Source organism: Pituophis catenifer, unplaced genomic scaffold, assembly GCF_029215685.1.
Source record: "Pituophis catenifer annectens isolate HBS135680 unplaced genomic scaffold, rPitCat1.0.hap2 SCAF_1, whole genome shotgun sequence".
NCBI classification, from domain to species: Eukaryota; Metazoa; Chordata; class Lepidosauria; order Squamata; family Colubridae; genus Pituophis; species Pituophis catenifer.
Genome location: NW_027256881.1, coordinates 78,240,122 through 78,298,959, shown reverse-complemented (window position 1 = coordinate 78,298,959; position 58,838 = coordinate 78,240,122). Strand labels below are relative to the sequence as shown.

Sequence of the window (58,838 nt, the reverse complement as noted above, 5' to 3'; positions counted from 1 at the left end):
TTATTCTGAATCGGCCATTTTGCCTTTCTTTCTTTCTTTCTTTTTTTTCAACACACTTGTTCAGTAAATAAAATACTCAACCTGCTTTTAATTCTGATTCATCTTTTAGCATTGAGGATACAGACTTTCCAGCAAAAGGGGAAAGTCAACAGCCCGCTGTTTTAGAGAAGGCTTCATAAGTCACCCAGGCAAATGTTCTTGCTTTAAAACCTTTAGAAAGGTTTTAAAAAGTTTTAAAAGAAAACCACCTGCTAAATGAAAAGACACTTTTGCTTTTACGCCTGTGCGCGGCAACAATTTGTGGGGAAGCAGGCAAGGCAGCGTAATAAATTGGGTCATCTGTGGAATCGGCAAGAATGCCACCGGCTGCCGAAGAAATGGGACTTCCTTCGGATTGCAAATGGTCTGGGTGGAACAGTGAGCAGCTGAGTTTAGAAAGGGCTTTTTTTCCATCTGGCCTGGCACGTTGCTAACTGCACCGAATTCTGGCTTGTGGTCTTGCACAGTCTGTGTGCCTTTTTTCTCCCCTTTATGCAATCGTTCTCAGCTTTAGCAGCAGATATTTTGGTCTGATGGGAATAACATGCCAGAGGGTGGATTTGGGGAAAGATAAATGAATACGCTCCGGGTTTACAAGTCCGACTGGAGGAAATCTTTTTAAAGCCTTAAGTTACTTGAAAACCTTCACTTCTGCAAACTTTTGTCTCTGGAATTGCATAATGCTATACTGGAAATCTCAGGCCGCATGGTGGTTCTATCCAATTGAGCAAAAAGACGGCTCACCATTTCCCGGAGCGCCTCTTCTGCAGTAGCTGTTTCTCCAAAGGACAAGTGTACCCCTCACTCCACTGACTCCAAATCAACATGAATCTGACTGATTTTCATTTTTTTAAGTGTTACATTTTCTTAGCCAACCGTCATCATCTTTTATAAGGAAATTTTTCACTATGCATTTGGTGGATATTTATAAAAACTGATCTTCTCTTCTGCTTCAGCCCCCCTCGATTCTGATCTGTCTTAAAACTTTTGGTCCTATCGATAGAAACTACAACCGCAAAGAGATTTATTTATATTTGCTGCACTAGACATAGTACTTTTCTTATGTCAAAAGGGAAAAATACAACGAAGCATGTACGCAGCAGTGGAACATGGACCTGTTCTCTTCAGCGATTCTAACATCCTCTGCCTCTCATGGAAAGGCAGGGTTCCAAAAAGTGAAAAGGAGAAACCTGTATGCCGGAGGCGATATTACGAGGAAGGCTGGTTGGCCACCGGAAATGGCAGGGGAGTAGTGGGCGTTACCTTCACTTCCAGCCACTGTAGAAAGGACAGAAACACACCCCAGCGAATCAACTTCAATTTAAGAGGCCACAACAGTGAGGTGAGTAAACTCTCAATTGCTAATGTTCAATATAGGAAATAGAACAGTATCATCAAAGCATACAGACAAAATAAGTGGATAAAAGACACTACTTGGAAGTCTGTTAAGATAGTTACATGGGTTGAAGATTTTCTTTGGCTGTGTTCATCCGTTAAGATTTATCAAGTACGATTAAATGGGTTGGGTGTGGCTGTGCTATTTCTACTCCTATATTTTTAGGCATTATAACTTTTGATTTTTTTTTTCTTTGAAGACTGCTGGCTGAAAAGTTAAACTATGATTAACATTAGAGTAATTGTTATTATTTCAAAACCTATTTTCTGGAGTTGGCTTCTTTAAAATAACAATCATGAATGTTTGCAACACGTTGAACTACAGTTAAGTAAAAGTGCAGAGGAAATGTCCACTGTAAATGTGATAAGAAGCTGTTGCTTGAACTACTAAAAGGTACGTTAAAAGTAGAGGCAACAATGAATGAAACCTGGTTGGTTTTCAAGGTATTTTGTACCTCTGAACTAGAAGTATGGTTGAAGGCAGTGCATTGAAGGCAGTAAACCTTACAACAGCAAGAAAGTTTTTTGAAGGAAGGGTACTTACCAGGAGATACAGCAGGCAAACCTAAGAACTATGCTAAAAGGTTCAGTTGCCTGTACACCAGTGGTTAGAGGATGGAGAACAAGCAGAGAGATTTTAAAGCCCTAGTACAAAAGCAACAAGCAAATATGATACGGTTAGTATTATTGAAACTTGATACGATAGAACTCAAGATTGTAAAAGGCGAAAGATTTATACGATCTGAAGAGAAACCAGAGCCCATCTCACAAGGTTGTTGCTGTGGGAATAATAGGAAGAGGAAGGTATGTTGGATATGTTTGCTTTTTGCATTAAATCAACCATTCCAGATATGTTCAACATTCAGATGTGTTCAGAGTGGAATTCCTAAGAATTCTGTGAGTTGATATCATAGCAAATCTCAAGGATAGCTAGATGGAAAACTGGTATTAATAAGAATTATTACTATATAAGTAGATGTGGTTTATACATATGGTTGACTTAGAGCAGTGATGGCTAATCTTTTTGCCGTTGTGTGCCAAAAGCGGGGAGAATGTGAGGGGATCGCGCGCGCACGTGCCCACACCCATAATTCAATGCCCCCTGCGCCCCACCCCCCACGCATGCGCTGGTGACCCCCTCATTCCCTACGCTTTTGGCACGCAATGGCAAAAAGGTTACCGGTGGGCCCAGTAGTCCTGTTTTTCGCCCTCCCTAGGCTCCAGAAGCTTTAAGCCCTCTGGAGGCTGGAAACGGCCCATTTCCCGACTTCCAGTGGAACCGGAAGGCCTGTTTTTCACTCTCCCCAGGCTCCAAAGGCTTTCTTGGAGCCTGGGGAGGGTAAAAATGGCCTTCCTGCCCCCGGAGACCCTCCGGAGGCCAGAAACAGCCCATTTCTTGACTTCTGGCGGGCCTGGAAGGACCAAAAGTCAGCTGGCCAGCGCGTGCATGTGTGCTGGAGCTGAGCTAGGGCAATGCTCATGTGCCCACAGATATGGCTCCAAGTGCCACCTGTGGCACGCGTGCCATAGGTTCGCCATCACGGACTTAGAGCTTTTAGTTTATATAGGGCTATAGACCTTGCCCAGACATAATGGGAAACATTGCTTTTCATTGTATAAAAAAACCCAGGTATATGCTTACCTTCTCCTTTCCTCTCAGTCACACCAGACATTTTTGCCTGAGCAGAATTCTAGTTTGTTTAAAACTTGAGATGCAGAAGAGGGGAAGAAAATGTGAAGCTCATTGTTGTTTATTGACAAAACCGGCATGTAAAAAGTGATCACCTTTATATATATATATATATAAGATGATGGTTGCTTCTGATGAAAGACTGTCCGTGACACAAACACATTTTATTAATACGAATGAATTGTAACTGTACAATATGACATTTGAGTATGTAGATTGCAGAAATGGCCAAAGGACAGCACGCCACCAGCAGGCAATTTTCAGATAATTTTGAGAAGCTTCCTTTTATATTTGTCAGATTTTAACTTGCTTCCTTCCATCTGGACCTTTGGGCTTACACCCCTGCTGCTGCTTCTGTTAAAAATTGCAGCTTGCTTCTGCTTCCCCCTTTTTCAGGCAAAAAAAAAAAAAAAAAAACCATGGCTGCTTGGAATCCTTAAAAAATTCTTGGGAAGAACCACATTTATTTATTATTTATTTATTATTTATTTTATTTTTCATATTTGTATACCACCCTACTCCCGAAGGACTCAGGGCGGTGAACAGCCATAATAAATACAAATACATATAGAAGTTAAAAACTATTAAGAAACAGATTAAGTAATTTAGGCTCAAAGATTAAAAACATCCAAATTTATCTAAAGAGGTTTAAAACCCAATTTAAAAGCCAGTTTAAAAGCCAATTAAAAAGGGAGAGTTAGGCCAGACCAGCTTGTTGAAATTTAGAAAGGAAGAGTGTCAAATGTAGATGAAGAAGGTTGAGTCATATAAACAGAAGGCAATCAAAATAAGTATGTCAAATTGTAGTTCAGACACTTAATCCAGAACCATAAATAACACTGGTGAAGAGGTCTGTAAGGGGCATGCATAAGCGCACCAATGTGCCTACCGTCCCTGTCCTACTGTCCCCATTTATTCATTTTCTTATCCTGTATTCATAATCATGTTTATACTTATATCTGTTATCTTATACGTGTTTGGCAAATAAATAAAATTTTAAAAATAGAATAATGCATAGTGTTTTCTTAGTAGGAAACAAAAGCCATATAGGCAGTTATACATAATTGATAATAACATCTACCCATTTCTTGTGGAGAAGCTGAGTGATCTGTTAAAGCACCTTTGAATTTTTAGACTTCTAGGAAAATGGCAAACTCTGATCTCTAGCTAGGATATTCTCCCATTATTATTAAAGAGCCTGATCTATGTCTATTGTTGTGAGAATCATGTCCTGCACTTGGAAAGATATGAGATGCATAACAGGTTATAATAGTTGAGAACCTCAGTCTGAAATTTGACTAAATGGTAAGGGATATGAATTTAATTTATAGGGAGAATGTTATGACAAATTTGGTAAGGAAGGCTGAGAATGAGGGTAAGTTAAAATGGTGGCTTGTTAGGGCAGGAGTGAAATCCAGCAGGTTCTAACAGGTTCTAGAGAACCGGTAGCGTAAATTTTGAGTAGTTCAGAGAACCGGAAAATACCACCTCTGACTGGCCCCAGAGTGGAGTAGGAATGGAGATTTTGCAATATCCTTCCCTCGGGAGTGGGGAGGGAATGGGGATTTTTTTTTTTTAAATTTGATTTATATGCCGCCCTTCTCCGGAGACTCAGGGCGGCTTACAATGCGCTAAGCAATAGCCTTCATTCTTTTGTATATTTATACAAAGTCAGCTTATTGCCCCCACAACTGGGTCCTCAATTTACCTACCTTAGAAAGGATGGAAGGCTGAGTCAACCTTGAGCCTTGGCGAGATTGGAACCTGTAGTAATTGCAGGCAGCTGTTCTTAATAACAGGGTGCTTTAGACCACTGTACTACCAAGGCTCTTATTTTGCAGTATCCTTCCCTTGGGAATAGAGATTTTGCAGTATCCTTCCCCTGGCACCCCCACCAAGCAACGCCCACAGAATCCGTAGTAAAACAATTTGGATTTCACCACTGCATTAGGGGTACTTGCATGATAAATAAATAGATATTGTTTACATCTAGGGTTAGAAAGAAGTGCTGGGGACTAGGTCAAGAAGCAACATACTAAGGATTGCCTTGGGATGTCGAATTGCATTGAATATAGAGCCTGAACTGTTTGGGTTCCAATGTAATATTGATTTCATATTAATCATGGCCTGTAAGAAATATAATAAGCAAGTTTTATAGTTGCTAATCATAGCAAGACTGTGGCAATCTTTTTACATGGGGGGGGGGGGGGCAGGAATATGCATTTGTTTTTTAATATGCCAACTTAACCACAGTTTTTGTTGAGTTCTGTGTGCCTAGAAAATCAATCTGTCAGAGTAAAATGTAGTGTGAGGTTAGGCATATGTCTTCCCAGTGACTCCTGTCTAGATGCAGCATATTTTCTATTTTCAGGAATTAAACCAAAATTGTCAGTGTGCTGAGTAAAACAGAAGAACTAATTTGCTTTTAACTTCTGTTCATTTGCTGAAATTGATTTCTGCAGCCATGACTTGGCATTCATTTCTGCAGGAGACAATGAGATCCTGGAGAGAGCTAGTGAGGTCTAATTGGTTGGAAATCTGCGGTCTCTGTTATGTGTAACCTGTTTAGAAATACGTCCCTCGGTAAGTGACTAGGCTGAACTATATCTTGCCATTTAATGGAAGAATAAAGTTGACTAGAATGTCCCATAGGTGAAAGTTTAGTATGAAAGCTGAATCTCTCATCTATGTTAAATGGAATAGATAATGCCTTAATTAAATTGACTTACATTATAATACATCACTTGAATAGTTAAGAGCCCAATGTTCACCTACCTTACTGTGGCAAGTGAGGACAATTAACTAATGAACAACTTGCCTTCAGAAATTGTGGGGGCTCCATCACTGGAGGTTTTTAAGAAGAGACCAGACAGTCACTTATCTGAAATGGTATAGGTTCTCCTGCTTGAGCACGGAGCTGGACCAGAAGACCTCCAAGGTCCCTTCCAGCTCTATTCTATTCTAAAAGTTATATAATTTTCACATTTAAATATTTCTGCATTGTAGAAGCACAATTCTATCACTACTAGGTATTCTATATTTGGAACTGAACTTAATTCTAACTGCTTTGGATATAATAGAGCAGAGCTATTATGTCCTAACATTTCTATGTATTCAACCTTGGATTGCCAGGTTCACATTTAACACTAAATCGGGATTCTTAAACAATACATTATTCAATTATAATGTCCTTTTGGCTGAATTAACACGTAACAGTAAATCAGTGCATCCATTCTTCTAAATCTATGTATTTTCTTTAATATTAAAGTAGCAAGCTGACTCATGTTTATGTGTCTCTATGCGTTTGTGTGCGGGTATTTCTTCCATTTTAAAACATGAAATAGAATAAAAACTGCACTTTACAGATTTAAAATCTAGATTCACCCTTAGAAAGCAAATGGAATAAGGAATATGGACAATAGATTTGGCTTTGTTTATTAATGTTATTTTTAACTGATTTTTAATTGATTTTAACTGATACGCATTTTAGTGTTTTTTGGACAAACACATTCCTAGTACATTCAGATGTTTCTTTTTAATTTTAATCTTTGATTGTTCGGGCCTGAGATTTATAGAGTATAAATCAAAAACTCATGGGATAGAGGCTAGAGTAGAATAGTGGAAAAGTAAATTTAAATCTATGCAGTATCTATATGATGCTACTTTGAAAACCTTTATTTAATACGAAATCCCTATTTACATATAGGCCTACTAGATCTTCTTCCATATAGGCCTACTAAATCTCCATAGTGAATGCTCCTCATATATAGTACTGTAAGTTTTTTCAAGTTATTTAATTTTTCAATCATAAAACTCAAACAGAATAATCAAACCTATACTTCATTCTCCATAAATCATAGTTATACTTCATCACAGGGGAAATGCATTAAAACAATGTATTACAAATCCTATTAAGATTTAATATATGAAAACTGTGTGGCATATTCAAAAACTTCCAAATTTAACAATCACTTTAAATAAAACAATGCCCCAATTTCAGATGTAGAAGGGCATTCTTTGATTTATTGCATACAATCTAGAGGGGCAATTTTCTTATTTTGTTAAACTGCTTCAAGAAGATGTTTAAAAATAGGATGTTAATGTTAATGTTAATAATGCCACATACTTTCAAATTATATTGGTTATTATTTTGTTTAACAGAGACAAAAACCAACATTAATTATTCACCTCCAAATGTTATCACCATAGAGAAACATGGAAGGATTCAGATAAGTTTATTCAGGAGAGAGATCATGAAAAGAGATGCAAAACCTGAAAAGCAGACTTGGCAGGAAGGCTTCAGGATAAATTACTCTCAGTAATCCATCCAACACAATCTGGTTGTATAAAAGAATATTAAGCATTGCATATTACTAATGAGATATTTTGCAGCTGCCCCACCTCAAAAGACTCTGGGTGCCTTGCAAACATCCAAAATATGATTAAAAACAGAACAACAGAATGTAAGAAAAAATAATAGCACTGGAGGAAAAAACAAACAAATCTGAGCAATCAAAATCTGTAAAGGTTCTTAAGTGCTTTCCAGGACCCTAAGAGAGTGGCCTTAATATTACTGCCTGCCCTTTCTTCTCCTGCCCCTAGTCTTCTTCTAAGCCAGTGGTTCTCAACCTTCCTAATGCTGCGACCCTTTAATATAGTTCCTCATGTTGTGGTGACCCCCAACAATAAAATTATTCCTAACACCATTGAAAATATGTGTTTTCCAATGGTCTTAGGCGACCCCTGTGAAAGGGTCATTCGACCCCCAAAGGGGTCCCGACCCACAGGTTGAGAACCACTGTTCTAAGCCAAAACCCCCATGCATTCACACTCATCTCCTAGTCTACCACCAACCCCTGAAAGGCCACTCCATTAACGACACTTACTCTTCAGAGTGAGCCTCAGCACTGTCCTCAACTGTTCCTTCCCCAAGTATTCAGGAGCCAGAAGAATGGTTCACCATATGCTACCCACGTCCCGTTGCCCACTTTCCTTCCCAGATCCCAACAATTACAGCCCAAGTTCAAAGTAGTCCAAATTCCTTAGTCCTTCACCTCCTACTACATTCATATTTACATAGCTCCATGTTTAATTAAACATCTTTAAAATACAAATATTACAATGCATGTTGTGTTTGGGGGGGTGGAGAGAGGGAGGGAGGGAGGGAGAGAGAGAGAGAGATTTATTTACATTCTGGACCAAGAGACACTCAGCAAACAGTGCCAGCAGGAAATGGAATTCAGAAGAAAGGGAATCTCTTATCTACTGTCAAGCTGAAGATTGCCTACACACCCAGCAACCTACACCCAGATAAGCAGGGATTAACACCAGACAAACAATCAAGCAGAAAACAATACCTAAGAAACTACCAAGAAGAAAATCACATCCCCACCAACACTGGCAGGGCAAGCTACTATATATAAACAGGGAATAAACTCCATATTCTTTAGCACTGGTGATGATACAATGAAGTATATGCAAGCAAACAACCAGGCTTGGAGAGAATCAAGGCCTCTAGAGATTCCAGTTTTCTTGGCATGTACAGCATTATCATCCCCAAGCATGGCTTGAAATTGCTGCTGGCTTTTTTGGCAGGTGTGTACACATGGCACACTTGGTTTCATGGGCATTTTTTTGTAATAAATTTAACTGCTCACTTTGTTTTTTGTTTTTTTATTAATCCTAGTTGAAGGAATATTGATGGATAGCTTTTGATTTACCTCCTGGATACCTCTTTAACTTGTTTCGCTGTCAGTTTTTCTTCCCTGGAGATTGAAGAGCTGGAATTATTGATTGATTCTCATTCTTTTTTTCTTTAATTAAATGACAAAAATCTGCTCTGAAAACATGATTCCATTTTAAAAGGTTTTTTAAAAATGAGAGGAAAGGTGTAACTTAGAGATCCTTCTTTGTTTCCTCAGATATTAAACAATTTATAAAGAGAGGGCATTCAACACTGAATCCACAGTTGGGGTCAATAGGAAGCAAGATTCAATCATCATAAAAAGAGACCTGGCCCTTATACAAGTGGAGCTTAGTAAAAGGATGGGAGTGAGAGTGAAAAAGTTGCTGGTTCTGTATCTTTATATTATCTTATTGCCTCCTACCATGCATACAGTGGAATCATGGGCTCCACAGTTGGAGGCTAGTTGTATTTATAGGGATTTCTACACAATTCAGAATTATCTTTGTGCAGAGTTCTCAATTTAGGGGATCCTGCAACAACGCATTTTCTGCCAAAGTTCTGCAGTCAGGTTGGGTTGGGATAGACAAGACAAAGCCAAATAGCATATTCCCCGTTTCTCCTCATCCATTAATGTTTGTTTTACTGTTATTTGCTCTGGTTCAAATTTTGAGCAGTTTATAATTCAGATTTCTTAAAAATGGTAAACTTATGAAATTGACATTTAATATTCTGTCAGGTTTGAAGCTTTAAGAGGGGCAAGGGTGAGGTTGGGTCATATTGGTTTATTTATCTTAAAACTGTATGTGCTGTCCTTCAAACTATATAATAATTTTATTATATACCAAAGTCATTTTCTATTTTCAAAATGTAACATGTATATAAAATTGTGCCAATATAATATATATTAAAAAGCAATTAAAATCCTAGGATTATAGGAACCTTTTGTCTGGTTTAAAGTATTATTTCTTTTTATGAAGTCTGGATGTGTAATATTTTCTGATGAAGGCTAGAAAACTATTGTCAGTTAAAATAAAAATTATGGGGTAAAACAGCCATCTATTAGAGATGTTTATTCATAATTAAATTGTTTCTGCCTCAGTGCTAGAGGTTGAAATAATAAACCAGTTAATCTTAAAAGATTATTTTTAAAAAGAGTCATTCTCTAACAGCATATTTGTATATATCTAGCACTGGCCGGTTTTATGATATGTGACATAAAACTATATCTACATATTTGCAAATGTTTTGACAGCGTACTGAATGTACACTGACTAAATATACACATACGATTAATGTGGTTTTTGTTCTTAAAGTTTCATAGGCAGAGTTTTAACAGAATTTCTGTCTCTCAATGGTATGCTGACATCTGGGAGTCCTTAAGTTTTTAAGTCCTCTTCAAATCCAACTTGAATCTCCTGATCAAGGGATATGGTACTGATCAATTAAATCATAAGTTCTTATAAAACATCTTACATTTATTTTTTTCATTATTTTTTTAATTTGGGCAAGGCAGCTAACCTGAGTACTGAATACAACATTTATGAAGGTTATGGAGTGTCTTATTTTTGATGGTGGAATGGTCTTATATAAACTTAGTTGCTTGAGTGGGGCTGTGCTGATGTAATGGCATAGCAACTTGTTTTTTTTTTTTTCAAAAATAAATTTGAAATAACGATTTTGCTGCAAAAATGGAAAACAATATGCATTGCAAAAACAGTTTTAAAATGCTAGCAGATTTTCTGCAATTCTACCGTCTGTTTTACAAAATAGCTTGTTGTAACAGAAACCAATAACATCTGTTGTGTATGGTAACCAAGAGGAGTAGGGGTTGAATGCTAACAGGCAGTCAAAAAGAAAATGAGATCAGTATAGGTGCATACAAGGTAAATGAAATATTAGGTTTGCTTTGGTTAAATAGATGGATTGTTGCTCCAGGCCAATCAGGATCAGCTCCGCAATTCAACAAATGGTAGCATTTAATTATCCATCCATGAGCCAAAGTTGCTCAGTCATGAGCCAATTTCTTTCCTGGTTAAAGATGTATTTGAGCTCTTTGAAGGAAAAAAAAAAGATAAGGAAGATCTATCCTTTATGAAAAGCCAAAAACCTGGTCCAGATGATGCAGGTGAAAAGATCATCTTCTTGACATCACCATCAATGAATAAAGAAAAGAAATGTATAGAAAAGAATGAATGCTGCAAAACACGATGAGAGATTCATTGTACAAAAAAAGATGATTGCAAAGGACTTAATCAAAGCAATCAAGGAATGGTTAAGCTTAAAAGAGGCAGAGAAAATGCAGAGCTGTGGCAGGGGGAACAGCAAATTGTTGGGGAAGAGTGCGAAGAGCAAGTAATGGAAGTAATAATAAAAGTGATGAAATGATTTGAAATGATTTGGAATAAAACCGAAGCGAGATAATGTAAAAAGAACTATTTTAGACATTTATATGGGAATAAGTAGTGATATGTTGAAAAGTGAAGATGGAACAAACTCAGTAATTTGTAGTATCCAATAAAAATGATGAAAAGGAAGTCATAAATGCTGTGAGAATGTTAAAAATAGCGAGGGTGCAAGAATAGCTGGTGACAGAAATGTTAAAATATGGGTATGATTTCTTATGGAGCGATATGTGATTTCTTAACAAGCAGTTCCTGTTTCCTTTTACAAAGAGGAGGATAGCAATGAGGAATGCAAAAACGAAGGGGATAAGTGCGTAAAGTTTTCTAGAGAAATTGTTTGATATTGTGGACGTTCATCCCTTACTCACCGAATCATCATTCCATCTCCTATTAAAAATATCCTTTTACAGCTGTGTAGCACTTCAAACATACAGGTGATCCTTGGCTTATGTCCATTTGCTCAGCAACCATTCAAAGGTATGGTGGTGCTGAAAAAAATGGACATTCGACCGATTTCTGAAGTTCCAGCCATCCTTGCGGTCATGTGATCCAGTGGTGGGTTTCAAAATTTTTTACTACGGTTCTGTGAGTGTGGCTTGGTGGATGTGGCATGGCTTGGTGGGCGTGGAGGGGAAGGATACTGTAAAATCTCCATTCCCACCCCACTCCAGGGGAAGGTTGTTGCAAAATCCCCATTTCTTCCCAATCAGCTGGGACTTGGGAGGCAGAGAATAGATGGTGGTAGGGCTAGTCAGAATTTTTACTACCGGTTCTCCGAACTACTCAAAATTTCTGCTACCGGTCTCCAGAACTGGTCAGAACCTGCTGAAACCCACCTCTGATGTGATCACAATCTGGGTACTCAGGTGCCTCGCAGTTATATCACAGGGAGCTAAGATCACATGATCCACCATTTGTTACCTTCCCTGCTGGTTTCCTGCAAGTAAAATCAGTGGAAAATGCATTACAGGCTGGGAGGTTTACAAGTCACTCCAGTAAGTTGCTCCCAGCTGCAGCACACCTCCTGCCCACATGCAGCCTTCTCTAGCTCTCCAAAGCTCTCCTTCAGCCTCTCTTGACTCACACACACCTCACTACGTCTCCAAAGTCCTCTCCAACCTCCCTTGACTCACGTGCTGCAGGGCCTCTCAAGCCCTTCACTACCTGCCTGCAGCACCTCTTCCCTTTGACTCTCGCCACTTCTTGCTTAATGACCCGCATATCTCTGGGTTATGGCAGCAATCGGGACTGTCAGAATTGCCATTGCGATGCAGGCATGTGATATCACGTTTCATAACCACGTCACTTAGCAACCACAATTCTGGTTGCCATTGCTGCCATAATCTGAGGATTACCCGTTATTCAAAATAATTTGCCTTGCCACATTTGAGAGCACAAACATAGCACCTGTATGTCTGCAAATCTTTAAAGCAGCTGCGTGGTTACTTTTTAGTGCCGCCGCATATTCTTTGGAAAAGGTGTGAATTGGTGTTAAGAGTTGCGGAGAGGTATACTATGTTTATAGTCCCACATAGTCCAACCCTTTTTGGAATTGAATCCAATTTTGATGAAGCTGTCTAGGTAAAAATTATCTCCATTTTATTTCTTTGTTCAATTTATAGAGCCTCTGGGCTGCTTACAACTATTTAAAAAGACAATTAAACCATATTAAGAATATATAAAAATACAATTAAGTTAACAATATCCACAACTGAAGTCTAAAAGAAAAACTACACTCAGAAAAACCCCTTTACGGTTTTCATTACACTTCCATGGTGGCACAACCATGTTTTTTAAGACCTTGCAAAAGGCCAGTAGGATTGTGTCTAATTTGACATCCTGTGGAGGGGAAATGATTTGGGTTTGGCTAGTCTAGAGAAAAGAAAGACTAGAGGTGACATGATAGCAGTATTCCAGTATTTGAGAGGTAGCTACAAAGAGGAGGGGGTCAACTTATTTTCCAAAGCACCAGAGGGCAGGACAAGAAAAAATGCATGGAAACTAATCAAGGAGAGAAGCAACTTAAGTAGAAATTTCCTGACAGTGAGAACAATGGACCAGTGGAATGACTTGCCTTCAGAAGCTGTGGGTGCTTCATCGCTGGAGGTTTTTAAGAAGAGACTGGACAGTCACTTGTCTGAAATGGTATAGGGTCTCCTGCTTGAGCAAGGGGTTGGACTAAAAGACCTCCAAGGTCTCTTCCAGCTCTATTCTGATTGATATTCCACAGGGTGGGTGTCATGACAGGAATTCTACAGATGACATTCTGTAGTGGGTGAAGCATGCCTCTCCTCCTAGACAAGGGGTGTCAAACTCAAGGCCCGGGGGCTGAATCCAGTCTGCGGGGTGCTTAGATCTGGCCCGCAAGGCTGCCTTGGAAACAGTGAAGGACCAGCCTGCGGTGCTTCTGCCCGCAAAAACGGAACTCAGGAAGGCCGTGGGCAGCCCTCACAAGCTCCATTTTCACTGGCAGAGGGTTGCAGGAGGCCATCTCAGCCAAAAACAGAGCTCGGGAGCCCGTTTTCGCTGGCAGAGCACTCAGGTCACCACAGGCACCCCCAACACGAGTGACATCGAGCTGGCCACACCCACTCTGGCTACACCCACCCCGGCCCCCTGAGGTCAAACACAACCCTGATGCGGCCCTCAATGAAATCGAGTTTGGCACCCCTGTCCTAGGCTAAATGCAGATTCTAATCCATCGCAAAGACAAGCATTAATTTTCTTCATTGGTTTTCTTATTTTCTGCATTTGCTCACAAGGTTAGAAAGCTAAGTGGTGTGATGAATAATTATACATTTCACATATAATTTTCAATATGAGAAATTGACAAATTACATCCATTCATGTCATCAAAAACTACAAATGAGATACGGTAGAGTGTGCAGTAAAAGAAAAATGTGTTGGCGGAAACAAAACTATTGCAGAAGTTATTATGTTTTTTTTTTTTTAATTTTTCTTTTCTCGTCAATTTAATGGTAACTCCAGAGGGTAAGTTGGCCTACCTTTGTTTCTCCTTTGATTTGCAAAAGAAACATTAAGGTTTTCATACTACGATGTGGCATCTAACTCACAGTGGGAAACTGTTATTTTCTTTTGCTTGCTAAATTAGTTATTGGACAATGGATTTCAGTTTGTGACTATTTAGGGGCCTAATCACAGAAGGAAATGTGGGAAATTGATTAAAGTGGACAGAAAGCGTTATCCAAGAATCAAGTGGCTGGAAATTGTATTGTTTCCTCATGATATTTGTTGCTGTACAGTTGCTAAGTTAAGTCTGACTCTTCGTGACCTTGTGGACCATAGCACGCCAGGCCCTCCCGTCCTCCACTGTCTCTCGGAGTTTACCCAAATTCATCAGTGACACTGTCTAATCATCTCATCCTCTGCCATTCCCTTTTCGTTTTACCGTCATTCTTTCCCAACATCAGGGACTTTTCCAATGACTTCTTTCCATTTCCATTTGGTGGCCAAAATATTTGAGCTTCAGCTTCGAAAGGACAGTCAGAGTTGATTTCATTTAGGATCCCCATGATATAGCTTTCACCAATTAATCAAGGGTTGAATTCCACAGAACATTATATGGAAACTCTATGGTTAGATTTTTTTTTTCTTTCTTAAAATAAACAAGGTCTCCCTGACTGAGGTTCCTACTAGCTGGGGATACAGGGAGATATTAAACAGGCATTTTACTCAGGAGTGGGTTCTACTTACCTTTACTACCAGTTCGCAGTGGGGCCACGCGCACGCACTCGCTTCACTCACGCTCGCGCACGTTCTTCTGCGCATGCGCAGAAGCGTTTTGATGATGTCGGGGTCGGTGGGCAGAGCTTTCCGCCGGTTTTACTACCAGTGCGAACTGGGGGCAACCCACCACTGATTTTACTCCTCACAGCTAATAACAGATAGATTGGAAAAACAGCACAGATATAGGAGTAGCTCCATTCCTATTTGGGTTCCCCTTCATATCTCTTTTTTAGATGTACAAAAACATCTAATCACATCTATTCTACCTGACCGCTGGTGTTATACTTTAAAAATTGATTACATATTGTTATTCCTACAGCAGTTGGCAGCACTTAGCCAATAGTGGCTGATTTTGAAAAACTAAATCAGGTCAGACTTGATTAGTATTTGGGTAAGAGACCAGTAGAAAAAGTTCAGGACTGGGAAATTATTATTTAAAAAATTATAGAAGAAGGAAATGGTAAATAATTTCTTCATTGTTGTCAACCATATGGATCTGTCCATTTAATCATTAGGAGGCAAACTCAATTCAAGGGAAATTTGCCTTCATGATTACCTATGTACCATGTTTTCCCAAAAATAAGATCTTGTCTTGTATTTTTTTTTTTTTGAATCTTGAAATAAGTGCTTGGCCTTATTGCCATGCACTCAAAAGCCCATTTGGGCTTATTATCAGGGGATGTCTTATTTTGGGAGAAACAGGGTACTTGCCTGGATTCCAAGGATTTAATTAACTCATCTGGTTACTTGATAATGACATCAGATTCTGGTAGAGGTTCTGATAATATAGCCTTGCCTTGTTTTTATTTTTTTCTGAAATTTTCAGGATGCTAAGAGTGATGGCAAGATGGCCATCTCTGATATGTCTGCTTCTGTGCTGGCCCAGATCCAGAGATGCTGTCAGATGTCACCTCGAACTACTTTAGGTCAATAATATTCCCTATTCTTCAAATGGATTATCAGATGTGCTGTAATCCTCTTGCTTCACACTTACTCTACGTGGCTATGGAGGATTTGGTTTAGAAAACACACATGTTTTTTTAAAAGTCCAGATGGATGATTACTGGAGTTGTTTGTTTATATTTTAGATCAAACGGTTAAAGAGCTGCCAGAATCTCAGTCAACATTTAAGGGGGGGAAATTATAGCTTAGCAAGCAGCCATATGGTAGTTACCTCATTTTAGAGATGAAGAATATGACTCTTGCGTCTAATACTAGATTTACAAAAACAGAAAGCAAAAAGAAAATCACCCAGAAGAGAGCCAGATCTTTTCAGCTGAAAAATTACATATTTGGAAGTTCATTTAGAATCAATTTAACTGCTTTGCCTATTTGTGGGGAGATGTCAAGAGAATACATGTTCTATAACAATGGTTCTCAACCTTTAGACCCCCTTTAAATACCGTATTTTTCAGAGTATAAGACGCACCTTTTTCCACCCTAAAAGGGGGTGAAAATTTAGCTGCATCTTATACACCGAATGTAGCCCTGCCCACCCACTGGCCCCCACCCTTTGGCCTCTGCCTCTCAGCAGTTTACCTCCTTGCAAGCAAACAGCAAGAAAAAATAGCTCCTTTCAGCTTCAGCACAGCCTAATTGTACAAGTTGATTGGATTGGCCTCCCGACTCTCAACTGTTTTGCGCAGGCTCTGCTGCTTGCTGCAAAGAGGTAAATTGCTGGAGCAGATTTTTTTTCCTCTTGGGCTAATTAAGCTATGCTGAAAATGAAAATGAAAGTAAAGCAGGCTGTTTGCTGTTTGCTGCATCGAGGCAAAATTGCTCAGAGGCAGAAGGAGATTTCTTTTTCTTCTTTTCCTCACCAAAAAAGGTAGGTGCGTCTTATACTCCAAAAAATACAGTACCTTTGTGGGCATGGACCATAGCCACGGACCACCAAGACCTAATTCAAGATTTAAATCATAACATTTCTTCAAGCCTTTCTGGGACACCTATGATGACATTACAGCCTCCCAGGAGTTCATGGACCACAGGTTGAGAACCACTGTTCTATAGTGTTTGGGAAGCAACATGACAGTAATAAAAATTCATCTCCTATTCATTTACATCAGGTGGTTAGTTGGATTTTCCATCATTTAAAGTAGGGGTCTCCAGCCCATGGCCCTCTACAGAGCCTTGAGCCTTTCGGAACAAGGCTGTGCAAGTGGCAGCCGAGCACATGTGCGCTCATCTCCACTTGCATGAGCAGTAGGCAGACATGTGTGCACACACTCCATTTGTTTGAGTGGTGGCCATATATGACGGCTGCTCGCGCAAAAGGAGCTGCGTGCATCCTCTCTCTACCCCCACCCCACCCCGGGCAGTCCGCAAAGCTGGAAAGGTTGGGGCATTCTGATTTAAAAGAATCTTGATTAATTGAATTGGTTAGTTTTAGCATACTAATCAATTGATTGAATGTGCATGCATAAGAATTAATTTATTTATTTAGAAAGCAAAAGCATTATACTCGACTTTAAGATGGAACTTCAGTGTTTCTTGCAGATCCTTTCTCCAAGAGTCATTCTTAGGGACATGTAAGAGAGAAGGGGAAATCTCTCTTTTAAAATGGTGTTTATCATGATTTGAATTTTAAATTTCCACATCTAATATTTCAGACAATTATTACTTTTCTTTTTGAAAAATGCTCCTGTGTTCATTGTAAATCACAAATTTGAACTATTTTGATCATTCAGACTTCAGTTTTTCATGATTAGACTTTAGGGCAAAGTTAGTTTAGGCCAGTGTTTTTCAGTTGTAAGTCCTCAATGTTAGGCTACCAGCTCCTGTCATCTCCAATCACTAGCCTTGCTGGTGTGTGTGTGTGTGTGTGTGTGTGTGTGTGTGTGTGTGTGTGTGTGAGAGAGAGAGAGAGAGAGAGAGAGAGAGAGAGAGAGAGAGACCTGGGGGGGGGAGAGAGAGTGTTAGAGTTTTAATCCCACCACATCTGTAGGGCAGTGGTGGGTTTCAAAAATTTTTACTACCAGTTCTGTGGGTGTGGCTTGGTGGGCGTGGCAGGGGAAGGATACTGTAAAATCTCCATTCCCTCCCTAATCCAAGGGAATGTTATTGCAAAATCCCCATTTCCTCCCAATCAGCTAGGATTTGGGAGGCAGAGAATAGATGGGGGTGAGGCCAGTCAGATTTTTTTACTACCGGTTCTCCGAACTACTCAAAATTTCCAGAATTTTAGTTTTCCAGAACTGGTCAGAACCTGCTGAAACCCACCTTTGCTGCAGGCTCTAGGAAAATCAAAATAGATTGTTCTATTTTTAAGGGTTGGTGCCGGAACAAAGAAGGGTTATAGTGAGGAATTGATATACAGAGTGGAACTAAAAGCTATGAGTCAAGTAATTTTATCTGAGAAATACACTGTCATTCTTTCTCTTTTATTCTTCTAAGATCAACATGTCTCAGATAACACCACTTTGCAAAGCACTTCCGTATTACGCCAAGATACTTATTTGGATATGTCTGTATATGTCATCAAGAGCTGAGCTTGACTTGAAGTTGATTTTATTTATCCATTAATGTGATTCTACTCCTTCAAAACAATAGGGTCTCCCAATTACTCTACTGGGGGACCATGCAGAAATCTTTCGTATGATTTCTGCCTCTAGCCTTAAGAGAACAGCCTGTTTTTAATTTTTCAGCAGATATGAGAGCTTTGTTACAGCCATGTGAAGCATTATCTTCCATTTTTGGGAGGTGGAGAAGCTAGTGATATCTTTTGCAGACATTGCAGTGCACCATTGTTATTACTTCATTATGCTGTTGCTTGTAGTCAGTCTGTGCAATCTCCTTGCAGCAGCTAACTAGGTGGTCCACAGTTTTTTCAGCTTCTTTGTAGAGGCAGCATTTTCTGTCTTTTGCTGCTTTCTCCGTTCTGGCTTAGTATGCATTTGTTCTTAAGACACAATCTTGTGTATCCAGAGTTAGCCCTCTCTGTGTCTCTTCCTCTTAGCCATTGCCAGATGTTGTTATTTGCTTTGCCTCCTAGTGTATTTATTTTTTAACGTACTGGCCATGTAAATGCTTTGCCTTGTCATGTCTCTTTTCCATTCTTCATTTGGTTTTTCTTGTAGACCAGTTTTGTTTCTTCGAGATTCAGTAAGCCATCGTGGTGTACTAGTGTCAGTAGATATTCTTCACTGTATCTTCATATATTCTTCCAATTAGTAGAAATGCTTCTGATTCGAATGAAATTCTGCCTATAATGTGGAATTCGAGCTTCGCATCTGCTGATTTTCTTGCCTATAGCTGTTATTAGCTGTTTTATTATTTCCATCACATACACACACACTCAAAGCACAAAGGGAATATTTATTGTTATGTAAACAGTGTTTCTCTCCCCCCTCTTGTGGAAGTGGTTGACTTTTATAAAATAGCCTCATAATCTGAGTTTTTGCAGAGACTGTCTTCAAAGCTACTACAAGGCATCAACACAACAAAAAGAAAGACAGATAAAGGCTTGGTAGGAAGCAGATGATCAGTTCACTGATCTGTATGCTAACACAAAAAGGTCTAAAAGGCTGTCTCCTTTTTCTGAAACAAGTCAGGCATATGTGGGAAAATCATTGTGATGTAACCCTGCATGCCTATCCTGAAGATTTATCTCTAGGATCAGCTTTGTAAAGAATTTAGCAGCCACTTACAAATATTAAAAGTATCCTTTCTCCTTTTCTTATGATGGAAAGTTGAGTATATTTTTACACTGGTCAGTAACAGTGTTGAAGAGAAAAACGGTTTGCCTTACGCAGAAATGCAGTTAAGGTATTGCTTTGATAATGATGACATGCATTTTGTATAATCAAAACTGTATTTGACTGTGCTGACATTTGAAAGAACAAATAAATTCATTAGGTTTTCTTCTCTCTGGAAGAACATTATTGTAGTAAAAAAAAAAATCTACTTAGCCTGGTTTGATCCCCCCCCCCTTTCAAACATCAATAATAAAGCTGTGACTTCCTGCAGATCATTTTATCTTAAGTATTTTCTACAGGTTAATGATTGGTGCTCTAGTAACAGCTTCTACTTCTGAGGACAATTATCTACTGCACTCCCTAGCTGATGGGTAACATATAAACTGACCATACTAATGATTCCAGGTTTCAATTCTGCCATCTCCAGTTAAGGCTGGGAAACACTGTTTTCTGTGATTCTTTTATATATAAAAAGAGGCATTCCTATTGGTGAAACAGACAGGATGGGGATGGATAGCTGTAGCAGGGATTAGATTGGCCTCATTGTTTAAAGATATATCATGCAATAAAACTGTTCTGAGAATTTATTTTTTTTAAGAAAGGAACAAGACATAATTTTGTCACGATTTATCTGTTGCTTTTTAAAAGTCTTTATGAAATACTTACTTACAGACAATGAAAGGCTTAACAGAATGAAAGAATTTTGGTATAGGAAAGAGATTCGAGTTTTTGATGTAGCTTGAAATAGTATTCCAGACAGTGTCATAAATGAACCCGGGACATACTATATAAAATTATTATAGCTTGATTATTATTTTATTTAATATTTTATGCTTTTAGCCTTTCCTAGAAGAGGCTTGGGGTTACCTGCTTGGGATTCTCCCACATTGCCTTAATAACAATCACAGATGGTAATTGCTGTTTCATTGATGACCTTTATAACTAAGGAGCAGTTTAAATGTTGGTTAACCTTTATTCATCTTTCTATCCATAATGCCACATTGGCAGCAAAACTGAACAGCTCCTGATTTATATTTAATAGATATAGAAATCTTTAGAGAGGGTTTTCATTGTTGTGATTCAATGATCGTTTTTATAGTTTTCACCTGCTCCTTCCACATCCTAGCAATCAAACGGAGAAAATCTTAAAACACATTTTAAAGCCCATGCAACTTTTATAAGGACAAAAAGAATATTTCTCAACAAATAATTAATTTAGCATTTGACTGTAAAAACAAAATGTGCAAGAAGGATCGCATGCAATATTTCCATTATGGTCAACCATGCGTTATGATGTGCCATGAGTTATTTGTTAAGGAATATTTGACGGGTTAAGGTACAATTGCGTAAGAGTGAGAATAATACATGTTCTTTTTCCCACTATAATGACTAGAAGCAGTGAACTCTTTTGTTTTTGAACTCCTGTAATACTGTATTATCTTTTATTTCTTAAGCTGAACTTGCTACTCTGTGTTAGAACACAATAGAATAACCTATTCCACTGTTGGGGTTTCTAGCTATATTTGGTTCTGTTTTAGCATTGATTTTTTTTTTCTCAGTCAAGGTAACCTTGAAACATTCCCGGGAGCTCACAAAAAGAGAATTAAAAACATGTGAACAGGTGAAGATGTACATGTGCTTCCCAAGATATTGCTAAGTAATAGCAATTCAATTACTGACAAAAAGCAAGTGAGAAATAGAAATGCCAAGTCTCTACTCAAATCTTTATGTCACAAGTGGGTTACAAGCCATGTGTAAAATTACAAGCCCTTTGTGGCCAATGTAATGTGTCTGTACTTAATATTTTGACTAGACCAGTCTTAGCCTTTCTTCCAAGTAGTAGACTTCTTTTTCTTTCATAACTACAATTGCCATCCCTTTGAATGATTAAGCCTGGAAATACAAATTCTTCTTTATCATTGTTTTAGATTTAATCTGTAAAACATGTGAGTCAACACTCGAGGCAGGTAACTGCACCTTGCCTTGCCTTGAAAAAAACAAATAGGTTCATATATGATCTGCCTTTAGATTGGAGACTATCAAGAAATCCCAGGGATCTAGACTAACTAGAAACTGAGAATCATCCTGGGAAAAAGCAGCAGCACTTCTGTATTGTTGAAAGAGGTACATATATGTCCAAAAATTCAAGATGGATGTCTACATTCAGCTACCAAGTATTAAGCTCAACTCCAGGGAATTGTTTCCTTTAGAAACTGGGAATCTTTAGCAAGTTGCACTGGTTGAAACTGATCCGAAAGGCAACAGAAATTCTTGAAGAAAAGCAAAGTATTACTCAGCAGCATTGTTTAAAGTGACTTGGCCTGTGTTACTAAACACTGAGCAGGGCAATTGTCTGCTGGACCATAATGATGAATTTACCAAACCCTCTGCTGGGTAAAATGGTATACATTTGCTTGGGATTGAATGCCAGCTGGGCAAATCAAGTTGAGATGAAAGAACCTTCATCTTGAGGAATTATCTGAGATTGGTTTGAGGGTATTGAGGAAGTCAATAGGGACCTCAGTGCTGTTAGCTCTGCTACCTATAGATTATAATGCCCTACTGATTTGTGGCCAGAAAGCTGTCAGGAGTCTGGATGCAGGCAGAGATAAATGCATTTGTGAATGAGAGTGATGCTGTCAAACCCAAGGATGGCAAACTCAAGGAACAACAATCACTTGGATTTCTGGAAAGAACTTTAATGCTAGTAGGGTCATGTAACAGAATTTTGAAAGCCTGTCAAAGCAGTTGTCCAGCTCCAATTATATCTAGGGTAACTAAGGCAGGATTGTTCTCTTTATCTGATTCCCCCCCCCCCCGAACTAGAATCTACTCTGTAAAGGATCAAAATCCCTCCAGTATGGTAATATTTTGCCCTGCCCTGCATGTTTTTATTTATTTAAAATATTTATGTAGCCACCCATCTTTCAGACAACTCTGGGCAGCTCTCAATAAAATCAAATTATTCCCAAGGTATAAACATTATATCACACTATCTTTCCTCCAGCCTTGCTCCCCCACACACACCATTAAAAGCACAAAGTGTGATGTCCCCTACTCCCCTAGCAAAGATGGGTCAGGTATCTCCACAAAAACAAGTTTGAAATGAAAGACACCATCAAAGTTGAAACGTGGCCAACACTTCCCAAGCTTATTTAAGTTTAAAGCAGCAAGTTCTGAGGCAGGGGGGCGAAGGACCTTCTTCCTGTTGCTGAAAGTCTGGCGTGGCAGGTGGCAGTTCAGGGGCACAAAGCTTCCACACAAATTTCAAATGCAACTGACAAACACTTTGGGTAGGTGTACATCCGCCACTGCTTCCCACAATCTCTGTCTAACCTCCTGCATCTAAAACCTAGGATATACTCCACTTTATATTGCTCTTCCCAATCCACCAGAACTGGGGGTAAGGTGGGAGTTGAGCAATGCAAGGGGCCCCCACCCATACATGGATAGAGTGGTGTAACACCAGTTGTATTTTCATAGAAGCAAGCAATTGTGCATCAAAGGCCATCTGGATGGATGAAGGGAGAGTGAACGCTTCATGGAAAGGCATACCAAATTCCCCACAGGAATTCTGGTACCTTCTTGAGCATCAATTACCCATTTATATACAGCCTCGGCCAAACCCAGCAGCTCCCAGGGCCGGATTTAGATGAAAAGAGGCCCTAGGCTATTCCACTTATGAGGCCCTTTCACCTATAGTGAAAGTTTAATTTTAATTTTGCTAACAATTTGAATGTAGGCCCCTCTTGATCTTGAGGCCCTAGGCTGAAGCCTAGTTAGCCTATAGGAAAATCCGGCCCTGGCAGCTCCCTTAACTGGAACTATGCTTCCTGTCTCTTTTGGAGAACATTGAGGCTTGAAACGAAATATACATTCATTTCATTCATTCTTAGATCATAAACTCTTCTTTCAAGATCCTTGTCAGTGATGAAATGGCAGCTCTTGGTTTTCAATCAGAAACGTATTTTGGAACTGGCCCAGCACAAAAGCAAATCCCAATTTATGTACTGGGTTCTCCTCTTCCTACACAAGGTTTCTCATGATACTTTTGTAGATATCCTGGATATATGCTGTCAGATTTGATTAAGCGTTTGATCCAATGGACAGAGTAACGGAAAAATTATATAAAATAAAGCAATTCAGCACTTATTACATACAACTAGAATGGTTTTGTTCAGTCTGCATTTGCAACCCACTTGCAGACCATTTCATAGCTATAAGGCGTTGCCATTGTTGGCTGGTTTCTCTTGAAAACAAGGACAGATATAAGTCTGCATAATTTTCAGTTCCTGACAAAATTGTGAAACCCAGCTAATGATGTAGCAGGAATGCCTTTAGGAGCTTCCAGATACAATAAAATGGGGGGTGAGGTGGGGGGTGCTGAATATGTTGCTACGTTGAAGCATGCTGTCTAATGTTCTTCAGGTGAAGACTGTGAGACAAGAAAGTAGGTGAGGTGCTTGCCAGGTGACTTCTATTTAAATTAGTAACATTTCCAAAAACTGAAAGGAAACTTTCTTAGTAAGATGTTAGTACTTTGTTGTGAGGAACGCATGATTGTCAAAGGATGTACATTCTGCATTTCTGCGCACACTTTCCCATCCACATACTCCAGATACCTGTTCATGGTTTTTCCCAGTTCTCTCATCTGGCCCAGTGATGTGTAATTGAATATCATCTGCATATTGAAGATAGCACTCCGTGAACCAGTGGATGACCAGGAAAGGACTGGTCATCTGTAATGAAGTGCCTGTGGGTATCATAACCACCATCTAGCAATAGCAATAGCACTTAGACTTACCATATATATCACTTCACAGGGTTTCACAGCCCTCTCTAAGCAATTTACAGATTCAGCATATTATCCCCAACAATCTGGGTTCTCATTTTACCGACCTCGGAAGGATGGAAGGCTGAGTCAACCTTGAGCTGGTGAGTATCAAACTGCTGACAGCCTGCAGGTCAACAGAATTAACCTGCAATACTGCATTCTAACCACTGTGCCACCATGGCTCTTAAATTAAGCTGTTACTCTAGACACACCTGTTCAAGTAGGAGCAATACCACTATTACACAGTTATCTCAGTCAGACTTGCAAGATTTGATTATTAAACCTAATCTCAATATAATAGTTTCAGCCCTCCTGTGGAGATGTTTTCTTGTTCTGGTTTATCCAGAGTACAGTGGATTCCTAAATGACTGCAACCAGAAGTGCTGGGATTGCTGTTATTGAGCAAAGAAGCTTAACTGACATTCCAGTTCCAATTATGGTAGTTAAGTGAGAAATATCTGTAAACAAATAAAAGGATCAGACAAACTTGGAGTAATTGTTAGCTGTCCCAGTTAGGCCAGATAGGAAACACAACTAGATGAACTAATTAGATGAACTAATTCTAATTATGGTAATGCTACATTAACAGAACCTTAAAAGTTGGAAAGTGCAAACTTTCTATTACCACTTCTTAAAGTTTTTGATCCATTAGGGCAGATTCTTTCTAAGTTTCCTTTTCTACCATTAAGCTGCTAGGGGATCTTGACTCTCTAGTCTGATTGTTTCATAGGCAATATCTCTTCCCTGCTTTTCCTAAAGTTGTCCACTCATTCCATTAAAAAGGTAAAGGTAAAGGTTCCCCTCACACATATGTGCTAGTCGTTCCCGACTCTAGGGGCGGTGCTCATCTCGGTTTCAAAGCCAAAGAGCCAGCGCTGTCTGAAGACGTCTCCATGGTCATGTGGCTGGCATGACTAAATGCCAAAGGCGCACAGAATGCTGTTACCTTCCCACCAAAGGTGGTCCCTATTTTTCTACTTGCATTTTTTACGTGCTTTCAAACTGCTAGGTTGGCAGAAGCTGGGACAAGTAATGGGAGCTCACCCCGTTACGCGGCACTAGGGATTCAAACTGCTGAACTGCCAACCTTTTGATCGACAAGCTCAGTGTCTTAGCCGCTGAGCCACTGCATCCTGGTAACTCATTCCATTACAAATAGACTATTTGGATTTTTGACATAAGATATTAGAAATAATTATATAAATAACATTTTCATGGGAACTCATTTGTGTAGTCTATCCTAAATCCAAACAGAAATTTGAGACTTTATGATTTAAGAAATAGAACACTAGAGGGGACTAATGATTACAGGATGAAAGGGAAAGGAGAAAAAAGTGAAAAAAAAGCCTGACTCTTGCCTTTGGTCAGCCTTGGAACTTGAAAAATGTCAGAAAACACTTTGACATTTAAAATACTTCAGGAGATATTTGAAAAATGGGGACAAAAAATAGTCGCTTTAATCTTAGCAATAATGCATGCTTCTATGAATAGATTATGTCCCAAAGACGTTAAAGCAGAAATTAGTGATGTGAAAGAGAACATCATGAAGATTTACACAGTAAAGAGATAAAACAAATTTTGCCTGAATCAGAAATACCAGAACATAAAGAATTTGCAGAAGTACTGAAAAATGGACTCTGAAACAGAAAACAACTAAACTGGAAATATGAATGACAAGCCAAGAAATTGACTTGGATAAGGAGTTTTTATTGGACTTACAAAAGAAGTTGATTAAAGCTCTGAAGAAATAATTGAGATGAAAAAAAAGATACATATTTTAAAAAGTTATTTAGTTTCCATTTTAAAGTGTTGGAGAGAGTTGAACTATATTACACTTGTGTTAATGAATATTCTTAGTTGCGTTTTCAGAATATTCTTAGTTGTGTTTTCAGAATGTTTATGGTGAACATTTATAATTTTTGAAATCCTAATTTAAAACCTATTATTTATTTATTTATTTATTTATTTATTTATTTATTTATTTATTTATTTATTTATTCTATTCATAACAATTGAAGTTCTAATAAACTGTCTGTTGGCATCCAGAATAAAATTTGAGGGGAAAAATGTGTTTTCTGAAATATTAGGTGGTTCTCGTGCGATGGAACGAACCCTTCCAGAAGCTGGCAACTTGTGATGCTGATGGTGGAATATTTGTTTGGATTCAGTATGAAGGCAGATGGTCTGTGGAGCTTGTGAACGATCGTGGAGCACAGGTTAGTAAACACCACTTGGTTTGGTTTTGGGAATTGTCTTGACTTTGAAAAGAAAATAAAGAAGGGGAAAAACTGCCTGGGGAAAGTAGGAAAATGGAACTGTTATGAGAAATGTTTTAACTGAAAAGCCTGTAAAATTAGCATATTTTCTATAGCTTACCCTGAGGCAAGTAGCAAAAGGACAGTATGCTATTTCTGGAATACGATTTGAAACAAATGCTTATGGGTGAATTACCACAAGGACAAATGGAGCAAGAGGCTGAGTGTACTAGATATAGCTTTGGAGTCTTAACGTTGTTTCCATTCTGTCTATATGGATCAGGGGTGGGTTCTACTTACCTTTACTACCAGTTCGCAACGGGGCCGCGCGCATGCTGATGACATCAGGGTGGGTGGGCGGAGCCTCCCTCCGGTTTTACTACCAGTTCTATAGAACCGGTCCGAACCGGGGGCAACCCACCACTGATATGGATCTACCTACAGGCCATTGATAACTTTTCTCTAAACAATAATTGATCAATCATTAATACCAATGGCTCTTTTGTTACTTGTGTTTTAAGTAATTACCATTCCAAGCAACAATAACATTACAGGCAGCTGTGATAGTAATCCTAGCATATGTTAGTGAACTCATACAGGGTGTGTTCATACATTTTATTTCTCATTATGGTATTTAGGCTATAGATTCTAGCATAATAGAATAACAACTAATTGCTAAACCAGGAGATCAATTATCAATATCAAAACTAATGTATTTATTAAACTTATTTCTATGCTGCCACAATCAAGACTCTCAGTGGCTTACACAGAATATATAATACACCTTAACACATGCACGCTACAATCTTATAATCCAATACTTATATAAATAGTAACAATAAAGCAGGGCAACAAAACAACAATCATAATAATAGAAAATAAAAATAGATTCCTGCCTGAGCAGGGGGTTGGAGTAAAACAGGGGTGTCAAACTCAAGACCCGCGTGGTGCTTAAATCTGGCCCACAGGGCCGGGCTGGAAATAGATAAGGACTGGCCGGAGTGTCTCTGGCAGCCAAAACGCGCCCCATTTTCGGCTTGGACAGCCTCTTGCAGCACTCTGCCAGCCAAAACGGGCTTGAATTATAAAATGATACAATATGATGGCCTTGGCAAAATTATGGGCACTGAAGATACTTACTTGTGGGCCTTTTTATGAGAAATTTGATGATCTTGTGAACTAGAGATCTCAGAAAATATGGATGCTTATTGATTGAATCTGTATTTATTTTTCTATGTTGTGTGCTTTTAAAAAAAAGGCTGGAATACATAGTGAAAATAACGCCTAACCTTATATGTTAAGGTGAGCGATTTTACATGGAGCCATGATGGAACACAAGCACTTATATCATACAGAGATGGATTTGTGCTGGTTGGATCAGTCAGTGGACAAAGACATTGGTCTTCAGAAATTAACCTGGAGAGTCAGATCACCTGTGGCATATGGACACCTGATGATCAACAGGTAATTCTGCCCCCAAAAGCAAGAATTGCAGTTTGTCTTTTGTTGTTAACTATTGGTTTTTACTATACATCAAACTGGAAGACATTAGATCTATTTGGGTTTCTCAGGTATATAATGCAATACAAAAGTATTTCATGATAATACCAACGGTGTGCTTATAAACCTTCCTGTATACATCAACGTGATCTGCATAGAATGTTTAAAGTTGCTCGAGAGTTGTGGACATATTTAGTCAAGCCATGGCAATATGTCTTCTTCAGTATGGCTAACTGTGTGCTTCGACCCCTTTGAGCTCAGCAGATTATGTCATAGTCGTAGGTGAACTGGCAAATATATTGGTGGACTCAGGTGCTATTTTAAAAGCTTTGAAAATCAATCAGTTCATATTATCCCAAGTGTACTATCCACAGTAAAATAATTTAAAGAAGTATAAATACAATACTAGCCATGGGAAACCGTAGGAACAAAGGCAGGAGTAACAAATATAAGGATGTAATGACATCATCATGCAAATGCTATGACCGACATACTTGCATCAGACATCACAACCCAACTATGTACAGGTAGTCCTCAACTTACAGCAGTTCATTTAGTGACAATGGCACTGAAAATAGTGAGTTTATGATTGGTTTTCACACTGGCATTTCACAATGCCACGGCCATTGTGGCATCTCCAAGGTCACGTAATCAAAATTCAAACGCTTGGCAACCGGTTCATATTTATGATGGTTGCAGTGTCCTGTGATCCCCTATTGTGACTTTCAGACCAGCAAAGCCAATGGAAAGCCAGATTAATTTAACAACCATATAACTCACTTAAGCACTGCAATGATTCACTTAACAATTGTGGCAAGAATGGTTGTAAGGTGGGGCAAAGCTCACTTGTTTCACTTATCAACAAAAAGTTTGGGCTCAATTGTAGTCATAAGTCGAGGACTACCTATAATGGTGACAGTAATGGCAACAATTTCATTATGACTGCGAATGCCATCAAATCTTTTATTTACATCACTCTTAACAGGTATCTTAGCTTTTCATTTTGATGCTGAGACAGAGAGAAAAAAAATGTTCCCATTGCTTTGGCTGAACCAGTTTGTATCTTGTTAGATACAAGATCAGAAAATTCTTGGTGACTTCAGAGTTCTGTCCGGCTACAATTCTATCTAGCTCTCAATGAATTGAGAATGTTAAGCTCAGAACACAAATTTGCTAGCTTGCTTTGGTATTAGTATCAGATTTAATCAGTGAAATACATCCTTACTTCTCTGGCCCCTGTTACATTAATACAATATAATCTCTTAAAAATCCGCTGCAGCCTGTATAAATGTAGGAGAAAATTGCTATTGAAATATTGACACAAAACCAGATACTTTAGAATAGCCTCTGTGCAACAGATGTTTCAGCTCGATCGCAGATGAAGGTGCAGCTGAAGATAGAGAAAATATTATTTGGAGCACAACAGAATTTGGGAAGATTCAAAATGCAGGAGCAGAGTGTCGTGACTTTTCAGAGCTTTAATGAATGAGCTAACTGTGAAAGCTGGTTGTCTCAATTTCTTAAAATATGTGTTATTGAGATGCAAAATCTACTGCGTCTAATTTATATATGTAAAATATATATACAAGTTTAAATCATTTAATTCTGTTGTTGTACAAAGGAATGGGAGGTTACTCTCTAATTTTCCTCATGTATCTTTACTATAAGCTTCTCCTTACCAGAGCCTTTAAAATATCATGGTCAGCAACATCAGCTGGCTGTCCGGCTTGAGAGACCTTGGATCTTTTTTGTGGGTCTTGTTACTAGTGATAGTAACAAGAAATGCTGGTTTTCTTCTTCCTATGTTCAAAGTGGATTTATAAGCTGCATTTTCGAATATAGTATTTCTTCCAATATAAACTACAGTGTTTTAATTGCTATGACACAGAATAGAAAATAAACACAGAATAGCAAAAAAGAATTTGTGATTAATTACAGTATGTTTAATATGTGTAGAGTGGCAGCAAGAGTTAAATTGCTCTAGTTAAAGAGTAGCTCCATTATGACCAATAATGGAATTGTCTAGAAAGTTCAGGTTCAACAAAAAGACCTCTTGTTTGTGTAAATAAGAGATATCAAGTTACCAACACATAATGTTTTGAATTATTGTAGAAAGCGTTTGTTGTTATTTGTGTCATTTTTTTTGTTATTTCAATATAATGATTTCTGTTTGCTGATGCTTTTTTGTGCGTGTATTATTTCAGTGTTTCACATTCTGCATTAGCTACAGTAAATGGTTTTCTTTCTATATTTAGAACGTTGAAACATTTTAATGCTGGCTTTTAAATTGTTATGAATTATAAAAACAGAGAACACTCATTCCTTCCATGCTTGATGTTTATGAGCTTGCACGATATGATTAATGAAATGAAAAAGAAATAAAGCTAGTCTCTGGATTCTTTTTCCTTCTTTTAACTGTTTATATTAAACTGCCATTTCTTCAGCCACAAATATAAGGATGTTATCACAATGTGAAAACCTCCCTACATTCCAACTTATTCCAACCTGGTGTCCTCCAGATGTATTGAACTACAATTTGGTGTACTGTTTGAAGGGTGCTAGGTTGAGCAATATTTTTATATATTTAGTCCCAGTTTTTTTCAAGCAGGTCCCCTTCCTTCATCTAACTTTCAAAGATGAGTGGAATGGCACAAACGTACACTGAATCATAGCTGTACACATTTACTCAGGAAGAATTTGCTTGGAGTAGGATTTCCACCTGAATAAATGTGCATAGCACTGGAGAGTGAATCCAGAAGAATGCTTCTTAAATAATAATAATAATAATAATAATAATAATAATAATAATAATAATAATAATCATAATCATAATAATAATAATAATAATAATAATAATAATAATAATAATAATAATTTTATTTCTATACCGCCCTTCTCCCGAAGGACTCAGGGCGGTGTACAGCCTATTAAAAGCACAAAGATAGACATCAATTTAAAAATAATTAAAATTATTAAATAATTTCGGCTCAGATTTAAAACCCCAAATTTAAAACACCCAATTTAAAATCATTACATTGATAGCCCGGCCTGGCGGAACAGCAGGGTCTTGAGGGCACAGCAAAATACTTGGAGGTCGGAGTTCTTATGCATTTCCGGGGGCAGTTCATTCCACAGGGCAGGGACTCCCACAGAGAAGGCCCTCCCCCTGGGTGTCACCAGCCGACATAACTTGGCCGATGGCACCCTGAGGAGATCCTCTCTGTAGGAGCGAACTGGCCGGTGGGAGGCTATTGGTGGCAGAAGTCGGTCTCGAAGGTACCCAGGTCCTATGCCATGGAGCGCTTTAAAGGTGGTAACCAGTATCTTGAATCGCACCTGGAAGACCACTGGGAGCCAGTGCAGCTCGCGCAGGAGGGGTGTCACGTGCATAACCACCTGCGTGGCCGCATTCTGGACCAGTTGGAGCCTCTGAGTGCTCTTCAAGGGGAGCCCCATGTAGAGAGCATTACAATAGTCCAGCCGGGAGGTGACAAGGGCATGAGTGACCGTGCGCAAGGCGTCCCGGTTCAGAAAGGGCTGCAACTGGCAGATCAGGCGAACCTGATAAAAAGCCTCCCTGGCCACGGCCGTCATATGCTCTTCTAAAGACAGCCGTGCGTCCAGGAGGACACCCAGATTGCGAGCCCTCTCTGTGGGGGGTAGAGATTCACCCCCAATAGTCAGCGATGGCACCAGCTGACTATATCGGGACGCTGGAAGCCACAGCCATTTGGTCTTGGAAGGGTTGAGTCTGAGCCTATTTCTCCCCTCCAGACCCGCACGGCCTCCAGACAGCGAGACATCACATCAATGGCATCATTGGGGTGGTCTGGGGTGGAGATGTACAGCTGAGTGTCATCAGCGTACTGATGTACTCTCACCCCAAAACCACGGATGATCTCACCCAGCGGCTTCATATAAATGTTGAATAGAAGGGGTGAGAGGACCGACCCTTGCGGCACTCCCCATGCGAGGCGCCTCGAGGTCGACCTCTACCCCCCTGCCAACACAAACTGTGAACGGTCGGAGAGGAAGGAGGAGAACCACCGCAGATGGGTGCCCCCTATTCCTAACCCCCTCAACCGCTGCAACATGATACCATGGTCGATGGTATCAAAAGCCACTGAGAGATCTAATAGGACCAGGACAGAGGAGCAACCCCTGTCCCAAGCCGTTCAGAGATCATCCACCAACGCGACCAATGCTGTTTCTGTGCTGTACCCCTGCCTGAAGCCCGACTGGTACGGATCCAAATAGATAGCTTCATCCAGGTGCCGGGGAAGCTGTCGTGCCACCACACTCTCAACAACCTTCACCACAAAACGAAGGTTGGAGACCGGACGGTAGTTAGCTAATTCAGCCGGGTCCAGGGAAGGCTTCTTGAGGAGGGGCCTCACCACTGCCTTTTTCAAGGCGGCGGGAAAGGCGCCCTCACTCAAAGAAGCACTTATAATCCCCAGGTTATAATAGGCCTGATCATTGGCCATCAACATTTGCCTGGATCAACAGCCATCCATGTTTGTTTGAAATGGCTGCTCATATCAAGTGCAAAATGTGAAGAAAAGCCTCTTTTTCTCTTAAATTAAGAAGGTGGCCTTAAAAAGCCTTAGCCAAATCCAAGCAATGGATTTTGAGAGACTGGGATGGTAAATGGGATCTTGATGGATGCACTTGGATTGGAATCAGATAAAGTTTATAAATCCTTTTCTGATCACAGGAGGGGAACATTCTCTAGGCTGGGCAAGAATAGAGATTCTTCTTTAGTTTTTTGACCCTGTATCTGTAATCAAACAATAACACAAAAGAAAGGTAGCTTATTGTTTTTCACTGTTTTTCACGGAAAGTCACTTCCCAAGTAGAGTTCGATTATGAGCAAAAGCCTTTCTCCTAGTGGTCCTGAATGGGCTTCTCCCACCTCCCCTGTCAGCTGTACTGTACTTCCTATCTCACATTTGGAGAATTACTGACTTAGTACAGTACAGTTAAAAATAATGATTTTTAATGAGTCAATACCTCCTATTTAATGCAGAAGTCACTGAGAAAGTAGAAGTTTGAATACACCTCTACCTACCTATCAGGCTCAAAGAAAGGCAGTTACAATACCGCAAGCATGCTAATTATACAGTACCCAGAGAAGCCACAATAACATAGAATTGTCAGTGACCCTGTAGGGTTGAATGACTCAGAAGGGAGCATAGATGTAGATCCAAAATTATACCTCTCAGCATTGATTTAGGCTAATATCTTTATTTGTTTCTTCCTTTCCAAGGTTGGATAGCTACACAGTGAAATATTTTGCATGTTTACCTAGAAGTAAACCCTATTATTATCACTCCCAGAGAATAAGGCACAAGATTACATTATGTCATTAGGATCTCCCAAATATGAAATATACTGCTTGTTCAAAACATTGCAATAAAACAATCCATCAAAACAATAAGAGCACACGTCAAGCTAATAATAGCAACAACAATTGATTTATAATTTTGTTGTTGTTGTGTGTTTGGGTCTAGGCACTAGCAACTGCCTAGACTAGTGCAGCTTTCTTGGCAAGGTTTTTCAGAAGTGGTTTGCCATTGCCTCTTTCCTAGGGTTGAGAGAGAGAGAGTAACTAGCTGACTTCATGCCCATGACTTCAAGGTGGGACTAGAACTCATAGTCCCCTAGTTTCTAGTCTGATGCCTTAACCACTACATCAGGTTGCCTCTCTAATAATTCTTTGGTGCTGTTAATTGAGCATTGCTAATGACATTACTGATCTTTGAAGAATCCTTCAGCATTTTTAGCAATAAGTAATGAATGTTGCTTGTTCTATAAGATGAATTGGACAGTGTGTTATAGAAGTCAGAATCCTATCTCTTTAGTTTCCTTGAACAGCCCCTGGAATATATTTAGGTTTCAAAATTCAGTACAAATGAAGTCTATATTACAACCTGTGAAAACGCCTGTGAAAGTGGATGATGCTGTGATTTAAGTCAGCCTGTGTATTTTTTCATATGTGTTCTCTCTTGTGCAGTATGTTATATGTGCTCCAAAATCAAGGAAAATGTGCAAAGGATAGCTTTCACAACACATTGGAAAACAAAAGAAGCTTGATGGGGAGATATTGTTTGAGGCATGATGTATATTAATTGCTAAAAAAAACAAAATAAAAGCTGTGCTTTATCCCTTTAGGAACTGACATTGTGGGTGGAAACGTTCCTTTATCTGTGATTGTTTAGCTTGTACTTTTCCTATGCCATTCCAGTTTGACATGATTATTTCCCATAAACTTTCCTGCAGGAAGATGCACAATTGGTTGCTGATTGATCAAGTTTCTATTGTGCTTAAAAACCATAATCTACTGTATTAATTGATGCTATATCAGACATCTTATGTCCAGTTACTTAGTATTTTGTTATCAGGTTTCCATTTGCCTGAAGTGTTTTAACTATGTACAACATAAAGGGATGGACTAAATTTTCAGAAATACAGAAGCACCACACAGTATGCCTTTATCTAACTGTGTTATTTTAGATTTCATGCAGGAAGGCTTTTCCAATTTCAAAAAGTAGCATGATGGGGGAAAGGTATAGGATGGCCAAATATTGAAAAATGAAAGAAAAACAGGATGCTAAACAATGTAGAAATAGGGAGAAAGAAACCTTCTGTAGGAAAGGAGAGAATTGTGGGGACCTTATACTAGCATTGATAATGTTGCCTAGTTTGGTAATGAAACATCTCCAAGAAAACAACCAAGCTCAGAGAACACACACAAGGACACACACACACACACCAGTTCAACCCTTATCTACAAATCTTCTCTTCTAAAGGAGAGAATAAACAGCAAAGAGGAAAAAGAAACTTCAGAAGGGGAAATATTAAATGTTTGTGGAAGAGAAATTATCTCTTGGCAATGCAAGTTTGTTTATGATAGGATAGACTTTAATGGAAATATGCATTTTTCAAGTGCTGAGGTTATTTGAGGCCAATAGAGATGACTCTTGCAGCATTTAGCTTGTATCCATTATGAATGTGGACTATTCAGCATTTTATTATCTGAAAATTATTTGAGCTAGAAGATGGTCGAAAGTTATTCCTTTTAAATGTTGGTTCTTTTATAATTTTACTAATGATGGTATATTTTTTCCTAGGTCTTATTTGGTACTGCTGATGGTCAGGTTATTGTTATGGATTGCCATGGCCGAATGCTGGCACATGTTCTTCTTCATGAGTCCGATGGCATCCTTAGTATGTCCTGGAATTACCCAAGTTTCTTGGTGGAAGACAGTAGCGAGAGTGACACAGATTCAGATGATTATTCCCCACCACAAGGTCATTTTTTCTTTCAGTTCAGTGTTTGCATGTTTTTGTCCTGTTTCTCACTGTGATGGTAAAACAATGTATTGTGTGCTCCAACATTTATATATTTATTTTCACATCCTTGCTGGAGTGTTCTCCAAATTAATTTGAAGGAATTTTGTACTGCAAGAATAGTTTAATTTTAAGTTCGCCAGGGACGCTAAATTACCATTACATTCTGTATGACTCATTTACCTCCTAGTTCAGGGGTGAAATGCTCCTGGTTCGGACCGGATCGCCCGATCCAGTAGTGATGGTGGCGGGTGGTTCGGAGAACCAGTAGCAAAAACCCCTGCCCCCCCCATGCCCAGCTGAGCCGCGCGATCATCAGAGGCTTTTTTTTTTACTTTTAAAAGCATTTTTTCTTCAGCCGAAAAAATGCTTTTAAAAGTAAAAAAAAAAGCCTCTGATGATCGTGCAGCTCAGCTGGGATCGTCAGAGACTTTTAAAAGCGTTTTTTCTACAACCTCTTCAACTGAAGAGGTTGTAAAAAAATGCTTTTAAAAGTTAAAAAAAAAAGTTGGCCACGTCCACCCAATCACATTATACCCCACCACCAAGCCATGCCCACAGAACCGGTAGTAACAAATGTTGCATTTCACCACTGTCCTAGTTGTATATTGTAATGTATTTTTTGACTATATAATGATATGTTATAAATCAGTCTTCCCCACCTTAGTGCCCTCCAAATATCCTGGGACTACAGTATGCTGGAAATGCTGGAAATTGTGTTTCAAACCCACCAGGAAAGTCCCAGGTTCAGGAAGATTTATAAATTAATAGCATCTTCTCAGATTTTGTGTTATCTCTTTCCCCACCCATGCCTTCTGAATGTGTAGGTACCTGTTCTGACCTGGCCTTCACAGAAGCAAGAAACAGATTCCCTGCAATGAAAAAACCCTCTTTATTTACACATTGACACAAAGAGCCTTGGTAGTACAGGGGTTTAAGGCACCCTGTTATTAAGCTGGTTATTAAAACCAGCTGCCTGCAATTACTGCAGGGTTCGAATCTCGCCAAGGCTCAAGGTTGACTCAGCCTTCCATCCTTTCTAAGGTAGGTAAATTGAGGACCCAGTTGTGGGGGCAATAAGCTGACTTTGTATAAATATACAAAAGGATGAAGGCTATTGCTTAACGCATTGTAAGCCGCCCTGAGTCTTCGGAGAAGGGCGGCATATAAATCAAATTAAAAAAAAAAAAACATTGGGAATTAACTGCATTCACCAACAGAAAGTCCAGGCAAGAGTCCTGCAAGACGTTAACTGAAACAATAGTCCTTATCAGCTTGTTATGATAAATGCAAGGTTGTGAGCTCCTAGCTGGGAGACTGAAAATTAAGGCAGTTCAAACAGAGAAATAGAGAAACCTCAGTTTTGGCAAGGCAGTCTTTGTGGCACGAAACACACCAGGAGCAAAATTTCCAGTAATGCGAATGGTTGTCTGCGACAACCAAACCATTCCCCTTTCCTCCTGTTTATTCCCCAGCCAGTTAGCATCCATGTTTGTTTTGTTTCCCGAACCGGCTCATTATCCTCCGTTGTTCACCTATCTGCTCTTCACATACGTGCATCTGGAACAGGCCCCAGCTGTTCCTTCTCCTCCCTCATCTCTGACTCTAAAGCAGCTGCCTCCCTGGCTGGGAAATGTTGGATGGTCTTGGCTCTATCTCTGTGTCCGATGCTGAGCATCTGTCAGAGCCTTCCCCAGGCTCCAGAACTGGCCCAAGTTCTTACCCAACCTCCTCATCGTCCGAGTGGGCCACAACAATACCCATACTTTTTGGCACTGTAGCTTCAGTTAGAATCCATAGTCATCTTCTGGTCAGAGATCAGCAAACTTGATTTAAAAAGTACTCTATAGACCTCTGGTTTATTTTCAGGAGTCAACACATCTTCATAACAAGTGAAAAGATTTCCAAATTCTGTAGAGCTCTTTGAGTATATTATATGAATCAAAAATATTCGATGAAAAATGCATAGATAAACTATGGAGTTTGCTGGTCATTGCCACCAATTTATATGAGTTTAAAGATGAATTGTCAGTTTGGAAGCCATTTTTTTCTTTTAGCTTCCTGACCGCCACATATTTTAGCCTGGGAAATTGGGAGGTTTTTTTTTTTGTTGGCGTAGCCATAACAACATTCCTTGCTCTGGGAGTCAAGGACATTTGCCTGCACCTGGATGGGGGGATTGTTTCCAGTTGAGCCTGAAGGGTGGATTGGACCATGTGATGAACTTGTGGGTGTGGAGCAGGGTTGTGAACTTTCAACTGGGTGGAGAAAACCTGGAAGCTTTCAGATTCGGGTTTTCCCAGATGTGGCAACATGACATCTCTAATAAAGTGAAACTTTGAGGAATCTATTACCTTGGAGTTTTATTTCATTGGGGGTATTTTTTGGAACCCTGACATGAATAACAGAAACTTGGGGAAAATCAGACTATCAATAGTTACTAGTTGGAATCATACTACTTTGATTCCCCTAAGATCAAAAGCAATATGCTGCTGGATATTGGTTATTGAGGAATAACACCTTGTGAATTATTCTTGTATTTGTATTTTTCTTTTGAAATTCTTTTAATTCTAGTTCATAAGGTATCTTCTGATATTTGGATATAGCAATATTTTGGCATCTATCTCCTCTTCTAAATAACTAATGATGTTTTAAAAAATCTTATTTTTGCATTATTTTTTGAACAAGGCCTTTGAATGTTTAAGACATCTGCAAACAGAGTGGCATAATTTGTATATTAACTAGATTTTTACATTTCTTCCACATCATTGCTGAGGATTTAATTTGCACATTGTACATTGCGTGCATACTTTGCTTAATTAGACACATTTTCCAGTCAAAAGCACAAAACTAAGGAATTGTTTGTCTGAAGCCATTGAACAGCTAGATTAACTCACATTATCAGTTCTTCCATGATTTGCTATTCTCAGAACCAAAACACAAGACAATAAGCATGAATTTCAAAAGGGCAAGTATTTACTTATTTAAAAACTAATCTGTAGCTTGACTGCTATTAATTACCAGATTTCCTTGTTTATCAAAAGGGAAGTAGAAAGAGATAATCTTTAGCTGCCAGCCTTCCTTAAGCTATTTCAACTTACTTTCAACCAGTAAGTGGAACAATTAAAGCAGGAGTATGTGCAACCCCCTAAAGCCATGGGTGTGGTCTCAGAGTTTTAGCAAAAAAAATAATAAATAACAAAATTTAGTCATTTTTTAATGTGGTGGTAGGATGATATTATTAGATAGATGGAAATAATTGTTAGATTCTGCCCTAGCTACTTGGTTGGTCTTAGCTGTGCTTACGTCCTGACGTTCAACTCCAGTAGTCCTTATCCTGAGAAAAATAGCATTTTCCTCAGTTAAAACAATTTCTTGCTCTTCCTGATACATTTATTTTAGAGGTGTCCCAAAGAGGATCTTCCATCATTTGTGGGACCTTTCTGAAATCAAAGTTTCTTAAGTGAATTATCTCAGATCCCCAGATTGCTTTATATTATGTCCCTTCAAGCTAAGAAGCTACAGTATGAGAGGTCATTTTAAGTAATTGCCTTTCAGTACTCAGAATTTTGAAGGGTCTTATATTTTAGCCTGGATCCCTATCTCTCACCACTATAATAAACACAATTGCATCCTGAATTGAAAAAGGAGTTGATTGAAACCAAATTTAAAAGATGGCCCTTAGAATTATGCACATTTTAGAAGAGGTCTACTGAAGTGACTTGGCAAAATAGTGTCCCAGTTCTCTTGAGGGGAGGGGGAACAAATGCTTCACTTCTATAAGTAACAGGGGCTTCCATTATGAGTTCAGAATTCTTGCTAGCAGGACGAAGTAGCCAATTAAAACAGAGCCACTCTACCTCCATGAAATATCAAAGTCAAGGTGCCTTATTCTGCCCATATCCTATCAAGTAAGAGAAAACAACTTCCTTCCCAAGGCCAAAGAGAAAAAGCAAAAGAGAAAAAAAAAAAAACCAAGGATTTGGTTTTCATTTTGAGCATGCAAACTCCACTATTTATGACATCACCAGATGAATCTTTGGAAACAGGCTGCTGCTCCCAACTTTCATTGGAAAACTTCTGGTTTATAATAAATTAGAACAGGAGGTTCATTCTGAGATTGCTTTACAGAGCCATGTACCTTGCTGTAGAAGAATAAAGCTGGCAGGTGTGTAAATCATGCTGAGTCAGTCAGCAGTGGGTGAACTTGGTTCAAGCCTACTTCTATTGATTATGCTAATATGACATATTCTTATGAAGCATTGTGTGTTCCATTGATCTGGTTTTGATTCACTAGAAGAGGAGGAGGGAGTTGCTTGAATTAAATCCATAAAACAATATCAGTTATATGATACTGGTGTTCAGTTCTCCACAATTTAGCAGAATGCATCTAGAGTAATGTTTAAAGAACACCTTTCTCATGCAGTGGCAGCCACTAATTATATAGTAAGTGTTGAAGATGGTGCTACAAATATACAATATACAGTGTGTGTTTTGTGTCTGTGTGTTTGTATGTAAAATATATAAAGTACAAATGTGAACCCCAAAGAAATAGCCTTATAGAAATATGACATTGTTTTTTAGTAGTTTCTGGGTTCTCAAGATTTATCCTGTTCTGCCTGGTCATGGATGGTCAAGTTCTGTTTTAAAATAGGGGCTCCCTAAGTATGAAAGATGAATATTTCAATTTTAAGAGGTTTCAGATCTGCAATACTTGAGAAATGAATTGTCCCCTCTCCTATTTTTTTTTCATTTCCCGAACGTTGATGAATTCGTATTGAAAGAAACTTTGACTAAAAGAATATGCTGCTTTCTCTCATAATTGAAATGCAACAGGATTTTTTTTTCACATGCTCATCAAAATATTATGAAACATGGGAGTCATAAATAGTGTTGCTTCAAGAGCCAGGTCTGCTCCACTAGCTTCTTGTTGGCAACCTTTGGATACTGGTGGGAATAGTTCAAATATTTCAGACTTTTTTTTCCTCTTAGCATAGTTGGCACTCCATACTATGCCTCTCTATTGGCCCAAGTCAGTTCCTTTTTTCTACGTGTCAGCCTGGTAGAGGCAAATACTTCATGGCACTATTGGCTTGTTTCCAAGCTTTGTGAGCGAAATATTGTGTTTTGGAAAGTTTTCTGGTGTCAAAAGTTTACAAGCAGATTTATGCAGCTGCACCACATGGGTAGAAGTCTTCATAACTTCCTGGATCAATGTGATCTGTTTACAGAGTGTAGGGGACTCTGATCATGCTGTGAAATATACTTTTAAGTGGAGACAGGACTTCCATCAAGTCATCAAACAAGCCAATAAATAAATAAGATAAATCTAGTTTTTACAAAATGTGGCAACTTTCTCAACTAGTAGTTAGACCAAAAGGCAAGAGTCCCTTTAGAGTGCTTGCAGCAAGGCCTCTAACTGAGGAGTGAGGCAGTCTTCTCCAACCTAGTGATAATGGCAATATCCTGATGCAGCATATGGGGTGAGGTTAATGGAGATTGTAGCCTCCATTGTAGACGCAGTGCTCAGTGGCTAAGACGCTGAGCTTGTCGATCGAAAGGTCGGCAGTTCAGCGGTTCGAATCCCTAGTGCCACGTAATGGGGTGAGCTCCCATTACTTGTCCCAGCTTCTGCCAACCTAGCAGTTTGAAAGCATGTAAAAAATGCAAGTAGAAAAATAGGGACCATCTTTGGTGGGAAGGTAACAGCATTCCGTGCGCCTTTGGCGTTTAGTCATGCCAGCCACATGACCATAGAGATGTCTTTGGACAGCGCTGGCTCTTTGGCTTTGAAATGGAGATTAGCACTGCCCCCTAGAGTCGGGAATGACTAGCACATATGTGCGAGGGGAACCTTTACCTTTACCTAGTCTAATTTATCAGGAAGGCACTGGGTTAAGGAAGAGAAAACTTGGATTACAATGGGCCATTGAAGGATCAGTATTAAGACTGTGACATTAACATTACAGACCATCCTGGAAGGAGGATGTGCTTATTTCTGGGAAACTCTGCAGTTAAAGTCCTATCGGGACTTTCATGTGGACCTGGAAACATCTATTTTTCTTTCTAACTTTACCTTGCAGATGGCCCAGCGGTATATCCAGTCCTGGTTCAGAACACCAAACAGCTTCTCACTGTCAGCTTCACATCAGGAGATATTAGCTTAATGAACAACTACGATGATTTATCTCCTACCACCATCCGCTCAGGGTTAAAAGGTACAAAAGGGAAGTTACTTGTTTGCTTTAATTTTGATTGTTTTGACAGCATTTGTTTCCTGAAGCTCAGTAACTGTCTGCATATTTTCTCCTAGCTATAGTGACACCTACCTGTCAAAAAGGAAAAGTTAACCATAAAATGGTTGCTAGTTTTGTTGCTATTTTTAAACACACACACACACACACACACACACACACAATCTGTTGGCTCAATATCCTGGACTCAGCTCAGTTATTCAGCCTCTCAAAATCTTTGACTCTTATTTCCCTCACACTACCTAAAGTTGTTAACAATGGTAATTTTAAGGTGATAGAAGGGGAAAATATGTGATTGGAGAATAGACAACATTAACAGTTTTAATTAACTGTCACTAAGATGAAGTCAAATTTATATCTTTTCCATGATCCTTTTTCTTCATGCAAACATAAGGATACAATGTGGGGGTGGCCTAGCCTGATTCATGAACCCAACTACTGTGGTTTAGCAATCATGGCTTATGAATCGAATGATGTCTAAATCCAGACTTTCTGTCAAGTGAAATGCTTCAAAAATTGTCCCATGGTGGTTGAAAGGCTTGCCTCAACATGTAGGATAAGACAGGAAGAATAATTTTGGCGAATGGACTGTTACTGTTACTTTCATAATGTTCATTCATATGCTGTTTTGCTTATTTCTTGATTAGTGGCAGCCCTCTTAAACATTCCTGTGGGGAAGATGAGTCTAGGATAAATGTAGTCACTTATGAGAGGATCTATTTGCTAAGTTTCTGCTGTTTTGTGGTTTTAGATGTAGTGGCTCAGTGGTGCACGCAAGGAGACTTGCTGGCCGTAGCAGGCATGGAAAAACTTAGCCAACTGGCCGAACTTAACGCTGCTTCTTTTCTGAAAAGTGCACTCGTCAAGTTCTACAATATTCATGGTGAACACATCTACACGTTGGAGACCCCTGTACAGGTAAGAGTTATGCTGAAGAGCATGACCTGAGGAAGAAGGTTAAAAAAAATCCCAACATATATTCTCAAATAGAAAAATTGCTAGCATGATAGTGCAGATACGAATCACCGTATTACGAATTACACAGAATCATTGTGACTTATTTAACTAGTGTTAATAACTATTGTTCACTATTGTTAATAAAATGGAGAAAAGATTGGAATGATAAGAAGGCTTCCATATCCTAATATCCTATCCTAGCAATTGAAGATAGTAATAGAGTCCTAGAATAATAGAGCCTTAGAAAGATATATACACTTGAACATACCTCTCAGGTGTGAATCATGTGGAAGGGCATGTGGACAATAAAATACATCCTACTAAAAAATCTTTAAAATATGATTCATTGATACAGAAAAGTCTAAAAAAATATTTTTTTCACACAGCGCCCCATAATCTCAATTTGCTGGGGTCATAGGGACTCACGTCTGCTCATGGCTTCTGGCCCTGCCCTGTATGTTGTCCGAGTAGAGCACCGAGTGTCCAGCTTACAGCTCCTGTGCCAACAAACAATAGCCAGCTCTTTGAGAGACGACAAAGATATCAGTAAATTAACCCTGCCTCCTCGGCTTTGTTCATACCTAACCACTGCCTTTACACCAACAATCAAGGTAAACAAATGGTGGGGTGATAAACCTGTCAAAATTAGTATGTGGGGTCCAAATAAGCTCTCTGACCTTATTTGTTTTCTTGCAGATGTTTCATTACCAGTCTAGGTAACATCATCAGTGCTAGGGTGTATATAGTATAGTATGGCATGAAGTATAGTATAGTATAATATAGCAGAGCAGAGCAGAGCAGAGCAGAGCAGAGCAGAGCATAGAATGGAAGATAGGTCTAGTTTAAACTATAGAAGGGACTGACATTAAAAAAATGAAGTACAGAAATCACATTGTAGATTAAGGCAGCAATATTTGACAACAGTGGTGGGTGACTCACAGCCTGTATGTATTTCACAAGCACCCATATTTTGACCCTCAAAGCATTCCTGGGGTAAGGAGGAATCTAATTTTTTAAAACTTCATTTGCATGTTGGAGGAGATTTTAAAAATCAATAGCCTAGATCAGGCTTATTTTTTTCCTCTGCTATTCAAGTGGCAAAATGATTTTATGGCTTGAATGAAGACATCGGTTCTACCCCTTAAATACCCTCCCCCCCCCAGTGGTGAAATGTAAAATTTGTTACTACCGGTTCTGTGGGCATGGCTTGGTGGTGGGGTAATGTGACTGGGTGGGCGTGGCCAACTTTTTTTTTTACTTTTAAAACCAGTTTTTTAAAAAAATGCTTTTAAAAGCCTCTAATGATCCCAGCTGAGCTATGCGATCATCAGAGGCTTTTTTTTTTTTTTTACTTTTAAAAGCATTTTTTTGTCCAAAGAGGTTGTAGAAAAAATGCTTTTAAAAATAATTTTAAAAAGCCTCTGATGATTGCACAGCTCAGCTGGGCATGGGGGGGGGGGGCGGCAGGGATTTTTGCTATCGGTTCTCCAAACCACCTGCCGCCATCGCTACTGGATCGGGCGATCCAGTCTGAACCTGGAGCATTTCACCCCTGCCCCCATCCCAAAACAGACCAGAAAGTTGGCCTCCCTGTTATGGAGATATTATAATATCACTGGCTAAGACCTCCTGTTAAATTGCCACTTCTCTTCCCTGCCTTTATTTGAGAGCAATTTCCACTTAATTCATTGGCCTAGATTCAAAGTCTCATAAGAAGAAATCAAAGCAATGCTTAGTTTAGTAACCTGCATAACCATTAATGTAGCTCATCTCCTAGCTGAATCATAAAACCTTTGTGCTTGGCTTTTACAGGAACTGCTTTAAAAAGCAGTTATCCACTTATCTAACACCACTGTTGGTTATTACAGTTTTGCATACAACAAAGCTTTCATTACAACTGAATAAGGTCAAAGGCTTAATCATATTAGTTTGAAGTATGTGCAAAATTCAGCGTGACATTGAGCAGGTCTTCTTGAATGATAGAAAGGTGGTGAGAGAATGACTGGTATGACTTTTTTATTTATTCTACATTTAACCCAGCCTCCTATCCCAGACCCTAACAATATGCGAGATTTTGTTAGTTACCCAACATCTGGCAATGAAAGGCTTCACTGTACAATGAAGCGGACAGAAGATGACCCAGAAGTTGGAGGTCCTTGCTATACATTGTATTTAGAATATTTGGGTGGTCTGGTGCCTATCTTGAAAGGTCGTCGAATTAGTAAACTCAGGCCTGAGTTTGTCATCATGGATCCTAAGACAGATGGAAAAGCAGGTACAGAGTTTTGAGTTGGCGGTTCTTAGATTCCAGTTCTAGTTGTTGTGAGAGAGCCATGTTGTGCATGGATTTCTTATGCAAATATCATGTATTTTATTAGAAATAGCTCATTTTAAGATGCACGGAAATTCTACTGTCAATCTGCTGTTGTCTAGCATCAGCCTTAAACTTCATCTCTTGTTCATGGAAAAAAAATCCATTAGAATGACATATATAATTTTTTTCCTCTGCTAATCCACAAAACTAGTTCGCCTACTTAAGAATAGTCATGCTATTTATTTCTCTTATCAGCAATTCAATTTCTCTTTTAAATTGTAGTCTCTTATAATATTATATGACTTGACAGGAGGGGCAAGGGGATATTTAAACTGTTCAGAGCATTTTTTTTTCAATTTTGTAGAAATGCTTGTCAATTCAGATAACTGAACACTATTTGTTTGAATTCAGAGTATTCCATATTGCAGTTATATAGCAGGTACTACTTATAGAATAAGCTAGAGATGACTGAGCTATAATTGGGATCTGATTTGTGAATGCTTCCATCTTCCTCTTTTTCCTTTTATATAATAGATGAAGTCTATGGAAACAGCTTGATTTCCACCATGATTGATAGCTGCAACTGCTCTGATTCCAGTGATATTGAACTGAGTGATGACTGGGCTGGGAAAAAATCTCCCAAAATCACTCGTGCTAGTAAATCACCCAAACTTCCCAGGTATTCTTTCTCCCATATGTATATGAATTTTATGTATATGTATATGAATGTATTATTCACATGCATACACATACATATCCATCTGTAAATGTATTATCATGTGTATGCATATGCAAAGATGTTGTCCCATAAAATTAGAATAAAAAGTAATATTCCTGGGGCATAAGAAACTGGCCATTTAAGAAATGCTGGGTTTTTTTTTTTCCATATAAAGCTTGATAAGAACCTTAGAATTCTTTTCTGTGATTAAGTACCAGAGTAAAGTAGCCATGATTCTGAGGTTTGTTATCAAGCATTCGTCAAATCAGTGCCAAGCCTTGCATAAAGTGAATACCAAATTTTTTTTTTCTCTCTGATGTTAAACAATTTCAGAGGTTTGATGAAACATAAAATGTTACAAGGTACTTCCAAGTTTTTTATTCTTTTCCAGACACATTTCTTTCTCTTTCTTTGCTCTTAATTTGGCAGATCGATTGCCCAGTTCATCAGTATTGCCAAGAGAGTTTCTATTCCACAGTTGAATAATTTTCTGCTGTGAGGAATTTTCTCCTTTCTGTTTACTGAACTTCATGGTTTTGTTGATGTGTATTGGGCTGAACTGAGTGGTTTGACTGGTTCCAGATCGGTTATTTTGAAAAGGGCAAATTAGGGCATTATCCTTCTTGAAAATTCAGTATTTCAGCCATAAGGTTCCTGTTGCAGAACACTGCTCTAAACCTCTCCTAATCCCTGTTGATTTGAGAATAGTTTTCACAGAATATTAAACCTGATGCTCGTGTTTGATATGTAAGCATAAAACTGTCCTGGATTTGAACCTGAATGTTATCCCAGAAAGAAAAAAAAATGCTGTTACACTATAACTACTTCTTTCGTATGAAAAACTCCTCCTAAAGTCAGTAGCATATAGTGCAGATTGGCTAATCCCTTAGTACAGGGGTCAGCAACCCGTGGCTCTGGAGCCGCATGTGGCTCTTTCATCCCTCTGCTGCAACTCCCTGTCACCAGTCGGCTTCCCAATTGATAGGGCTTTCGGTTAGGACAGGTAGAGGAAAAACGATGCCGCACTAGGAAGAGATTCTATGGTGGGGGAACTGGACTTCCGGTCGGCTCCAGAATTGAATGGGGGGCTTCCAGTTAGGACCTTTGTGGCTCTTTGAGTGTTTAAAGGTTGCCAACCCCTGCCTTAGGATGTCTATAAGTAACCTCCCTACAATTCTTACTCTATCATGAACGCATCTATATGTGTATGGAAGCACATGCACAACTTTTCTTACCAGAAAAATAAAATAATTGCATTTTTGCTTCCTGCAGCACAAGGAATGGCCACTTTTTCAGTCTGAGAGGAACCAGGAAGTGTTGTCATTTTTCCCAATTTATCATTCACTAGGGTTTTTCTTCTGTTGAAAGCAGTGAAAATGCACTGATTTTCAATCTCTCATGCTGGTAGAAAATGTGGATCTATGCATGTATCCTTTTGCCGGGAGAAAGGAAAGGAAAAAAAGAGGCATTTTGCTGTTCCTTTGCTTCCAGAGACAACTGTTCCTTGTAGAGGTAGTCCTCAACTTACAACCACAATTGAGCCCAAAATATCTGTTGCTAAGTGAAAAATTTGTTAAGTGAGTTTTGCTCCATTTTACAACTTTTCTTGCCACATTTGTTAAGTGAATCACTGCAGTTGTTAAATTAGTAACATGGTTGTTAAGTGAATCTGGTTTCCCCATTGACTTTGCTTGTCAAAAGGTTGCAAAAGGGGATCACATGACCCCAGGACACTAGAACCGTCATAAATGTGAGTCACTTGTCAAGCATCCGAATGTAAATCGTGTGATCATGGAGATGCCACAATGGTCACAAGTGTGAAAAAGGGTCATAAGTCACATTTTTCAGTGCCGTTGTCACTTTGAATGGTCACTAAGTGAGCTGTTGTAAGTCCAGGACCACCTGAACCTTGTTGATCATATTAGCAGTCCATAGATCAGCATACTATTGTGTTGTAAAGAGACAGAGCATATCTATTTGTTCGTAAGTAACTTGAAATTTTATTTGCAGAATTAATATAGAAGCTCGCAAATCTCCAAAATTATCACGAGCTGCTCAGGAGATATCAAGATCTCCCAGATTACCAATAAGGAAGCCCTCCATAGGATCACCTAGCCTAACTCGTAGAGAATTTCCTTTGGAAGACATCACTCAGGTACCTCATGTGGCCATCTACTGTGTTTCCCTGAAATAAGACCCTGTCTTATATTTTTTTGAACCCCGAAATAAGCGCTTGGCCTTATTTTCGGGGAGGTCTTATTATTTTGGGGTGCATGGAGCAAGATGGGGCTCCTCTTGCTGTCTTACCTAATTTCCAGCTCTGTGTTTAAATATTTTTGGGGAGGGCTTATTTTTGGGGGGAGGCTTATTTTAGCACTTGCGCTCAAAAGCTCGATTGGGCTTATTATCAGGGGAAGTCTTATTTTCAGGGAAACAGGGTATCTATTTGCCTACTTACCAGCATTATATTAGCCCAGAGTCCATTGGAGTTGGGTGGCCGATAAGTTAAAATGTTCTTCAAAAATGCTTAAGATTCTGGACTGAAGTTCTATCTTTCTTAAACATGGATGCTAGTTGGATAACTTTGGGCCAATCACACTTTCTCTAGCCTAGACTTGGAAGTCAAAATTATATCTATCACTCAGCTCAGACTGGCCCAATATGATAAATTAGTCAATAATCTTCAATGAAGAACACTGCATCCCACAAAAATATTCCTTGTTTTGAACTAGGTCACAGCAGCTGAAACGTCCATTTAGATCAGTGTTTCTCAACCTTGGCACATTGAAGATGTGTGGACTTCAACTCCAAGAATTCCGCAGCCAGCTTTGCTGTGCACACATTTTGGAGAGAGAGAGGTTCCCTGAAGATAGGCTCCAGTACGAGTCCAAAAGCTTGGAAGAATAAATTTCTGATTCCAGTGACTGACTCAGATTCGATCCTGATTAAAATAATGTTTATAAACGCTCTAAAATTATTTTTTATGAGCTTGTTTTTCTTATGTCTTTTCATTGCAGCACAATTATCTTGCTCAGGTCACATCAAATATCTGGGGAACCAAATTTAAAATAGTAGGCTTGGCTGCGTTCCTACCAACCAATCTCGGTGCAGGTAAAATTTAATTTTGAACTTTACTTTCATTTCAGTTTCTTCCTAACCAGATATGTATATACCAGTTCCTTTTTAGAAAAAACACACAGTTTTTTTTAGAAATGGTAAAAGTGTAACTAATGGAACAGACAACAAAAACATTTTAGAATAGAAGTGTCTGGTTGCATTAAAAATTGATAATGATGTTGTTCAGATTTACTCAGGGATTTGACATGTTCTGTCTTGTCTCTGGTTTGATGCCAATTGCTATATATCGGCAGGAAGGGATAATTCCCATAATCACACGTTAGGTGATGAAGTTACTATGAACAGATTTTTACTGTAGTTATTTGGGGAGATGACTAGTCTTGTAAATGATCTGAAATGATTCTTCAAAATCTCAAGAGGCTTCTGGGTGACACTTTAATTCCTGTTGAATTATTCACAGGACCTCATCCCCAAATCAGAAGTGTAGTGATTGTTAATTCAGTCATTCTCAGTATGGCCTGAAATTTCCAATTTTTGTTTACATTTTTGGATTTTTGGTTTTTATTTCTTCCCTCTTTTGTCATTCTTTCTGCAGTTATCTATAAAACCAGCTTGTTGCATCTTCAGCCAAGGCAAATGACCATTTATCTCCCAGAAGTGCGGAAGATTTCCACTGATTATATCAACCTACCTGTTTTCAATCCCAATGTTTTTAGTGAAGATGAAGATGATTTACCAGGTGAGATTTAACTTGAATATTTAGTTCCTTTAATGGAGTACACAAACTGTGGTTCTGCTGGAAATAAACAGCTCAGGATACACAATTCTATTAACCTGATTTAAAGCCTATATAAGGATAATCATAAAGAGACACTGTGAGCATACTCCTTGCTTTGGAGTTTGTAAAAGGCCATGAACTCCAGAATTGATAATCTATTTTAGTGCTTCCATCAGGGACCTAACACATCCTAAGAAGCCTTTACTGAATCCCGACCAGTGCAGATAATTCCTCCCTCTACCAACCTCCTGCTTTATATTGCTTATTGAGCTGAGAGATCTGATGACGGTTGCGAGATGAAAGAGCCTCAAGAGCTGGATGCCTTGTACAAGGCATCTATCAATTATGGAATTTGACAGAACTTGAATTCTTGGCAGTGTCCAAGACTTTGTCAATTCTTTCTAGTTTGTCTTGCCAAGATCCTACTGTGTTTTCCCGAAAATAAGACCCTGTTTTATATTTTTTTGAACCCTGAAATAAGCACTTGGCCTTATTGCCATGCGCTCAAAATCCTGATTGGGCCTATTATCAGGGGATGTCTTATTTTGGGGGAAACAGGGTATAAGGAATATAAAGCTGGCTATATGATAGATAAGTTGGGTCGAGCTTCTAGTTCTTACAATGTTCTGAATAACAACATTAAGAATTAACCCAAGAGGGCAAAGAAAGTTTGGCAGTCTACACATGTAAACAAGAAAGCATAAATAATAACTAATCTATGTATTATGTGGGTATGCTGTTGATTAATTGACGGTTATTATTTATGCATGAACTGGATTCCAGTGAGATCTAACCATTGCTAATTAGGACTTTTGGGAACTTAACAGCCATTTTTGGAACTGGGAATTTAATCATCACCATTAGGATTACATCATTTACGAATTTGCAAATTTTCTGAGGCTAGGTTTTAATATGATACAAAGATTTGCAATCACAATTACTCAGGCCTGGAAAAGATAATAGCATTTCTTAATGATAAAATCAATATGCCTTGATTAAATACTATTCCTGCCAAATTATCCAGAGATTAAGCAACAACAATATTGCCAGGAACTTTTAGATACTGTATTTGTGTGCTCATCTTGTTTTTTCATGCTCAGGTTTTAGGAAGACAGATGAGATCTCACTTTTATAGAAAGAAATATTTACATGCTCTGTAAATTGGATACCCCATCATTTCAGGTTATTGAAGACCTTATCAACATGCAACTGAAACTAGGAAGAAAAAAAATTAGAGTTTTTTCTTCAAATTATATTCAAGTGACTTTAATAGTAGCATTTATTCATTTCTAGTACAACTCTATTCTTTAAAGATTGTTGAGATTAAAGTAGTGGATAGGTGCATTTAAAATCTTCAGGTTATATTATTACTGTGTTGTCATAATTGCTTGGCTCTAATAATATAAATTAAAATTTATTATATGACTACTCACTTTGTTAAATTTACATCAAAGAGCCTAATTTTACCTAAATAGATTGGTTTCATACCAGCCTGGTCTGTAAATCTTGGCTCTTTAGTCACGTAAGCATTTATTCAGGAGTTGGCTTATTTGGCAGATGGCTCACAAATATGATTTAGTTTCTTTATTAGACAAATGGAAGCCTTAAACACATAGATTACTCCACGGCAGCACATAGAAATCAAAGCCTTTATGGATGTCTGCAGTCCAAGGTTTGAATACTAGGAAGTTTGTTCCTATGTTTATGAGTTGTTAAATAGTTAGCCATTCTTTTGATAACTTTGGGGAGAAGGTATATTGTTTTATTGGCATAATGATTCATTGGAGCCTGGGAACTACTCATTTCTAGTCAAATTCTTCATCCTTTATTCACACTATAAAAGAACAGTAGGTGATCGTTAATAAGGATTTATTTATATTCAATTCTAACCTTCTCCTTGGGGCAAATTCCCATTATCTTTTTTAACCAGTTAGTTAGCACCAAGTTTAGCAGAATTTCAGCCAATCAAGATTCCCTTTAGACCAGGATATTTGTTGTGATTGGGAGTAAAAATGCTTTTCAGGAAGAATGCAAAGCATATTTGACAGTTATTTGATTTGCTGCTCGTGACGATGCCACAGAGATACAGTACATTCGTTTGAGTAACAATGCAAATTCAAAGGTGGAGTAAATCGAAGTATTTGCTAAGTGGTAGATTAACAAAATGAATTATAGAGATGACAAGGATAGGATACCCTGTAAACCAGGGGTGTCAAACTCGTGGCGTCACATTGTTGTCACATGATGTATCACAACTTTCCCCCTTTGCTAAACTGGGGTGGGCATGGCCAGCACATGACGCATCTGGCCCATGGGCCACAAGGTTGACACCCCTGTTGTAAACTATACTTTAAATCTGACACTATTAATCTAATATATCTATTGAAAATAAACAGTTCAATGCCATAATGTAATACTATGTGTTTATATGACAGTGACTGGAGCATCAGGAGTTCCTGAGAACAATCCACCTTGCACCGTAAACATCCCAATTGCTCCTATTCACAGTTCAGCACAAGCAATGTCACCAACTCAGAGCATAGGGTTGGTGCAGTCTTTGCTAGCTAATCAGAATGTGCAACTGGATGTCCTCGCAAATCAGACAACAGCTGTGGCAACAGCAGACCACGTGGCTGATAATGCAGTCCATTATCCAATCCCAAGCAGATACTCTAGCCCAGGCCAAGTGATCTTTGGAGGAGTAGAAATGGGACGTATCCTCCAGGTCCCTCCTCAGTTACCCTTGCCACCCCAGAATGCCATCCAGATGGCAATTGTGGACCACAGAGATGGGGACAGAGACCACGAACACCTCCAAAAAGCTAAGGCTCTGCGTCCCATCCCCCAGGTGGCTGAAGGAGACACAGCTGTCTTCAGCACTGCCCAAGAAATTCAACTGAACAAAATAAACCCTCCTCCTCCATACCCCGGAACCATACCTGCGGCTCCTACTACGGCTCCACCACCACCACCACCTCCTCCAGTACCTCCACAACCTCCGGTAGATCTCTGTTTGAAAAAAGGTGATTTCTCTCTATATTCAGCAGCCCATTACCAGACCCCTCTGGGCTATGAGAGAATCACCACCTTCGACAGCAGTGGGAATGTCGAGGAGGTGTGCCGCCCTCGAACCCGGATGGTGTGTGCCCAGAACACGTACACTCTGCCCGGGCCAGGCAGTTCTGCCACTTTACGGATTACTTCATCAGAGAAGAAGATTCAGCAGCCATGCACTAGTGCCACCTTGAACAGGCTCACAGTTCCGCGTTATTCCATTCCAACAGGGGACCCACCCCCTTATCCAGAGATTGCAGCTCAGCTAGCTCAAGGCCGGGGCATCACACAGAGGTTGGACAATAGCATCATCCATGCTACACTGCGGAGAAATAGTAGGGAGGCAGCCCTAAAAATGGCTCAGTTGGTGGACAGCCAGAGGGCCACTTTGCAGTTCCCACTGAAACTGAAGAGCAATGTTGTGGGAGCCCAGTACCAGCAGCGAGTGCCAACTGCCCTGTACACATGCAGCCAGTGCAGCAGCAACACGAACAATGGCACCAGCAACACGAACAATGGAAATGGGAACATCAGTAATATCAACGCAAGCAGCGGCACATCAGGCCTCAGCACTATGAGGCCTGATATAACCACAGGAAGCAGCTCTCAGCACAATTCAGTCATTGCACACTCAGCCAGTACATCGCCTTTGGCCTCCCAATCCTCTTACAATTTATTGAACCCACTTGACAATTCTCGGGAGCGGACCGATTACGTAAACTCTGCCTTCATGGAGGATGAGGCTCTTTCTCAACACTGCCCTGTGGAGAAATCAGCACGCCACGTCCCTGTAGCCATGGCAGAACCTAACATTGCTGTAAAAAGGCCACCTCCCTATCAGTGGGAACCTATGATGAGCGAGGAGATATGGGTTCCTCAAGAAAGGACAGCTCATAGTACTTTGCCCAACCCTGGTAAATCCAACCCTCTAGTCATTGGCCAAGCTCAACATTTGGATATATCCCGAGCAACCTTTGTTTCCCCCAAATCTCCAACCAGTCCCACTGCCACTTTCCAGATGAGTTATGGTGTTGGAGCACCATATTTGGGAAATTATAGTATCCCTCCTCCTCCACTTCCTCCTCTTCAAGGAATGCAGGTCCCTTGTTCTCCCAAAGAAGCTCTGGCCCCATCCCAAATTGTACAACAGGAGCCATCTGTTGTTCTTCAGCCAGCCTATCCCTCAAACCTCTCCTACTGCCCTTTGCCTCCCATGTATCCTGGAAATAGTACTTGTTCAAGTTTACAGCTGCCACCAATGGCCTTGCATCCATGGAATTCCTATAGCACATGCCCACCTTCTGTCCAGAGTACCCAGAACGTTCTGCCACCCAAGGCGCTTCTTGTGGTGGACAAATCTGTTATGTCTCCACCACCAGTAGAGCCTCCGGGTCATGTGGGCTCTGATGTGATGGCAGAGACAGCAGATAACTTCCAAGAAGTGCTCTCCTTGACTGAAAGTCCCATTTCTCAGAGGACAGACAAGTTTGGGAAGAAGAATCGCAAGCGCCTGGATAGCCGAGCGGATGAAGGAAATATGCAGGCTATCACAGAGGGAAAAGTCAAAAAGGAGGCCAGGACCACATTGACTGACTTCAATTCCCTAATAGCCAGCCCAAGACTGGGCAGGGAGAAGAAGAAACTCAAGAGTCAGAAAGATCAGCTGAAGTCAAAAAAACTGAACAAGATGAACGAATTTCAGGACAGCTCAGAAAGTGAGCCCGAATTGTTTATTAGTGGGGATGAACTGATGAATCAGAGCCAAGGGAGTAAAAAGGGGTGGAAAACGAAAAGGAACTTGAGGACAGCCAGCGAACTGGATGAATTTAAATGTCGGAAAGCAAACGAGAAGGAAGATGGGCGGCTGGGAAACCAGGGCTTTGTGTACGTGATGGCAAATAAACAGCCTTTGTGGAATGAGGCAACCCAGGTCTATCAGCTGGACTTTGGAGGGAGGGTGACTCAAGAATCTGCAAAGAATTTCCAGATTGAGCTGGAAGGAAGACAGGTAAGCTAACCAAGAGAAAATGGAAAACCCTTTTTTGTTTAACATGTATGTCAGGTGAAGCTTCATATGATTGCTCTTGAACAGTTCACCTATTTCCTTGCAAAGAATGATACACACGCACACACACAAACACACACACACACACACACATGGTAGATGTACTGCTGATACTAGAGTGAGATTTGTACCAGACGTGACTTTAAGTACTGATGGGAGTAAAGTGTGGATCATGGCTAAGAAACCTCTAGCCCTTTAAGATGTAACTGTACTTCAACTTCTGATATTCCTGATTAGCCTTGCTAACTAGGGCTACTAAGAGTTATAGTTCAGCAATCATTGGAGACCACAAATTTCCCACTTTTACAGTTCTCTTTGAGATACCTGCAACTTTTGGGTATCCTGAAAGACTTGAAACTATGTAAAAATAAATCTGTTTTGTTCCAGGAAGAGAGTGGAAGGTAAGATAACTGCTTATTTTTTTTCCTGGATATTTGCAATAATAAAAATTACCAAGCCAAATTACTAGAAACTCTTATGGTCTGTGAGTAATACCACACTGAAATGATAAGCTTTGGGAGGAAATCTCTTGCGTTATGATATCATAAACACAAATGACATGAATCATGTAATTTGCTTCATTCACATCATATTTATTGATAATACTGAGACTTTATTGTTGCTCCCCTCCAAAGAACAACCTTTTCCCCCTAGTAAGTAGATTAAAATAACAAAACATCTTCACACACACAAACAGACTCTCATAGGAGCAAGTCAATTACAAAGGAAACTATGATTACTGAGCAATATCAAGCAACCAATCAAAACCCATAATGGTGACTCCCAATTTACACTTTATCTCCTTCCAGGAGTCTCTTTAAAAAGCCAATTGTTTACAGCTTTCCTATAAATCAACAGGAGACAAGATGTGACTGATGCAAATTGCATAATTTACATAATGAAGACTTGACACCAGTCTGGCATATAAACATTTCTGCTACAAAACAACAACAGTGTGAACAGAAGTGTTAAGAGGAAATATGAAATTCTGACTGTTGTTTTCCTCACTTATAAGAGCTGCTGTATTACGTACTTTAGTAGTAGAACGTACCATAACAGAGACACAAAGTGGTTTTCAAAATTAAGCCAGTGCTTTGTTTTCTAAAAACAGAGAAATCATACTCTTTGGTTTTTAAAATGAGTTCCACACTCGACTGAAATAGAACACTTGTAAATTGCTTCAAGATTTAAAATGAAAACAAATGAGTATAAATAAAATGACTAATATGGTTTGGTTGACTTTGGGCTAATGTGGCATGGGAATCCTGCCATTGTTCCACTTCCAGATTTGTAGAATTCAGCTCCCAGAATTCTCAGGAATTCCGGGAACCGAAATCCACAATCTGGAGATTGGTGAACACTGTTTTATGATTTAGCAGTGTGTGCAAGTTCAGTTTTGACATAATCAGTAAACCATGGTTCAGTCCAGAATAGTTGTTTGAATCCATTGAAGAGCCTAGTGCTCAGTATGGCTGCCATTCTCTTTGAAAACCTTAGCAATGCTAGTAGAACTTCATTCCAAGCCAGCTGGATGATTTGAGCCAATCAATTTTTCTTAGCCCAATCCACCTCATAGGGTTGTTGTTGTTGTTGGGGGGGTGGGAATAAGAGGAGAAGAAAGAAGCATTAGGTATGTTTGCTGCCTCAAGTTACTTATAAAGCAGGTAAGGCAGAACAACAATCTAATAAATAAAGATAAATATAATTCTTGGTAGAAGGCAAAGGATTGTGAGCTTCTCCTTCCTTTAATGGCCCACTTTCTATTAATCTGATTTATTATTTACTCTTTCTCTTCAGCCACTAATTTTATTCTTCTTCCCCTCCTCCCCTCCCCCCAATCTTTCAGGTCATGCAATTTGGACGGATTGATGGCAATGCCTATATCTTGGACTTTCAATATCCATTTTCAGCGGTGCAGGCCTTTGCAGTAGCTTTGGCTAATGTGACTCAACGTCTGAAATGAAAAGAGAAAAACAGTCTAGGGAGGATTACAAAAAATAAAAAATAAAAAAATAAAAATCCACCCCACCCAATGGAGCTTTCTCATAAGGGCCAGCCCAGGAAATGTCAGGGTGGAGGTCTAGTGGAGTTGCACAAAGGAATCTGAGAGGAAGGGTGGAAATGCAACTGGAAAAGTCTACAAGTGCCCAAAGGAGGGCATCAACTTTAAACACTCGGGGGAATGGGGTTGGGACCCTTTTGGTTTGGGGTTAAATTTATTTGAATCAATATTTTGCTGATTTTTCGGAGCAAAGGAAGGATGAGATCTATTCGGTATTATGCTGGGAAAATGTGGCTTTTGACTTGTGATGGTTCTTCTGTGTTTGCTGCAAAAAATAGCTAATGTAAGATGATAGAGGGATTTTAAAGATTGCCCTTCCTTCTTTCCTTCCTTCCTTCCTTCCTTCCTTCCTTCCTTCCTTCCTTCCTTCCTTCCACCCTCCCTCCCTCCCTCCCTCCCTTCTCTCTCTCTCTCTCTCTCTCTCTCTCTTTTTCCTTCACGCTGTTCTGTTCTTTCTAAACCGAGAAATCATGGCCCCTCACTTTGGACTTGTTGGTATTATTTACATCAATTATAACAGCAAAAAAAGAACAAGAAGGCTATATTATACTTGAAGACATGTGTTTTTTCCCAGATAGCTGAGCTCTGTAGGCATGATAGAGATTTGTTGGAAATCCATATCTAATTTCTAAAATATTCTTCAAAAGAAAAGCTATTACTTTGGGGGTAGTTTGCAAAAGATGCTGTGTTGAAGAAGCTAGTGAGGTTTTTTTTTCTCTTCCTTTTCATTGTGATCTGTGATCTGGATTATGAGTCTGTACCAGACAGTAAAAACTAGGGGGCGGGAGGGGGGAGGCCAGGGAATGAGGCATGCAGATACATGTTGTTTTGAAATATTTGTATTGATTTTTGTATGAATGTAGGATACATATGACTTGGTGTGGCATTTAAGTAAGAGCTACATCTTCTGGTCCTCACTTAACAATGTTTACAAATTAAATAAATAAAAATGTAACTTTTGAGCAATTGGAGTTCCACAACATTGTAGTACTAATCCAGAAGACTATTGGCAAAAACTGGAGCACTTTTTGTGAATTATAGGCAACAGTCAGATTGGTGTCTTGAGCAACCCAAAATCAGATCAGGATTCAGCATTTGAACTGGAGTTGGTACATTTAGCTAAGATTAGCTAAGGGTAGCTAGATATAGCTCTATTTGGCTAAGATTTAAGAATGGATGCACATAAGCAGACCGTAGAAAGGGATTGTCTTAAGGTTTCACTGGAGAAAATCATGCTGAGATAGTTAACAGTTCAAACAATATTGTGATTACTCTTGAACTATTATGAGAAAAACTTGATATCTAACAGAATAAGAGAAAAGCTAGTGTATTACATTGGAGTACATTTCCTTTTCTTTTGCTATTCTTGCCGTATGAATTCCACTAAGGATGGATGCTAAATTGTAAATCAGAAGGTTCCTGGTTTATATCCAGCTGAATCTCTGCTGGTTGAAAAATAAAACCAGAGGTGGAGAAAACTTCCCTTTTCCCTGTTTTTCAATTTGAATATGACCATTTGGCAATAAATTGGAGTGACAGTGCCCCAATAAATTAATTGAAAGTCAAAGCAGAGGGAGAATATAATAGTATTTTTATTTAACTTTGGATAGCGAGATATATTATTTCACCTTGATAAATTGTCTATAATGTGTCAAAACCTATGACAGATATTCCAAAAGAGATGGCTTTAGGAGTACGTGTGTCTGTTTTATGAACTTATTAGATTCCTATTTTCTTGGCTTTGAGTGTGCAAACCAAAACAGCTTCCATGAAATGCTGCAGATTTCAGGAAAACAACAACATTTTCCTTATGCAGAAGTTTTATCTAGAAGGAAAAGCATACAGAAATCAATTTGGTCATAAATAATCCAAATGTTAAGTCCCATATTTCCCACAACTAGAAAATTTTTAAATTGAACACTTGTAGCATAAGTACATAAGTAGACTTCTTTGATTATTT

The 58,838-nt window shown here is 39.2% G+C and overlaps 1 protein-coding gene across 1 annotated transcript; it reads left to right on the top strand.

The window, feature by feature from the left end:
• Positions 1-1,129: 1,129 nt before the first annotated feature.
• On the top strand, positions 1,130-57,770 carry TULP4 (TUB like protein 4). The gene is made up of 14 exons (XM_070932631.1): positions 1,130-1,381; positions 26,578-26,706; positions 28,048-28,209; positions 35,379-35,559; positions 41,682-41,816; positions 42,604-42,770; positions 43,196-43,420; positions 44,850-45,084; positions 45,658-45,802; positions 47,852-47,996; positions 48,859-48,952; positions 49,515-49,658; positions 52,133-54,759; positions 56,663-57,770. The coding sequence occupies exons 1-14, from the start codon at positions 1,130-1,132 to the stop codon at positions 56,777-56,779; spliced, it is 4,758 nt and encodes a 1,585-aa protein (XP_070788732.1). The 3' UTR covers positions 56,780-57,770.
• Positions 57,771-58,838: the final 1,068 nt, after the last annotated feature.

Coding starts and splice junctions, on each gene's coding strand:
- TULP4 (XM_070932631.1), top strand. CDS start 1,130: ATGTACGCAGCAGTGGAACATGGACCTGTTCTCTTCAGCGATTCTAAC. Junction 1,382..26,577: donor TAAGAGGCCACAACAGTGAG/GTGAGTAAACTC, acceptor CTGAAATATTAG/GTGGTTCTCGTGCGATGGAA. Junction 48,953..49,514: donor ACCAACCAATCTCGGTGCAG/GTAAAATTTAAT, acceptor TTCTTTCTGCAG/TTATCTATAAAACCAGCTTG.